A 70469-nucleotide genomic window follows, 5' to 3' on the forward strand; every position below is an offset into this window, starting at 1 on the left:
AAAAGGGTAAAAAAGTAAAAAAAACAAAACAAAAAAAAAGAAGCTAAAATTATCCAGTGTCTCCAAATGCAACACTGTTTTCACTGGTTTTAAAGGATTCTACGTCACAGGACCTGTTTTTTTCTGTTACTCATCTCTTCAGCCAACTCTGCCAGTGATATACAGGTGATCAGTACTGAACATGGGATCATCCTTCAATCTGTGGTCACGTATCACCATGAGGACCTTCGTGTCGGCTGGCTGCACAAGTAAGAACATCCTCACTTTCATGAGAGCATCAGACTGTTAAAGCTGCAGTCAATCCCCCAGAGACCACAGTGGCCCATGTGGGACTCAGCATTAATACGAATCACAGTATTTATTAAAGAAGGAGTAGTTTTGAACTGTCTAAGCCAGTTAATGACTAATTCACTCAATAGATTCACCTGATGTCACATCAGTAGGTAGGAGGAAGTTGCTCTATTAAAGAAGGCTTTAAATCTATAATCATGCCAGTTTTACAAAGTGATGGTCCAGCAGGCTGGAGGAAAGTCAAAGCACAGCGTAGGAAGAGCGATGCTCAGGTTCAGGTGTCACTCCTGCTCCATGATAAAGTCAAAGTTCAGCTCCATTCAGGCGCCTCACTGGCCTTTCTGTCTGCTTGCCTCCACTCTGCTTCAGAGATGCGAAGATCTCTGCTTCAGAGAGAGTGAAGGCTGGAGTCACTGGAGAGCAGCTCTGGCTGAAGATCAATGAGCCCACAGAGAAGGACAAGGGCAAGTACGCCATGGACATCTTTGATGGCAAGGACGGCGTCAAGAGAGTCTTTGAGCTGAGCGGCAAGGGTGAGTTCAAGTGAGACGGACGCAGGGTTTTTCACTTAAAATAAAATGCTGGGATTTTCCCGCTGCTGCCCCCGTCAGCGGAGTGCTGCTCCATACTTTGAGAGCTGTACGTCTGTAGTGTAAAAGAAGCAGGGCTCATGATGTGCTGCTGTTTTTGTGACACAAAACCCTGATTGTTGTGTTGTGCTGCAGCGTGGGAGGAAGCCTTTGAAGAATTCCAGAAGCTCAAGTAAGTAAATGAGCCTGATGCTTTTCCTCATCTCTCTCCACGCTGTTGATGTGTGTGTACAGGATGTTTACGCAGATACACTCACTGTAGCTACAAACTCAAAATAACCCCGTCTCCTCTTTCATAGAGGCTCTCTGAATACATTTCCTGCTATTGTACAGCGTCCGAATAACCATGATACCCTTTTAAGATGCTTCTGACTCTGTGTGTGTGTGTGTGTGTGTGTGTGTGTGTGTGTGTGTGTGTGTGTGTGTCTGTCCTTCCTCAGAGCTGCCGCCATCGCAGAGAGAAGTAAGTGCTTCTTTCATTCCTGAAGGCTCTATAAAGTGACGTAACCTCCTCCAGATAGAGTCATGTTTAATCTTTAACGTGGGATTGGAACTGCAGATCTCTCTGACAGAACTGGACTTTTCTCTCCCTGAATCAGCACCGTGCTTCAATACGAAAGTGAAAACAGGCTCCCCCCAGTTCATACAAAGAACTTTAAAAGCATGAATGAAAACATCATTAACCGCACTTTTGGCTGGAAGGAACACAGAGCGAATGTGACAAATGTGTAAATATTCCAGATGGAGACTTTATCTAAGTTAGGGTGAGAGGGAGCTGCCGGACAACACAGAGAGACACTACAGAACACAGACCACGTCCACCAATAGACTCACATTTATATTCAATGAATGGACCAGCTGAGGCCTAATTTCCCTGTATTCATTTATAACAGCCCATGGTCATGTTAAAAAGCATAAATATTCTGTGGGTCGACGTTCATTCCATTATCTCCTTTGAATTAAAAATCAAATTGAAGTGATGAGAAAGTCCAACTCTTCTAATACTGGAGCTGCTCCTGCACCGTTCAGTCAGGAACACTTCACCCCTGACTGATGACCAGCCGGCTTCACTCTGTCCTCTATTTCTTCCTCAGACCGAGCTCGAGTTATTGGAGGTCTGCCAGATGTGGTGGCAATCCAGGAGGGCAAGGTAAATACATGACACTGCAGCAGAGCAGCAACACACCTGTACACTCTCAAGCTTGTTGTTGATGAGTTTTCCTCAAAATGTCCTTCCCCTCTTCCAGTCTCTGAACTTGACAGGCAACGTTTGGGGCGAGCCTGTGCCTGAGGTGTCCTGGACGAAGAACGAGAAGCAGCTGCTGTCCGACGACCACTACAGCCTCAAGTTTGAGCATGGCAAGTTCGCCAGCATCACCATCGCCGCCGTCACCACGACCGACTCCGGAAAGTACGCGCTGGTGGTCAAGAACAAATACGGCACGGAGGCCGGCGAGTTCACCGTCAGTGTGTACAACCCAGAAGACGATGAGCATAAGGAGGAGAAGAAGGACTAACGGGGTGATGGAGAAGACGCTGTCTTCTGAAGTGATTCACCCCAGCATGAAACAGTGCCGTTCAATAAACCATCAATCAGCTACTTCCTCCTGTGTCTTTCATTGATCAACAGCTTTGTGTTTTCCTTGAAAGGAAGCAAACAATGAACGCTACAAGGAACTACTTTGTGGTGCTTGATCGTTTTATCACTTGTGGCCACTGCATGTAAAACAAAATACTGGGGCATTAAAGGTTTGGTCAGCTTTGATGTATGTTACTGATAATGAGTGCTTAAATCTTGAACACAGTCACATTTGCTGGTTGACTGTAGTGTCATTTATTTGCACAGATTATATGAAGACAAAAATAACTTTTAACACAGACAATTAAGAATTGTTTCTTTATTACTACAAGTCCTACAATAAAAGGCTGAAAAGTCTGATAAAGAAACTGGAAGAAAATAAAACAGACCTTACTGACATTGGCACTAAACCAAACTGATGTAAAAAATAAAAAAATAAAAAACAACAACCCTGAAGCTACACAATGTGAAAAATGAGAAACAAAGGAAAAATGAATTTATCACACCACTGAAATGGACTACAATATAACAGACAGCATATCATTTTGTCTTAACCGTCTCCTGAAAACAGGAAAATCATCCTATTTCAGAACTCTTTAGGAATTAAAGGCTCCCACATCATTCTGACTCCACTTTTTTAATGGCTAAAATTATACAGAAATTCATTCTCAGAAGACGCAAAAGAGGAAATGGGACAGCGAGACAAATTTGTATCACTGGCAGCTAGCAGTGACACTTCAGTGGCCGCAGCAGTGCCACTGTTTATGCCACTATTTGGGAGACATGCCACGGTTTATGTCGCTGTTTGGGAACATGCCACAGCTAATGCCACGGTTTATACCACTGTTACAAAACATGCCACAGTTTGTGCCACTGTTTGGGAAAGATGCCGTGGCTAATGCCAATACATATACTGCTGTTTGGGCGAGGTACCACGGTTTGTGCCGCTGCTTGAAAACATGCGAGATGCCACGGTTTATGTGACAGCTTAGGGGATGCCCCGGCAGGGCGTCCAGCGGCATTTCCGGTGGCTTCTGGATGGGCCACAGTTCATGCCGCTGTCTGCCCCCCTCCCCCATTCAGAAGAATTCTCATCAGAGCCTAGATGAGCAGTTGTGCAATTAAAAACAGATGACACAGATACAATTTTAAGTAAATATTAGCTACTACTGAAATTTAAATACAATACAGAATAAAAAATGTACAATTGTAAATACAGTAATACAAAACATATGACATAAATATGAGGTATCATATTTTTCTTTAACAACTCTTAACCAAACCACTATAAATAAAATACAAAAAAGTAAAACAAATAATACAGTAATAAAACACAAAATATAGGGTTTTTTTTGCATTATTTTTCTTGAACAACTCCTAACCATTTTAATACACTATAGGTGTGTGTGTGTGGGGTGGGAGGGGTGGTGGGGGTGGTTCCTAGATTATTTTATTTACTCAGGTCCATAACCTCCTCAAACCTGGCTAATATTTTCATTTGTCTTTTTTGACAACAATTGACTATATCCACAGCTCCTCTACTTCCTGTAGTTCAGACAGCACCTTTATTTCCTGTCTTTCATGATAGGATGAACTGACACACCTGGATTAATCAGTTCATCCTATCATGAAAGACAGGAAATAAAGGTGCTGTCTGAACTTCAAGACGTAATGGAGCTGTGCATATAGCCCATTTCTTCTATGAACTTGTCATAGTCATCCGGTTTTTCAAAAGCAAATGACAGCACTCATCAGGTTCATCCTCCCAGCTCAGCAGTTCATTGAGGAGTTCCATTTGTTCATATTTCGTCCATTGAAAAGACAGCTGGCAGCTTCCAGGCTCCCTCAAATTTGGACTTTTTGCACCAGTCAGCTGCAGCTACAGCATGCTTTAAAAGCCTTGTTGATTGATTGATTGATTGATTGATTGATTGATTTTATTTGTTTCATTCTTTTTAAAAGAAAGAAATGAAAAGGAACAGAAAGAAGTGAGACTTATAATGTCTGCCCCTATCAACATAAAATAAATGACAATCTGTCAAGATTTGTTAACATATAAAAAAAAATTACAAAATCAAATACAACCATTTCACTAAATCAGAATACAAATATGACCATTTCACAAATAATTACAAATCAAATACAACCATTTAACAAAATCAAAATACAAAAAACACCCATCATGAAATATTTACAAAAAGAAACAATCGTTCTAATTTTGACCATTCTTTAAAGCAGAATCGTACCCTCCCAATAACTGTGCTTTTAAACATTTTTTGAAGATGTAAATGGACTGAGACCTCTTAATTTCACTGTCAAGTTTATTCCATAAATTGATTCCTTTTGTTGTGATGCATCTTTCCTTCAATTTGGTTCTTGATTCCGGTCGTTTGAAAACTTCAGTTCCTCTTAATCTATATTGACTGTCTCGCTTTGCAAATCTATTCTGTAAATTAAGTGGTAACTTTTTCCGATGAGCTTTATACATTGTTTTATGAAGGTTGAGTTCTATCAATTCCTTAATTTTTAAGGATTTCAATCTTATAAATATTGGGTTTGTGTGGTCTCTGTAACCACTTCCATTCACCACACGAATCGCTCGTTTCTGTAAAAGGAAGAGTGGTTCAATGTAGGTCTTACAAGCATTTCCCCAGACTTCAACGCAGTAGGTCAGATATGGTATGATCAATGAATTGTACAACAGAAACAAAGAATTATTGTGAAGTGACTCTTTCAATTTGTACAGAACAGCAATCGTTTGAGAAATCTTAGTTTTAACGTGCTCTATATGGGATTTCCACGTTAGTTGTTCATCCAGCAATACACCTAAGAACTTAATTTCCTTTGTTCTTTCGATCTCTATACCTTCCACTGTCAGTGTTGCGTCAACATCTTTCCTTCTGTAACTGAAAATCATATATTTGGACTTACTAATGTTCAAAGATAGTTTGTTAGCGTTGAACCATTTTATAACATTCTTAAACTCTTTTTCTACAATTTCTAATACTTCATTTATATTGTCTCCAGCATAATACAAAGTAGTATCATCCGCAAACAAGATGCATTTCAATAAGCTGGAAGCAGTGTCAATGTCATTGATATAGAGAAGAAAGACTACTGGTCCAAGGACGGATCCTTGAGGAACCCCACAAGTTACGTTACGATTTTTAGATTTTATGTCGTTGATTTGAACAAATTGTTTTCTGTCTTTTAAATAGCTTTTGACCCATTCGTGAGCAACCCCTGTTCCCTGCAGTAAAGAGAAAAACCTCATCAAGGTATTTTGCATATACATCGTTCACAGTTCTTAGAGTTAGAGTATTTACTATACTCACACACATTACAACTGTCTATGCTATTTGTCCCAGTTAATGCATACAATAATAATGCATAATGCATATAAAATCTGCCTCATGCCACGTAGCGAAGTGTTGTATTTAATTATTATGCAACATACATCTAATGTGATAAACTTTATGGGAGTGATATGATTAATGTTAAAGTTTTTGTATTTTGGATTTTTTGTGTGTTGGTATTTTCAGGATCCCTCAGGAGAAGCTGAATGGTTTTGCTTTGGATCTCTGTGTAAGTTTAAAGCAACACAGTGCATAGAGTTTCAAATACATATTATCACATACTTTACTTTCTGAGAAGTAGATATTAAGTTTTTTGTTATTGCAGAAATACAATACTTTCCTACCAGTTCTGCATTTTCTGTGTTTTCCTCTGTCGTTTCATCTCTGAAAGTAATATAAAATGATTTATTAATTGACTGGTGCAAAACCACTATGCCACAACTGGCTGCATAAATTTGTTAATGTCAGACATTGGCAAAAACACCCACGAAGCGTTCCAGTGTTGAGTACCCGGTCTTTTACTTGGCAGATGTGCTCTTCAGAAGCAGAGATTCTGCTTGATAGCGGCATATATTGCCCTTGGTTTGTGACCATAGAATCAAAACCTAAATTTGAGACTGGATGTAAGTGTGATTGGCCCAGTCCATCACGTGACCGCATCACGTGGACAGAGGAGGCGCTGTGATAGGGTGATTTATGCAAAACTTTAACTCGTAATATAAAATCAACATATGATTTATGTGAAAATCAGAGTCTGGTGAAGCCAGCATGGTTATAGAAACTAGTGATAGAGACCAAAATATGTCCTGAAACCGGGCGCTTTAGATGTTTATTTGCACTCTGAAAATCGGCATTTTTGAATGGGTTCCAATGAGACCCGAGCTCTCTTTGAAACCAGCATCATCGCCCCCTGCTGGAATTTCTGAGGAATTACAGATTTTTTGCACTTCCGCATTATCTTCATGTTTTATGAGCGGAGGTTGGCGCCTGGTGTGACAGCATGTCATCATTAAGTTTCAAATTATAGTTAAATTTTGGCCTACAACATACGTAACACAATGTGATAAATATAGATTACAACAATGAATAAACTTTATATTTATACTTATAAACCTATTGCCTTTAGTAACATAAACGTGTTTGCTATCATTACAAAATCAAAAGATGACTGTGACATTAAAACTAAAAGTTAATATTACTTTTGTTGTTGAATACAGTGAAATGGTCGGTTTTTCAGAGATGGATCAAACGCCCTGTGTTTCCACAAATACATTCTGTTGGAGAGAACTTTCCCACTCGTCAAGTCTCTATCCAAATCTCAAAGTCCAGTGTATGCGTACAACCCTGAAGAGCCACTGTATTACCAGAAAAGGCGTGTATTTGTGGAGTGAATTAGATGAAACCTTAAAAAAAATCAGTAAGTGAATCACAGTTTGAAAAACTTTCCAAAATATATGCATTCAAAGCTTATGCTAAAGAACAATGAATGAACTAATCTCCAAAATAATTACACCAATCCATTGACAGACAATTAGTTGTACAATTATGACATTTGATTCATAAACAGACACATGTAAATTGTGTATATGTGGCTGGGTATGGATCATCATGCAAACTCGTCGTAGACAGACACACACACGGTCTGGTGCGTGACTGGATTTGAACGAGTATGTAGGCAAAGCAGGTACGTCAAATAGAAAATTGTACATGAGTGTCATATTAATTTATACTTATAAGTTTGATTTGATAAATAGATGGTCCAAACAGTTAAATGTGAAATATATTGGAAACTGACTTAGTCCTTTTTGAAATTGTACATTGATCTGTAATGTGAAATAAACAATGTCCACTAAAGGGCTTGTAGTATACATGCTTGTGGCTGCGAACGGATTTGTGTGTGTCAGTGTTCACAGACAGGAGCACAAACAGAGTGATGTTTGTGCCTTGATGCGAAAATTTACACTTTTGTATGAGGTAATATAGTACATAATTGTAAAGTCATGCTCAGAACTGCAACTACCAACTTAAGTAACTTAATTATTATAATATAATGGTGAAGATAACTTACATGTACAAAAAGAGTGATAATAGCAATGTTTAATAGGTATCAGTGGGAGTGACAATAGTAACAATAATATTAATAACAATAATAATAACATTATAATAATACAATAATAATCATGACAATAACAATAGCTATAGGCCTAGCAATAGTAATAATTAAAAGGATAATAGTACTATTTATAATAATCACAACAATAAAAATAAACTAGGTTGTTGGCTGTAGTTCTGATGTTAGGTTCTCATGTAAGCCTTAGTAAATGTAGCAGCACATCTTATGAGATTGTTCGGGGTAGGCATATATAAGCAATAGCTTCAGCCTACCCCTCTTGAGCTGTTTGGCTTTTTGTTTCTTTCTTGTTTCCTTTTTTTTTTTTAATTATTCCAATTGTATGAGTTGGTTTAACCAAATGCTAAAATAAACCTAAACCTAAACCTAACCTCACCTAATCTAACCAAATCCTGTAATGCCAGATGTATATTTTCAGATGAATTTATAACTGGCCAGAATGGTACAATTGACAAATAGCATGTAGGAGACAGCTCACATGCAAATTTAAAATGTCATTGGCAGCCCTTGTTTTGACGTGATATACTACTTACATATCGTGCGAAAGCTTGCATCCACAAAAGAAATCTGTCGTCCAGTCACCCTCCACACCAGCACAGTCAAAGTGAAGCCAGTTCAACTGTGCACTGCGCCCATGAGTATGCTTCAATGTGGTCATGGAAAACACTGGTGAAAACAGAAGTGGGAAAGCTTTACCAATAGTCCACATTACTATATCACTTTTGTCCATTTCAAATATTTTAAAAGGTATTCTTACATGTAATCATGAATTAAAAAAAAAACCTTGTCAATGTTTTTTTCTGTATAAAGGGCTACATAAAGAAAGCACAGATGTGTGTCTGACATACCTAGTTGTCCCAGTTGCTCGCTGGAACAAGCATTACTTTATTTTCCAGGCTATACAATGGCTGTTGGAGTCTGTGTCTTTTGCTTCCGTCTTTCGCAGCTTACTTTCTTTTTTTCCAACCTTTAAGAGATCTTCCTCTGTATGGTGGGAATTCTTGCATAAAAACACATTTTGTTGTAACCATAAGAAGTCTATTATTGCTATTGTAGATCTCACATGTTAACAAATCCTTCTGTCTAACTGCAGCATTCAGATTTTTTATCATCTGGACAGCATGGCGCAGACGCAGAGTCCTGCACTGAGTCAGGGTCAGGGCCTCCACAGTAACCTCCACATTTTGGACTTCATTTAGGGCAGCCTATACAGTAATTTACAAAATAAAAAAGACTTTTATAAACCTACAAAACAGACATGGACTTAACCGAAAAAGAAAGCAGCTCACAGAAAACACGAAAACACCACATCTACTGAGTCCATCTGCTTCCACTGTGGAGGATCAGTGATACTCCAACTTTGAAGGCCACCAGAAGATCTGAAAGCATTTCTACAGTGAAAGAAGACTTAAATAGTTTAGCATTAACATAGTGGCACATACTCTTAAGTGTTGTATAAAATGCCATCCTGACTTTACCTGAGGAGGTCCATGTCTTCGGTTGGGATACTTGTGTAACGTGCAGGTGAGTCATAGATTCTAATTTGTTTGACTTTAAAGTGAAACACCTACAAAAAATGAATTTTTAGTCGCTGCAAACAAAAACAGGTTGTAGCACTGATATATTTACCTATCCAAACATCTCTTAGTCCAATAACAAAGTTCATACTAAAAGGCTCTTGTGGCTCACCCGCAGAATGAAGTGGTTTCCTGTCTCTGGAGACGAATGACCGATTATTCACGGAAGAAAAATCTTGTCTGCCACCCAGAGTGTAATAATATCAGATGACCCAACACATTCCATGTTAAGAGCAGCTGTGTTTTGTTAATTTCACATAGTTTCTATCATGCACACCAAAACTATCACAAAACAGACATACAGGGATGGACTTCTCAACATGGTCGCTGACAGCTTTACTTTTTACCCGCTCACGGTGCCACAAAATGCAACCAGGCACCCACACTAAAACAGAAAAAAATAGCCTATATTGTAATTAACAATTATAGACATCAAATAAACATATGAAATCCAAAAAATTATTAGCATGTGGTCTTGAGCCAGCTGGGCTACTCCATAGTTTACAGCCTGGAATTCAGTATACTTGTCATAATCCAAGTCTTTGTGAAAAAGACAAAACAATGTACAAACACTCTTGTGACCATATAACAGTTATATACTCACTGGCCACTTTATGAGGCACGCCTGTCCACCTGCTCTTTAATGCAAATTTGAAATCAGCCAATCACATGGCAGCAACTCAATGCATTTAGGCATGTAGACATGGTCAAGAAACCGAGCATCAGAATGGGGAAGAAAGATGATTTAAGTGACTTTGAATGGGGTGTCAGACAGACTGGTCTGAGTATTTCAGAAACTGCTGATCTACTGGGAGTGTCACACACAACCATCTCTGGAGTTTGCAGGGAATAGTCCGAAAAAGAGGAAATATCCAGTGAGCGGAAGTTCTGTGGGCGAAGATGCCTTGTTGATGCCAGTCAGAGGAGAATGGAGAATGGCCAGACTGGTTTGAGCTGACAGAAAGGTAACAGTAACTCAAATAACCTCTTAAAAAAAGAGGAAAAAAGGGGGGTGCGTGGTTGGCACTTCCTCTGCAACTTGATGGCAACATCTTTGACCAATCGCACTTGAAGCATTTTTTGCTCTTACTAAAGGTTTTTCTTTATATTATGTCTGAATTCTTGCTTGTGTTGTATGTGGCATTGGACAGGAACGGCTGGTAAATGAAATTGTAGAATTGTCGTTGTAGACTCTGTTCCCAAACAGCAACATAAACTGCGGCATGTCTCCAGATGGTGGCATGAACCCTGGCACCTGCCTGGGCCTCCAGCGGCGCCACCGGTAGCTGCCAGTCCCACAAACTGACCGTCTTGCCCCCGCTGTTCCTTTGAGCATCTCAATTTTAAAATGTTGGATGGTTCAAATTCCACATTTGTGAGAGTCTTATGATTTGAGACGTCAAAGATTCAGACAAAGCAGTTGTTGTGAATAAAATTAGTTATTTTATGTGTTCATTGCAAATTCAGAAATGAAGAGATTAATTGTGATAAATTGTAGAAAGATTAGCAGTTAATTGGTTAATTCGTTTTTAATGGATTTAAAAAAAACACACATTTAAAAACCGACAGAAGGGTCACAGACAGCCCGCACAGGGTCGGTAGAGCCTCCGCTCAGGGACCGCACAGGGACCGCAGGAGGCGCTCTCGCTGGACACAGCGGCTCTCCTCCTCACTGCCGCCGGAGACACGAGCAGGTTCGCGGACAGAGATGGATCCTCCCCGTGGAGCCACACCGACAGCTTCCCGCTGAGTACCCGGCAGGTGAGCGCTTGTGGCGGACGGAGTCGCCTCGGGTCGGGGCTGCCCCTGCGCCGCTGCTAGCTAGCGTGTGTACTGGCTAGCATCTTTATTTTTAGCTCCACTCGGCCGCTTCGACCCAGATTAAAACACACGTCCTCCCCATGAAGCGGAGCGGCTCGGGCTCCGGGACATGACGAGGAGACGCTCCGGAGCTAACGGATCCTCCGGTAACGGTACAGTGAGCCGGTAACGGCGAGCCGCGGAGCGGCTAGCAGCATCGCTCCATTCATTCCCCTTCCAGCTGTTGTGCTACTTTTAATCCGCTCCTCGCACGGTTAACCTGGCTACCCCTGTCTCCGCTGGAGTGAAGTGCAGTAATTCTCTCGGCTGATGGGAGCTGGCGATATTTTACCCAGTGACGAGACATATTTCCATCTGTCTGACTAGCATCCGCAGCTCGGAGGAGCTAACGGCTAGCAGGGTAAACATCACAGACAGCTCTCCGTCCGAAGGCCTCCACCACAGACCTGCCTCAATTACTGCCAAAACAGATGTTTTACACCACTGCCTGGCAACTACAAGTCACCTGGAGACAAAACACGTCCAGCCTGCAGTATGAGGAGACTCTAGACTCCATAACCACACTGTAGAACAGCGCTGGAGCTATTTCAGGTGTGTACGTGTGTTTGTGTGTGCGCCATCGATTTGTCAAACTGAACTTGATCTTCACCTACAGATAAGCTTTTATTTTTTACCTAAGTAGAACGTGTACAGTTGAATATGGAATGTCTGGCACACACACACACACACAGGTGTAGTTGGGGGCAGTTTGCTGTAACCTGAGTGTATCAGGTTCCTTTGACGCTGAAAAATGAAAACCGTCATGCTGTGAAATGATCTGAGTAAAGAGGGAAACGGCAGCGCTGTGCTCCACAGGGTCAGTCACATCACTGCTCAAGTCAAAAACCCAACAGTGCAACATGATTCAAATGACGGGTGAAAAGTTGTGTTGATATATTTTCCCTTATGTTCAACAGGATTCAGCTAATCATGAAATGTTGAGCTTTGAATCAGAGATGTTGATTTTTCCTAAAGAACTGTTGCTGTTTATGTGAGAGCTCTGTTATTCGATCACGTCTTCCTGCGTGTGTAACATACAGTATAAAGAAAACAGGTGTTGTTTTTCTCTTCCTCTCTTTGTGGAGTCACTATAGAGGAGCTGCAGAGTCACCAGGTTTCAGGCCTCTGGTGTAGACTGGATGGGTGCTGAGTGATGTTTGGATTCAGAGCATACTAAGTTGAATCTCAGCCCGGCCGAGTCCATGTCTCAGTGTGTGAGAGTGTGTGTTTTCACTGGTAGTCTCAGCAGATGCTGCAGTCGGACCGAGGCCTCACACTGACCCCGCTGCAGGAGGCTTCAGCAGTGAGCCTGGACTTTGATATCAAAGTCACGTAATCGTCAGTCTTCAATGTCAGAATGGATTTTCATCCACATGCCTCTATGTAAGTGTTATATAAAGTAACCTGAGCGCTCCAGGATAAAACCCCAGAGTGTTTTGAAACTCCCTAAAACCCTGGAGGACATTAGCCGCCTTCCTCCAGTCCTCTCCGCTGTGGGAGGACTGCATGGGGGGTTTTTGGCCATAGCTCTGTGTTTTTGTCTAGGCTTCCTGTTGGGTTTCCCGTCGGGACTCTGGCCTGGCTCTTTCAGTGTGTTCAGGTTCACGGCCAGTCAGGGGACAGCTGATACAAAGAAATCAGCACCATAACAGTCACGGTGTGCACGTCACTTTGGTGTTTCTCTCCCCGAACTCGTGCTCTTATCATGTGAAAAACATTGCAAATATCTTTAGACAGGAGTGTGCCGTGTCTTATCAGCCGCACACTGCCATGTTGAGAGGAGCGTCTGATTGGCTGAGCCAGCCCTTCAGCCGCTCTGCGTCCTGTCAGCTGGCCCGGTGGGTCTAAGTGCACATCCTGAGGACTGGGGCAGAGGAAGGATGACAGCATTTACTGCAAGTGTTACACAATGGCGTCTTATCTGCACTCACCTCGGGGAGGGCTGTTCCAAGACCAGCAGGTGCACCTTGCTTGAGACTGCATGGAGAATGAGAAGCAGACGGAATCCTGGTGGTCTGAGGGAGACGTCGGTCCTGCTGCAGCCTGAAGGAAGAGATGAAAAGGCAGAGATCTTGGGGGAACTGGGAGCTCTCAGGAGGTAATCCTGAGGACAGTACAGACAGCAGTGAACAGGATGGCCCCGCCTCACTCAGGTCCTCGTCCTGGTCCCTGGTGAGTCCACCCCGGTGGGGCTTCTGGTCCTCCGGGCACAGCTCCACCCTGCCAGAAACTGTCAGCTCTCTCATTTGTTGGGCTGTTGGTGTAGAGGACAGTGAAACAGAGACAAGGCACTAGCGAGCGGCTGTGGATGTAAACCGCCTCTACCCCTGTCCTGTGTGTGATGATATTTCTGAAAATGTGTGTAAGAATAGAGCAGCACTTCGGGGGTGTCGAGGGTCTGAAGTTACAGCTCACTACAGTGAAGAATGTCAGTTTGAGGCCTGTGTACAACAGATCTGACTCATTTGTGATTCTGTGCTTGAAATAACTTCCTGAAAACCATCAGTCAAGCCGTGTTTCACTCGTGCTTGGAGGCCCGTGGACTGTTTTGACCCTGAACAGACGAAGAGAGGATGATTACAAACAGCTGATGGACGGTGGAGCAGCTGAGAGCCAGCTGGCTCTGTGGGGTAACTGTTGGTTCAGCCATTCACACATACAGGCTTCGTCCACATGGAGCTGGAGCATCGGAGCATGTGAGACGTAAAGACGCCACCCAGCAGGGGCCAGAGCTGAGCCCTGCGCTGCGGTCGTGATGGGTGGTGGTGTCCAGGTCGAAGCAGCACAAACACGGCGGTCTCAGAGAGACTGCTGGCACCATTTCTGCCTGATAGATACAGTGTGTGTCCGGTTCCAGAACTGCTTGGACAGAAACTCTGTGTCTCTGTGTGTGTGGGTGTGTGTTTGTGTGTGTTGACTCCAGCTTGATGACGCAGCGTCCAGATAGCCTTGACCTTGTGATGTTACGTCACGGTGTTCTGTTGACTGCTCAGGATAAATTTCTCCTGAAGGAATCACTTCAGGCTGCTCTTATCTCGGACCGTTTAAAGATTCCAGCCATGCTGCAGCTCAGTCAACGTGAATGGGAGGGGTCATGGTGGACTCCTCCTCCCTTCTCATGCCTGGAGTCTTGTTTTGTGAACACACATAACACAGAGGAAAGCCAGACACTCAAATTCAAACTTTAAATATCGTTTAATCTCCTCAGAGTTGTGATAAAAACAAATCAGACATCTGACTTATTTCCATCAGAGGAAAGAGAAAACATGTGCAGGAAGTGGCTTGTGTTGGATTTGAACCGGTGCTTTGTCGTCCCTCCTCCAGACACACACCATGAACTACGTGGGCCAGCTGGCAGGCCAGGTCCTGGTCACCGTCAAAGAACTGTACAAGGGCATCAACCAGGCCACGCTGTCGGGCTGCATCGACGTCGTGGTCGTCCGCCAGAGAGACGGCACCTACCAGTGCTCCCCGTTCCACGTGCGCTTTGGCAAGCTGGGCGTCCTGCGCTCCAAAGAGAAAGTGGTAATGAATTCACTGTTACTGCTGGCTTCATCCTGATGCTCCAGACACACACCAGACCCATGAAACTCTTTCTGCCACATGAAAACATTCCAGTCCCAGGCTGGTTTCGTCTCAGAGCGGGCTGTCTTTACACTAAATGAACCAGAGACTGAGCCGTGATTAAACTGTTGACCTTAGCCTTAAACCACAAGAAATGTGTTTGAAACTACATTAAAGAAGTGAGCCTCCTGGAAGTAAATCAGGTGGCTGTACTGAGCATCACCATCACCACCATCACCAGAGATGAAGAGAAGCCCCTCAGATTAACAGAAGGCTCTCTGGTTGTGCTTGATGTGATGAATGAAGCCTCAGGTTAATCCTTTCGTAGCTGGCAGTGGAGCAGCTTTGTGAGAGCGTCGCTGCAGATCTGAACCATCGTGGAGGTATTTTTAGCTGTTTTCATGAAAGTTGCCGTCGCAGCTTCTTTGTGTGTCTGAAAGTGAAGAGACGACAGTGGAAAGCTGCTCTGGATACACCCATCAGGTTTGAGCTCAGTGTTGGAGAAAGCAACATAAGGACTGTGGTTTCACACAAAGCTACTTCCTTAGTTTTCAGTCATTGATTAGTGTTTGAAGACAACGGTGACTGAGAGCTGGGATCTATTCTGGCAGCGGCGTCAGGAGAGCCTGTGTGCTCCGACCCTGGCGGATGGTGATTGGCGGCGGTGATAGCGAGGCCGGGTCGCCTCCTCCCCAGAATACCGATGGGCTGCAGAACCCTGGTGTCCATGGCAACAGCTCGGCAGCTCCAGTGCGTGGGCGAGGGAGGAAATGTGAAGGAGGAGCGCGTCGGTGTGAAATGAGAGATCCTGCGGAGCTGTCACTGACTCACTCCCCGCTTCACCCAAATCAAGTCTAACCCAGCTCATCAGGAATCTACTCTGCTGCTGCTTTATAGCCAGACGATAAGAGACTGGCTGGAAATCAGTCTGTTAATGAAACAACGAAGCTGGAAGTGCTGAGGAGTCACAGCCACCTGGTGGAGTCTGAATGCAGCTGAAAGCTGAAGAGTTAAAACATTTGGCTGCAGCCGCCTGCCAGGTCCTCACAGGCAGTGAGTCTGTCCCCAGACCAGGCACACAACAAGCTCTTTGAGTTCCTGTTTTCGTTTGTTTTACAGTGTGCAAGCCCAAATTATTTAAAATAAACAAATACTTGAAGTCGTTTGAATTGTGCCTCTGAATATATAATCAATGAAAGTTTAACTTTTTGAATGAAATTATGGGATCAAGCTTTTCCATGTGATATTGTAAATTTCTTTAGAAAGGGTTTTTTGTATGATTTGTTCACATGCACGAATTCAATGCTTTGGCCTTTCTAGTTTAGATTTTCTGCCTGTAAATGTTAACTGTCAGTGATTTGTGCACGTTTCAGATCGACATCGAGGTGAATGGAGAGCCTGTGGACCTGCACATGAAGCTGGGGGACAACGGCGAGGCCTTCTTCGTCCAGGAGTCGGAGCAGCTGAACGTAAGCATGGAGCCCGGCTTCTCAACAGCATCGGTTCAACAGCAGCGCTGCAGGAGCTCCCAGTGAAAACCAGCAGTGCTGAGGAGAGAAGGAAAAACAGTATTGATTGTGTTGAGTTAGTTAGAGCTGTTAGTCCTGGCAGGAGTAAATGAATCCTTCTCTAAGAGCTCTTTAAATATTAAATGTCGGTGTCACACCCCTTGCCTGTGTCGGCTCCTCTGGACCTTCCTTCAGCCGTGTTGTTCCTCTCGGCAGATCGTCCCCGCTCACCTGGCCACCTCCCCCATCCCCACCGAGAGTCACCTGTTCTGGATCTCCGAGGTGGAGCACAGGGCCCCTAAAGACCTGGAAGACCTGGACCCTGTGGACCTGGAAGACCCCCCCGAGCCCCCTGCCCCCTGCACCGTGGCGACCAAGAAGAAGAAAAGGCGACGAAAGAAGCACAAAGGAGATCCGCGCCGGGAGGAGTTGACCCCGCCCACACCTGGCAATGCTGCCGCCGCCGCTGCTAACGCCACAACCGCTGCTAACGCCACGACCGCTGCTAACGCTGCGACAACGCCTGCGTCCAGCCCCGGCCAAAGTGAAGACATCTTTGAGATGGAGCTGAGCTCTGATGAGGACGCCGCAGCAGCACACGTCTCCAGGTGCGTTCGCCGCCGCCGCCGCTTGCAGCTCTGACGCCATGGAGACCGGCTAACTCTCATTCATGCGTTCAGGTCGACGTCGGTCACCACCATGAGAGACATCGACCCCAAACTGCCCGCAGCTCGACACAGCCTGGACGGTTACCCCCTGTCTGACGGGGACTGGGCGGACTCTGACAGGTACGCTTCAGCTTCGCCTCTTTCTCTTTGCTTTTTTGCCTCTTTCAGTATTTTCAGTCAGTTTTAGCTCGAGTACATTGTTGGAGTGACGAGTAATGAAGTAACAACTGGCTCAGAGAGTTTATTCCGGGTGGGTCATGGCCCTCCGCCTGTGTGGGGGGTCGGCTCTTGGGCCTTAGGCTCTCGCCCGGGGTGGACCAGCTCCTGCCGGTCGTGGTTCCGCGGGGCCTGGGCCCCGGGACTGCCGGGGTCCCCGGCCGGGGCTTTCCTCTGCCCCATTTCTGAACCGGAGCGTGGGCGTCTGCCTGGGGGGGCGGCTTGGATCCGGGCTCTGTGATGACCGCCGGCTGTCTGGGCTCTGAGGGCCTCTCTGGCCTGCTTCTGGCCTTCTCAGGGGTCAGAGGTCATATATGCATGATCACTATCACCATCATATTTGCACGATCACGCTGATCTTTAATCATTCTTCACATACTCGGTTACCTTGTCTTCTTGTGGTGGTTAGAATAATGGTGGTCTGCAGTAGCCCTCTCTTGATGCACACCCTGAGTTTACTACTAGTTACTAGTCTGTTCACTACTATGGTTCATCAGGGGGGAAAAAAAAGAAAAAAAATTATATAAATGTATGGTTCTGTCAGTTTTTGTGTTGGTTGTCGGCTCTGTTTTGGTGTTGTCTAGATTGGGGTTTGGGATGGTTCTTGGTTGCGTGTGGTGCGTTGACAACACCGTTTTGCATTTGTTGTGAATTTGTACATAGGTTATGCCCCCCCCCCCCCCCTGTTCTCCCTCTCTTTATCTCTCTCTCTTTTCTGTCTCTCGCTCTCTGAGCGTTTCTGTCCCGGTCCTGTCCGGCAGCCATGCTGGACGCCAGCTTTAAAATAAAGGCAGCAGCAGGAGGAGACTCATTCTCGTCCTGCTGCTAACATTAAAATCTGTTCAGATAGTAAAAGGCTACAATCATACAATATTGCACGCCCCAGCTGCCGAACAGGACAAGGGAAAGAAAAAAAAAAAGAGAGAGTTTATTCCGTTGATAGTTGGTGAGTTGCTGTTGGAGAGCGAGATTCGTTTTGACGGTAATGGTGCTGTATGTGTCTTTGGTTGCAGTCACGGCTTGTCTCAGCCCTTTTCCCCGAAGAGCGACTCGGAGCTGGTGGTGAGGCCTTCAGAGAGCTTGCTCCGGGCGGAGTCCCACATGCAGTGGACGTGGGGAGAGTTTCCTGAAACCACCAGGGTGAGCGCTGCTTCCAGAGCACTTCAGATCAGGTGATGCTGCCGTAGCCTCGCGGCTCTGATCGCTTCCAACGTTGGACTTCCAGGTCACCAAGAAAGAGAAGGCCGAGCCGTTGAGGACGGTGACCATCACCCCGTCAGAGAGCACACACTTCCGAGTCATTCTCAGCTCCGAGGCCATGGAGAGCGACTCCGGGACCGAAAAGAGGGACCTGTCCTCCGTCTGCACCATTGTCAAACCCGAGCCACGCACCCCCGTCACCACTGTAAAGCCCATCGCCCCCCCGACCTCCCCCAGCACTTTAACCTGTGTGAGTCCAGTGGCCCCCGCAGAGCCCCTGGACGGGCTGCCGTCCAGCATGGCGACCTCCACCCCCTCCCACAGCCAGCAGAGCGACTCTCCTTCCAAGAAGAAAGGTATGTCATGCAGCTCTTTTCATCAGTGATGGTTTACTTTCAGGCCCCTAATAAATGTTTGATTCCAGGAGTCCCAAAGAGGAGCCAGCACCAGGGTCCTGAGGACATCTACCTGGATGACCTGAAAGCTCTGGAACCTGATGTTGCTGCACGCTATTTCCCCAAGAGGTGAGCTCAGGGCGCCACGCTGAGTGGATAGAAGAACCAGTTCTACCAGCAAGGAGGATTCAGCTCGAAGCTTTTTTAACGGAGTCATTCTGACGGAGCTCAGTCCTCACGCCTTTGTTTTTGCTGCAGTGAATCTGAGGCCGCCACCAAGCACTGGATGGACTCAGAGATCCACTCTGAGAGCCGCTCGGAGATCCACTCGGGCTCTCAGTCCCCTCAGTCTGTGGGCAGCGCCGCGGCCGACAGCGGGACGGAGTGTCTGTCCGACTCAGCCGGAGACCTCCCGGACGTCACCCTGTCTCTCTGCGGAGGCCTCACAGAAAACGCAGAGATATCCAAAGGTGAGAACGACTCGGGCTGAGGGCGCAGTGCACTTCATTCAAAGGTCCAGACAGCCGGGACCCCTTCAGCTGCATCCCTCCATCCATCCTCTATCCTTCTGTCCCTCTGTCCCTCTATCCTTCTGTCCCTCTGTCCCTCTGTCCCTCTGTCCCTCTGTCCCTCTGTTGGTCTGGTGAAGAGACCCTCAGAGTTGTAGTTAGCTGGTTGTGGCCTGAGCTCAGTGCTCAGTGTGTTGTGTCTGAGACGGGGACATGTGTCCTCTGGGAGCAGACCTGTCCTCCTGCGCTCACGCTCTTCGTCCGTCTCCCTGCAGAAAGATTCATGGAGCACATCATCACCTATCATGAATTTGCTGAAAGCCCGGCGATCATCGACAACCCGAACCTGGTGGTGAGGATCGGAAACAGGTCTGTTGGCTCTTCGGTTCTCCTGATCATCTCGCTGGTCGTCAGTGCGGCGTCTCACTCTTCTGCTCTCTGCTCCCAGGTATTATAACTGGACTCTGGCTGCTCCCCTCATTCTGAGTCTGCAGGCCTTTCAGAAGAATTTACCAAAGGTAAAGTCTGCCCGCTGCCCTCGGCGCCGCTCTGAGAGGGTCGTTCTCAGCCGTCCTCTGTTTTCCTGCAGACGACGGAGGAGGCCTGGGTGAAGGAGAAAATGCCAAAGAAGTCTGGACGCTGGTGGTTCTGGAGAAAGAGAGCCGACAGCACAATCAAACAGGTGAGGGACGTGATCAGAGGTGCACCGACGTTTGACTGCTGCCGTCCTGAAATGGCTTTGTCGTTTGTCTTTGTTATGAAGGTCAAAAGCTGTTTTGTGACTCTAGATGTGTGAGCCGTTTGTGTTGATCGTCTTGTTCTGTGGTTTTTTTGGGGGGAATTTCTACCTGTGTCATTTGTTGTGGATTTGTTTCCCTTCATCCTGCAGTCGGAGACGAAGCCTGAAAACAAGGAGTCTCATCTTGAAGAGGAAGCCTCCGTGTCTCAGGAGAAGCTGCCTTCACTGTACGTCTCACACACACACACACACACACACACACACACACACACACACACACACACACACACACACACACACACACACACACACGCACACACACGCAGCTTTGTGTCTAAGTGCTGCTGTTGCTGCTCAGGCCCAAAGCAGGAGACTCCTCCAGTGACGAGGAAGCTCAGGAGTTGAGCGCCGCCTCCTGCCCGGAGCGGCTGCCGCCTGGAGAGGGTCTGCACCACCCCAGTCCTCACGCCTACAGGAAGTCACTGCGCCTCTCCTCCGACCAGATTGTACGTATTCCGCTGAATCCCCGACGTTCAGCCTCAACACAGAGTTTTTATTTTAAAGGGTCACTTCTTGTGCAGACTGTGTTTTCTAGTCTGAGAGTGTAGTGCTCCCCCTGCTGGCTGGCTTCACAGATCTGTCTCCTCAGGCCAGCCTGAAGCTGAAGGAAGGTCCCAACGACGTGACGTTCAGCATCACCACCCAGTACCAGGGCACCTGCCGCTGCGAGGGAACCATCTACCTGTGGAACTGGGACGACAGAGTCATCATCTCCGACATCGACGGCACCATCACCAAGTAGGAGACAGACGACACTCTGAGACTAAACTGAGAGGGAGGAGGGAGGGACGAGACTCTGACACTGAGGGAGAGAGAGTGGAGTCAGTCACTCCATCACCACGGACACTGCGGAGTCCTCCTCATCCCAGATGAAGGGCTTAATCCCCTCCCATTCATGTTAAGCTGGCTGACTAGCTTCAGCTTTGTGCCGCCCACTCTGTGAGGTTCACACCCTGGTCAGCATCAAACCGGTCCAGATGGAGCGATGGAGTGTGTGACCTTGGGGCCGACTGGCGGCTCGATGGGGATCGTGGGGCTGTGACGATGTGGAAGCACACAGGCCTTCAGCAGATCGCCACACACTGCCCCCCCCCCCCCCCCCCCCCCCCCGGATTCTAGTTTGTCTGACTTCTGAAGTTTTGTCTCCAGGTTTGTTGTTGAGATAATGTGGTGAAATCTGAAGCAGTAGAACTCATCTGACTGGTTGATACCAACAGTTCAGTCTTCTGCCTTCTCAGTACGAGCACATGTTTGATGGGTAATGTGTGGTGCAGCCCTGATCCTGGCTCCTCTCTGAAGACCGTGTTCCTGTGTTGGCTGGCTCAGGTCGGATGTGTTCGGACAGATCCTGCCTCAGTTGGGGAAGGACTGGACCCACCAGGGCATCGCCAAGCTGTACCACTCGGTGGCTGAGTAAGTGCACAACACTGTGACGAGTCACAGGAGGATGGATGGCTGCTCAGTGTGTAGGATTGTCAGGGTGTGATTCTCAGTGGGCTTCCTGTCCAGCTCATGTTTCCCCACAGTGACTCCACCAGTTTTACTCTAACCTTTAAACCAGTACCGTGCCATTAAAATTCCTCTAACGCTACCAAAATGACTCTCTAAATGTCTTTTTCACTACTGTTTTTGTCCTGTTGGAGATCATCTAGCCACAAGAGCTGCTGCAGCAGTCCGAGTTATTCAAACACCCCAAAATAAGCAGTCCTCACCCTGAGCCACACAGAGCTGGTACCATCACTCTGACTGCTAGTAGCTCGACACACCGCTGACTACATATATTTACTTCTGGGAAATTTGTCTTTTCCTTTGGTTTTACCTTCTCCAGTTCATTTTCCATATTTTGTTGTAATTTCTTCTGGTCGGAGTCCAGAAAGACCTTCCAGACGGGGACAATAGAAATGTGTCTTAACTTACCTTCTGAACAGAGCAGGAAGAGCGATGCCACAGTGAGGGGAAAGGCTCCGCCTCATGGAGCACAGGGAAGAGTGGTGAGAGAGCATGCTTCTGCTGCAATAGGAGAAACCAGGGTGAACTAGGTATTAACACCAGTAAACTAGATATTAACCAGGAAAACTAGTAATAAAGTGTCAGTGTCAGCTATGAATAACCCAGAGTAAAGGTGGTTACACCAGGGTACACTAGGTATAAACCAGGGTAAACGAAGAATAAACCATCTATAAATAAACCAAGGTAAATGTGGTTAAACCAGGGTAAACTAGATATAAACTAGTTTAAACTGTAAATAAACCTGGGAAAAGCTAGGAATAAACCAGTGTAAACTAGGAATAAAGCAGAGTAAAGTAGGAAGAACCAGGGTAAACTATGTAGAACTACAATTTGGCACTCAGAGAGCGCAGACCTCCGCCACAGGTCAAATCGGTCACCAAGCCGCGCCGCACGCCCCCGTCGGCAGGCCTGCCCAACTATGTGAAAGACTCCCTATCTCTCAATGATAAAGAATCCTTTAAAAAATCCTGGATCCAGACAGTGATCCGGATCATCACCAAAATTTAATGGATTCTAAGTTAGCCCAAGACCCACCTTTCCACAAAGCTTCACTGCAATCCGTCCATAACTTTTTCCGTAATGTTGCTAACAGACAAACCAACATGATTCCATAACCTCCTGGCGGAGGTAACCATCCTAAACTAGGTGGAGACCAGTGCAATCTACAAATATGCCCGGAGTAAACTTGGGTAAACTAGGTATAAATCAGGGTAAAACCGGAGAGCTGAAACAAGCACTTTGAATAGATTAAAATCCAAAATGGATTTTTGAAACAGATCATTCAGTCCAATCCTCTGTGGTGTTTTCAAAAGTTGACCAGAGATGTGCTTCATCACATTCTGCTTTTATTGGAACCTTACAGAGAATCCCAGCTTTTCTAGAATTTCCTGTGTGAAAATACATGGATGCTTAATAATAAATAATAGTAGACTTTGTTTCAGAGAGCACTTTCCGAAAACACATTTCCAAAGGAGTTTCCAGAGCATGGTCCTCATCAGAACTGCTTCTGTAATGACAAACGGCTGCTCTAGCTAGTGGTTAGCAGCTGTATTTTGTGATTTTCAGAACTGTTACTGATGAATCACGTTTTGGCAGGAACGGCTACAAGTTCCTGTACTGCTCGGCTCGAGCCATCGGCATGGCCGACATGACCAGAGGCTACCTGCAGTGGGTCAACGACGGAGGCACCATCCTTCCTCGAGGGCCTCTCATGCTGTCTCCCAGCAGCCTCTTCTCTGCTTTCCACAGGTACTTCAGAAACAATAAAGTCAACTCAGAGCTGCTCCACAAGATTCCAGGAGAATAAACCAAAAAGCTGTGTTCTTTAAACTGATCACAACCGATCCATCAGTCAGTAACCGCCAGCTGAAGAACCGGAGAGGTTCAGACATGATGTCCTGTGTCTGGTCCGGCTGCCGCTCTCTGGGTGGAGGTGGCTCGTCTCTCCCTGCTCCGGTGCATCAGGCTAATGAAAGCTTGTTTGTTTCAGGGAGGTGATCGAGAAGAAACCTGAGATCTTCAAGATCGAATGCCTTACTGACATCAAGAACCTGTTCCAGCACAACAAGCAACCCTTCTACGCTGCCTTTGGAAATAGAACCAATGTGAGTAAGCCGGAGGTTAAAGGTTCTCTCCTGATCTACAGCTGACGTTCTAGCTACTCAATTTGTACTTTTCACTCAGGTTTAGTAGAGACTGTGTCAGCCTCCAGAGCTGAGACTGGGAGCTGGTTCCACATGGCAGGATCTCTGCGTCCGTTCCACTGTTACAGAACCGGAACGTCCAGGAAGCAGAACTCTGAGAACCCAGTGTTCTCCTGCTCTCTTACACCCGATAGGGAACTGATTCTTTTCTCCTCCTAGATCCACTGCAGTGTTTTTGTGTCTCAGTGGAAGTTGTTCACTCAGGTGTGATCTCAGTCAGGTTGTGTGTGTGTAGTACGGTGGAAATGTGTTTCGTTGAGACTTGGTGTGAAAGACCAACACAGTGTGAAGTTGAAGGAAGCTTTTCTCACTGATTTTTAACCAATCCAAGTGTAAAGTGTGGCGTTCAGCACTGTGTCGATCCTCCGGAGGCTCGTCCCTGTCTGCTGTCGGATCGTCTCCATTGATTGTTGTTAGTAAAAACTGTGAAGCTCAGTCAGGTTGGGTGGAGAGCGTCCAGAGTGCTGCAGAGGCGCCTGGAAGGCCTGTGTGGAAAGCCTCTCATGGTGCGCGCTCCCTCTCTGCAGGATGTGTTTGCCTACAAGGAGGTGGGAGTTCCGGTGTGCAGGATCTTCACCGTGAACCCTAAAGGAGAGCTCATCCAGGAGCAGACCAAAGGAAACAAGTCCTCGTAAGTCCCAGACTCAGCGGCTTGTTTGTAAACTCGGTGGAAATGAATATCAGCTGGTAATAATGCCTGACGCGCCGGTCGGTGTCTGCTCTGCAGCTACGGCCGGCTGAGCGAGCTGGTGGAACACGTGTTTCCTCTGCTGAGCAAAGAGCAGAACGAGGCCTTCGTCATGCCCGAGTTCAGCTCCTTCTGCTACTGGAGGCAGCCCATCCCCGAGATCAACCCCGACGAGCTGCTGTGACCACTGATGGACTGATGGCTGACCTCCCTCCAGTGAGGAGGAGGAGGAGGAAGAGGAGGAGGAGGACCACCGCCCGGCGGTGGAGCAGCTCTTCCTCTGCAGAGATGTCACCGCCGTCTGGTATCCGTCATGCTGAGTAGATGAACTCTGGAAAACAACATGAAGCAGCTTCCTGTTAATAATGTCGTCCTGCTGTTTATATTTCTATGTTCTGTCTGGTCAAACTGCTGAGTTTTCTGTTCACAGCGCAGCGCTCATCGATCCTGATTATTGTCTTTAACTTATTGAAAAACTCAAACTGGTGACCAGCTAATTCCACTCTGTTATTAAAACATGAAGGTTTATTCACCTGCTGAGGTTGTTTGTTAGGAAGGAACTTCACCCTGATCAGCCTCACCCTGTAAGATCTCACTCCAGTCTCACCCCGGACAGCCTCCCCCGATACTGTCCCACCCGAACAGGTCAGAGAGAAGACGCAGAGCAGCAGGTAGTTCTTAGCAGGGTGACAGAGTGTCAGACAGCTTCACCTTCAAGCTGTGAGGATCTGGAACGCCTCCCATCTTTTCCTGTCGTACCACTTCCTGCCACCAGAGGGAGCAGCGAGTAGCTCTGAGGGGAAGAGCAGAGGTTACTCTGAATCCACAGAGAGCAGGCCAGACTGCACGGCTCCTCTGTAGAGGCTCTCGCGCTCCTCTGTATTTCCACGAAGGTTCCACTTAGTTATTTGTAAATAGTGTTTGACTTTCACTGCACCGCGGAGCGGCCTTTGGAGGTTGTCTGGAGGTAAATGTGATTTTGGCTCAGTCACCTGATGCTACACCCAGGAACCGTGGACCAACTCAATATTATGGTTCATCTGCATGTTTCGTATGTGGACAGAAACAAGGAAAGGTTTGTTGAAACAGCTAAAAATGATCAATATTTTTTGTAATTGTTGAATTCGTAACTGTAGCATAAGTCTCAGTTTTGGTGGATATAGTGAAACTACTAACTCAAAAGAAGAAGACACGACGACCAGCTGGTTTAAAGCTCTTGAACTGCTGCAGGACTGATGGGCTGGGACCAGAAAGCTACAGCTCACCAACAAATGCACAAAAGCATTCAGTGTTGAACCTGCAGAAAGCCTGTTCTGACAGTCTGAATAGATTCATCTGAAGTAAAGGATCTCCATTCTTTCTATGAAAGTAAAACATCCTGTGTGAAAGAATCACACTGCGTCTTTTGGATATGTGCTATTTATCGTGTAAATAAGATGCTCCTGTCTCTGATGCCTTTTCTGTTCTTTCTTTCTTTAAGAAGTGTGTGACCTTTAGTGGAACTGTGTTGCTTCTGTTGGGATGTAATGCCTGCTATTCAGAGTAGAACATTTAAATGTGTGCTGTGTTTGACTGGTATAGAAGAACTATCTTTAAAAAACAGAGTCGGCTCTATGAAGAAGAAACATCGCAGCCAAATGCAGCCTGAAGCTTTGGGGCATGTTTGTATCGAATAAAGTTTCTAACTGACATTCAACTGCTTCAGCTCTTTAAGGCACGTTTAATGTAGAAGAAACCACGTGTTCTGAAACAACAGACTTTATTGTCTTTCAACACATCACAGAAAACATCATTTGGTATTTGCAGGCTGCTGGATGTCGATGATTTACAGTTTAGTAACTCAAATACATTCATCGACCGAGACAAACGGTGAGAAATACTGACCAGCTCCGATTGTTTCTCAGTGACTGTCAATATCAAACACTCTACTATTACCACAATGTTCATCTTTTGGCCTCTTCAGTTGCCACAGCTTGATGATAAGGTACATTATTTCAAATACACCCACAGTCTGTTGTGCTCTTTCACTGCATCAGAAAAATTTATTATCGATATTTGTAAGCTGCTTTATATCTTCCAAACTTAAAAAAAAGTATACATATGTTCTTATTGGAGAGTTTATGGCTGTGTGTAGATAAAATGAACACTTGTAAAGTTGTGTATTAAATATATTCTATTTTAATTGAATTTGTGTTCAACACAGTCAGTTCTATTATAACTTAAATGGCATATTTTTTTTAAATAATCGTTACTGAAAGAAACAAAATATTTTATTTTCTATATCACATAAAAATAGTGCTTTTATTTTGGCAGACTGACATACTTTAATAGGTCACATTAACACTGGATCATGAGGAGGATTCATCTCTGTTTGGAGCTCGGATATTTGTATTTTGTCCTAATAAAAGAATAAAAAAATATCAGGGTCAAAGTTTAAATCCACTGCTCTCAAACAAACCCGCACGTCAGAAAAGGGTGAAAGTTTACAATGAGCTGATTTTAGTGGATCAGCATTTTAAAGGTGATGCAACATTGTGAGAAATAATGCAACTTTTCAAGACATAAAGTGCAAAATGCCAGTTATCAGAGGTTAAATGAACATTATGCAATAGTTTCTCAAAAAGAATTAAAACAGCCTTTTGCAACAATCTGTGCTGGAATCTAAGAAAGGAAACATCTACTTTTCTGACAGGATGGTGGAGCGAGTCACTATCGTCCAGTCAGTCTTAGTTCAGCACACATTTACCATGTTGCTTTGTCCAATCGTCTGTTCCCAGACATACGTACCGACTCTACTGCAACTCTACATCTCTTCTATAGTGACTCTACAGCTGCTCGAGAGGGACTGTACATTCTCTCTCTCTTACACTGTGTTATTGTGTTTTCAGTAGTTTCACAAACTTTTTGTGGCGGAGTATGCATTTTATTTGGATTAAAGTGGTCAACATGTCTTGTAAAATGTTGTAGGGGTAAAAGTTGCAAAGATCTGAATGTGGAGATCCAATTGGTACCACCAGTTCGCTTTTCTTTTTCTGTTACTTACCCCCCCCCCCCCCCCACCTTTTTTTTTTATTTCGTAACAAAAAGATAACATAAAAACAATTCATTGAGAGCATCAGGGAGCCACTGCAGACGACCTGGAAACGTGGAGGAATTGACATGTAGACAGGATATGATGCTGGGATATGAGGACATTGGGACATGAGGACGTGTGCATGTGGGGACATGAAGACATGAGGACGTGTGGATGTGGGGACATGAGGACAGGTGGACGTGCGGCTGCTCAGCAGCAGGTCGGAGGACGTCGGCAGTTCTGTTTTCTCTCTTGTGTTGCAGCACAGTGAAGACGGATTTCAAAATAAGCCTACTCTCTTCAGAATAAAGTTGAGGCAATACTGCACACATTATGTAGTCTCACGTTCCTTTTATTGGTGTTTGTGGACCCGGTCAGGGGCCTCCAGCGGGTCCCTCGGGGTCCAGGTCTGGTCTAAAGCACAGTGGTGGATTACTCTGAAGTTCATTTACACTTTTACACAACATTGACAAAAGTTCTGAGTAAAGATCAAATATATTACGACCGTCCAGGTGGTAGTGTTTGGTGGCGAGGACGCCACATTGTCCATTGTCCCTCCTGTCCCGGTGGCTATCTGCTGGCCCGCGGGGCGTAGAGCAGGACGGCGCTGAAGGTGGACAGGATCTCTCGGGCCTCGGTGGTGGCCAGCTGTCCTCCGGTCCGCACCAGTCCCACCCGATCTCCTTTCCTGAGGGGCAGGACCAGGCTGAAGGACACGGTGTCCCCGCAGCCACACTGCGGCCCCGCCGGCCCCCCGGGGCTGCGCAGCCTCTGGACGCTGCGGTTGGACACGGACAGCACGGCGTCCACGTGGTCTCCCTGCCGGGCCGTCAGCACGCCGGAGATCAGGTACCGGCCGTCCACCGGCACAGTGAACGTCCCTGAGGGGACGAAACATTCAGCCTGTTGGTGCAAAGCCAGACTTCTAGTGTTCAACTACACAGGGTGATGCCCCACTACCCAGTCTGATGTCCAACCACTTGGTCTGATGTCCAACTACAGACTCTAATGTCCAACCAGTCTGATGTCCAACCAGTCTGATGTCCCACTACCCAGTCTGACGTCCAACCAGTCTGATGTCCAACCAGTCTGATGTCCCACTACCCAGTCTGACGTCCAACCAGTCTGATGTCCCACTACGCAGTCTGATTTCAAACTACAGCCTGATGTTCAGATCTTCAGTTCAGGCTAATGTGAAGCATGGAGTTCCACAGGGTTCTGTCTTAGGACCCATACTAAGGTTAAACATGGAGTTCCACAGGGTTCTGTTTTAGAACATATACCTTCCACATTACACATGCTCCCTGTAGGGAACATCATCAGAAAACACTCCATTGTTCTGCAGATGAAACACAAACCTACTGATCAGTGAAACCAGATGAAACTGATCAACTTGTTAAACTAGAAGTTTGTCTTGAAAAAAATAGAAGTCTGGATGAGTCGGAATTTTCTGCTTCTGAACTCAGATAAAACACCTGAGAGAGAAAAGATGTAACCATCTAGAACCACTGCGAGGAACCTGCAGTTACTTTAGACCAGGTCTTCTCCTTCAGTTCCACATTAAACCAGTCTCTAGAACCTCCTGTTTTCTCCTGTTTTCTCCTCTAAAATCAGGAACATGTTGACTCAGCGTGACGCTGAAACATTAATCCTTCATTCTGACTCCACTGACACCAGACTGATTCCTGTTGCTCCACAGAAAGCTGCTTTTGACTGAAATGAGTTTGTAGCAGATCGTCCAGCTCACACCGATGTGAAGGAGCTGATTATGTGTTGAGGACTGTTCACTGAAGAGTTATTGAGGCCAGAAGTCCGTCGTCTGTAACAATAACTGGTGTGTACCTGTGTGGGGGCTGTAGTGCCCCCCGTCGTTCAGCAGGATCCTGTTAAAGCGAATGATGCCGAAGTCCCCGGTGAACGGCTGCTGTGTGAGGCCGGCAGAGAAGGAGTACTGCTCTGGACTGTCCACTGAACCTGAACACACACACACACACACACACACACACACACACACACACACACACACACACACATTTTGCTGTAATCAGTGCACTGCTTCCTTCACCCAGCAGAAGCGTTTTGTTCTGACTCCTGTGAAGACGCTGCTGCAGAAAGGCCGTCACCTGGAGAGTCCCCTGCTGCGTGATGGATGGCGGTCCAGGCACCCTTCACTTCTGCAGGCGCTGCAGGTATCAACACACACACACACACACACACACACACACACACACACACACACACACACACACACACACACACACACACACACACACACACACACACACACACACACACACACAGTCAGGCCAGCACACACTGGTTGCCTTACAGCCAGCACTGATCCACACACTCACACTATTCACTGCATCTTCTAAATGAAATAATGAAATAAACATGACCTCTTGTGTGTGTGTGTGTGTGTGTGTGTGTGTGTGTGTGTGTGTGTGTGTGTGTTACACTGGGTTTCTGCGCTCTCTGCTGCTCACTCGCTGAAATAACATCTGTAAAATGAATCCGCCTCACCTGGCGCTCCAGCAAATCCCGTCAAAGGCTCTCTGGACGAGTGCTCGGAGCCCCGGCGCACCGTCACCCTGCGGACGTACCCCGGGGGCCCGGCCTCGCCCTTCTCCACCACGGGCCTGATGGGAACGCCAGGCAGAGCGGGGTTGCCAGGCTGGACTGGCGTGTGCGTGTTGGGCAGGCCGGGGCTGGCCGGCTGCCTGGGGCTGGCCGGCCGGGGAGGGATGATGAAAGGGATGTGGATTTGTGGGATTCTGGGCCTGGTCTGAGCTGGATCTGGCACAGAGGCCGGCCTCTCTGGTCTCAAGGTCATTCCTGTGGAAAAAAAAAAAAAGTTGGTGGCAAGACCATAAAAATGCAGTTAATTTAGTAACTATGTGAAAGTCTGAAAGCTCATTTCTGCTCTTTGGAAACAGATTCGTGAGCATCAAACTGCAAACTTCAGACAGTGGAATAAACATTTTTCATTAATTCCAGCAGTTGGGCACCGATCAGTCGACAAATCAACGTACTGGTGAAATACCAAGAAGAAGAAATAAGCTACAGATCTGCTTGAGGTGACACTGCTGAACACAGAAACTCTTCTGCTTGAATCTACAGTGGAGTGTCAGTGAGTCTTAAGGCGGTACAGCAGCTTCACTGCAGTGAATCCAGTCTCGCCTGGCAGGTCAGACCTCTTTCAGACTGCTGTAGCCTACCCCTAACCCTAATCCTGAACACCTGTCTGAGGTTCCCTGATCCAGAGTCCAGGCTGTAACTTCAGATCAGAACGGGCAGGTAAACCTCAGCAGACACTCTTCTAGTCTTTGGTGCTCTGAAGGCACTTTAGCAGCCTCGCTGTGCTGAAAGAAAGCCTGGCAAACATGTAATCCCTGTCCTCTACGGCTGGCGCTGCCTCTTCACAACAAAGGCTGATGGTTTGAGTTCACGAACCAGGATATTTTAGTTTCAGCAGGCTGAAGAAAAACCTGATTCATGAAATGTTACATCCTCCTTCTCTGCTTCCTTCATCAGATCACTGAAAATAAAGTCCCGGGTTAAAAAGAAACATCCAATCCAAATGTCAAACTCCTGCATTCAATAGGAACCTCAAATCACTGAAAAGAGAACTTCAAATGAAAGAAAGCTTATCTAGAACCACCAAGACGAAGCTTTAACTTCTTGTTCTGCACCACAGAAGGTCAGACAGACAGACAAATGACAGACTGCATGAATCCTGAGGGAAACTCAAGTTTTCAGCAGCCCTCAGACACAATGAAAGAACGGGCAGGTTAATAACCACACCAACCTAAAGTTTAATACACAAAACAATTCTACTTTCAAACTAAATTTAACTGAAGTTACAATTTGTGAAAAGGTTTCATCTGTTTTTTATTTCAGCTCGTTGATCTTTTGTGTCATTTGACGCTTTCCCCGTGACTTCTTGGGAATTCTTCCCCCTACATGTTGGACATAGAGGTGAGGCAGCAGAAACCTTCCTCGTCCTCCCAGGGATTCGGGTTTGAAACTCAAAACTGATCAGCTGCAGTGGGCAGACACACTTTTGGTAACAAACTCTGTAATCTAATCGTCACATTTGTCTCATGTAGCTGTCTGAACTGCAAAGAGAAAAGAATTTAAAATAAAATAATATAAAAAAAAGGATATTTACTTCCATATAGTTCCGTGACAGTTTCCTGGAGCCACTACAGGAGAACACAGAGCCATTAGGAATGGGTGTAGAGCCTCTACAGATGGCTTCAGAGCTGCTACAGATGGATCTAGACTCGAGCCTCTACAGAGGACTCCACAGCCACTACAGACGGCTCAGTGCCACATGGCTCCACAGCTGCAGGATTCAGACTGTGATGAGAGCTGGACTAAAAGCTGACTGGAATCTACACTGACCACAAAATACCATCAGCTCAAAGAGACACCAAGAACCAGCAGAAGCCCATATGGTGACCACAAATGATCTAAACCGTCCAAAAATCTGAGGTCTGTCAAACACCTCTGTGGTCCTGCAGGTGACAGCTCGGGTTGATAAGCAGACAGAGGGTCCTGTTGGACCGCTGGTCCCCTCTGAAGAGGTCCAGATGGTCTCTCAGCTCCTCCTGCAGCCTCAAAGCTCTCATTTCTATTGCTGCCAAGCACAAGCTTGAACTCCTCAAGTCTTCAATGTGGATGTTTTCCTTGTGTTTCCACAGCTCGCCTCCAACTCTATTTATTTCTTTAACTTCTCACAGTGCCTCATCTGTGGGTGGAGCAGGAGGGAGAAGTCCTCTGGTTTTCTTGGAAGGACAACGTCAAGAAAAAAAATGTTGGGGAAAAAGAGCGAGCAGGGAGTGAAGAGAGAGACAGGAGGTGAAAAAAGGTTTGACAGTTATTTGAGCTGGACTGGGCTCAGATCCAAGCAAAGGGAGGAGAAGAAGCAGATCGAAAATAAGAGGAAAAAACTACATCACAGAGGTTGATCACTCACCATCAGTCTTTCTGCTGCTTTCTGTTTTCGTGTATTTAACTCAGTTGTGCTCAACTCAAAGCAGCCAACACAGTGATATCATGCATGTATCGTGTTACTGAGGCGCTAAACTTTTGCAATCCTGTCTCATACAACTGTTTGTTTTACCACCAGAGGAAGTACTGAGTCACTGCAACTAACACTCACCTCCGTATCTAACGATCGTTCAAGATCGGATAATCTCTGAAGAACAACACTTCAGCTCTCCGCCTGGTATAACCACCCACCAACATGCCACAACAAACTGAGGGAGTCTGAACAATGTTTTTTTTCCCCCAGAGTGATCAGGTGAAGCAGGTAATGCATCCTAACCTGGACTAAGTGTGTCCATTTCCCAACAGTAAGAGGTCATGGTGCTGGTTTGCTCAGTTCAGCTAAAGGCTAGGTCACACTGATTCCTACACGGTGCAGACTAGGGGTGTCAATGTTAACAGTGTTTTCTACACATGTGACCAGGACTTCTAACCAACATGTACCCGGTTACACATCAGAGATTTGTGATCTTTTTCTATTACAGTTGCATTAAATAACCACTAGAGGGTTCTGTCTCCACTGAAATACCTCATATTGTAAATAAATCAGTAGTTATCATGAGGTATCAGACAAAAGCATTGATTCCATCCTCAACCACTGACACAGGCTGCATGCCGAGGGCCACCGTTTCAGCTGTTAAGTTGCTGATATGTTCATTATGTGCCTTGTCTTATTTTTTTGGACTTGTATGTGAAATCCCTCATGCTAGCCTGTGAACTGCTAGCAGCTAGCCAGTGCTGATGCTGGCAGCAGCGTCTCTCCCTCCAGCTTGCTGGGGTGTTTCCATGGCAGCTGGTCTCTGGTGGATCCCGTGCTGCTGCTGTAAACCAGCTTTACCTGACACAGTCTCCATCTATTTCCACTTGTTTGCCTGAAAAACAGCCACAAAGTGATCCGCTTCTCGTTAGCCTTCGTCGTGTATCAGAGTTAACTTGAACACAACACTGACTGTGGCTGGGTTCTTTTTTAAAAGTAACATGCATCTATTGTGCATCTATTATGTAGGCATGTAACTAGCAGAAGCTTTCAGGCAACATTATCACCCCTAAAAATACTATATATGTTGGTGAGAAATGAACGAGGACGAGGAGGAAAAAATTATGTGCACATGGTTATTGATATTTCCAAATGGTCATGATTTGTTATCCATGTAAGCATTTACATGCATAGACATTGACACCCCTAGTACAGAGCAGCTACCATGGTCCTCTCCTTTATTTTCAGTTTATAGGAGAGCAAATGAAAAAACTATGAAGGTAGAGCTAATCAGCAAAAATGGCTAAAACAGCTAGCTAAACAGCAATACCTATGATGACCTGTGGGGGCAGGTTTACTTCCTCAGATGACCTGTAGGGGCAGTGTGCAAGCAAACCTAATCAAATGAAGGTGTGGAAATTCTCGACCCCCCACCAACCAGCCTGAACCGAGTCCCAGACTATGTTTTTGTGAAAGCAGCCTCAGCAATGGAGTCCTCCATCTAGGCAGGTTTACAAGATGGAAAAAATCCTCCTTATAATCGGAATGTAACATGAAGCGGTTTGTAAATGTGTCATATGAACACCTGAGTGGATCCGCTTCACTCGGAGCGGATTATATTCTGGGATTATATATTATATTTTTACTACCTTGTACAAACGGATCTGAAATATAATCCGCACCGTGCCATGCGGATCCACTTGGGTGTTTATATGACACATTTACAATCTGATTATGCGGAGGTTTTTTTGGCCGGTGTAAGCGTGCCTACTGATACGTTGTCCATTTGGGAGGACGCCGTATAATCCACTTTAGCCGGGGCCCTGGTATACAAGCGTTGAAAGTGGATCGTAAGTGCGTTTAATATGCATTTCAATATGCGTTTCAATCAGATTGAAAAGAAAACTCATGTAAACTGGGTTTCTGGGAGTCGTCCATCTGGGAGTTATCTACGACACCCCTCACACATCACCTCACAAAGGCCTATTGTTATGTGAAGTGGAGTGAGGTAAGGCAGGGGGGCTATGGGGGAGGGGAAGAGCGGTCCCTCCTTTACTGAAGCCAGTTTCTATGCTAGTCCAAGCTGAACCCTCTGCACTGGCCCAGTTTACATGGGATTTTTTTACAATCTGATTGAAAACAATCATATTAAAAGCATCATGGATGCCATATAAAGCGATGCACGTTCAGTCCTGGTCTACACGGACGCCAGGTGAAGTGGATTATTCTGTATCTGTGACATGAGCAGTCTTCAGCCCCTCACAGAGTGTTTTTATCAGATGGATATCTGGTCAAATAGTGTTCCAACATCTCCATCATACGCTCAATGGCGAGCGCTCCACTGGTCGCTCTCCGCTCCGGCGAGGCTCCGCTCAGCCTGTGGAGAAGACCCAGACATGCAGTCCCCACAGCAGCCAGACGACAGAGTCGAACCCCACAGGGTCCAGAACCACTCACTGCCCTACCCCAGAGGAGACCTGCACCACACCCTCCGCTGCTCTCCTGCTGGAACCTTATCTGCATTTATACGACCTCAAATGAAGCTTTGGAGCCTCGGCGTGGAAGAGAGCATCAGAACGCTTCTCTCCAGACTGAAGTTTGTGATCTTGTGTTTGACAACAGCAAACAGGCGGGTTCTTCTTGAAATCAGCAGCAGAGTTCACGAGAAGAGGTGAGGATGGGTGAGGAGAGGTGAGGAGAGGGGAGGATGGGTGAGTTAGAGCTGCTGTCATTTCAAACCACACACAGACACACAGCTTCAGAGAGTTTTTCTGGTTGCATTGGCTGCTCCTGATGAGTTTAGCTAATGAGGCGGTACCTCGGCTCACTATATGGATCCAGTTACAGAGTAGAGTGATGGAGGACGACTGGAGAAATAACAGAGAGATGAGGAAAGAGCGCCTGTCCCACGTCAGAGGGTGGGCCGGGTGATTCCCCACCCCCCCGCTGGGAGAGAGGCTGGCGCCAGGTAATGAGGTCATGTTTCAATGCTGGAAACATCAGACCTCAGAAGGGAAATGCTTGTATCTCTCCTCAGCGCTCGGTTACACCACTGTTTGGGACGATGCTGTAAGAAAGGGCAGCGCCGACCACGATCATGAGGCCCCGCCATGACATCACGGCCGAGGGCAGCCGGAGCATCTGGTCCGGGGTGGAGTCCCGCTCCATCCAGATCCAGCTCCGACTCCGGCTCCGGCAGTGAGTCAGGAACATAATGAGGACCAGACGGTACACATCAGGCTGAGGTCACCCTACGGGAATCTCTGGAGGTTGGTATGTGAGGAGAAAAGGGAGGAGGGTGTGTGTGTGTGTGTGTGTGTGTGTGTGTGTGTGTGTGTGTGTGTGTGTGTGTGTGTGTGTGTGTGTGTGTGTGTGTGTGTGTGATGGGGGAAGTGAGTTCTGCAGTGCTGTGGTATGAATAATAAAGGCTATGTCATGGTGAAAGAACCATGTTGGAGCCGGGGGAGTTCTCAGCAGCACTGCAGTTAAAACTTATAGTTTCAGGCTCTATTTACTCGTCTCATTCCCCAGATGAGAAAAAAAAAAGGAAAAGGAAAAGGGTGGAAATTGTTGGGGCAATCTGAATGTGAGCCACAGGAAATGTGGGCTGTGGGCCTCTGGATCTCGGTGCCCGGGCAGATTGAATGACAGTGTGGAGGCCCAGTGAACCCGTGTCCTCCCACTCTGGGAAATACCCTGCAGCCATTCGTGGGATCGGATCCTTCCTTCCAAGCCTCCGTTGTAAACCAGGCAAGCAGAATGCATTATATGGAGGATTATCTCCAGGAAAAGTTTGTGTTTACACAGATGGAAATCCCACTTGACAGCCTCATGAGTTCAGAGCTTCCTGGTTTGGGTCTTTTCAGTGAACACTGAACTGCTGACTGGTTTTTAAATGCAATTTGAAGCTAATCGTCATCATGAAAATGCTACTCGCTAATGAAGCCCAGCAATGGTTAGCTCACACGCTGAAAGAGAGACGCCGTTAAGAGTCTCCGCCCAGCAGCAGAAGCAGACGGACAGACCAGCTGATCCACCAGTCTCCAGCATGCTGCAGTCACTCACAGAGCAGACGCCTTTAAAACTCCACCTTCTTAGAGACTTTTATCCAAATCATATAGCACTGGTACCTACCTGATCCACCTGAACCCCACCTGATCTGTCTGAACCACCTGAACCAGGAAGAATACTACTGTGTTGGTCTGAAACCAGCCGTCTGCAGTGGTTTCATCAAACTTTTACTGGATCATGTGGAAATAAACGTTTTCATCTCATTTAAATTTGCAGTAAATCAAACAGTCTCTTTAGATGACTCCTAACTCACAGCTGGAGGAGACCAATGTGACAGATTGACAGTTTGCTCTCCACGGCAGGAGACACATATTCAACCCTTCACCTTTCTGAAATGAATGGCGAATAACAGAGCGTTTTCATCTTCAGGCTGTTTGTAAGCAGTAGCCTGCTGGTGGGATTGCTGTCGCTGGTCTCAGGATTTGAATTTACAGAGGAATGGGACGGCCATGTTGGTGCTCCATGAATAAGACTGAAATGCAGGTTTGATTTGGCTCAACCGACCATGACATTAAAATAAACACAAACTGCTCACTTACCTGGCTCTTTAGCAGCCACGTCCTTCAAGACATGTCTGGCCATGGCAGACAGCTGTGTCTGAAGCCTCTGTAGGGAGTTCTGCAGATTCGCCAGGTCTGCGCCGTTCGCCTTGCTGGTGTTGTTCATCCTACCGATAGAGTGCCACAGACTGCTGACGTGCCTCTCCAGTCCGTCTTTCAGGTCTCTGATGTTCCCCAAGATCATATCTAACCTTCCACACACCTGTTCCAGTTTGCTTACACGTCCATCTATGGCAGACACGCCCAGAGTGCCCTGTGTGCAGCGCTGCAGCTCAGAGGACATCTGCCGACTGAGGCTGTCCAGTCTCGACTTCAGCTCCTCCACCTGGTGGTTGGTGGATCCACCTGAAGCCCAGCTGTTCTGCCGGTGGCTTTCAGAGCCGCCCTGGTTTGCACTGCAGCATGTTGAGCTAATTTGATGCATGTCCTGCCTGTATCTGTTCAGGGAACCATTGATCCAGCTCACAGTTCCAGCAAGACCAAGCACATTCTCTTGGAGATTGATCAGTCCTTTCTGAAAATGCTCCATTGTCTTCACACGTGTCTCAAATCTTTGGACGTGATCGTCCAGCTGCCTCAGCTTGTCCGTGTTGAACCTGACATCTGTGCTCAGAACGTTCAAGTCACTCTGGTGCTGCTTCACGTCCTTCAAAGTGTTTCCTGACCCGTATGTTGCGGGAGCTGAACTTTCTCCACCTGCAGTAATTCCAGACTTTGAACATCCCACGGAGCACATCTCTTCAAGAGCACGGACCTTGTCCTCCAGACTCTGGCTACTGACATCCACAGAGTCTCCCAGCATGCTCAGGAAGGAGCTGTTGCTCATTTCTGCCAGCACGCTTGTGAACTGCTCCTCCATGCCATTCAACCGTCCTTCTAGAAGTTTCTGAAGTTTTGCCACTTCCTCTGAAATTGTTTTAGTCAGCTTCTCTTCGATGTAGAAACAGTGTGTTTCTGCATTTTGTTCTGTGATATTTATACGAGCCTCCAACTCCTCAATCCACACTCCAACGTCGCTGGCTTCCTGAGGCGCGGAGAGGTGAGCCAGCTCATTGTCTATGCGGACGTTGAGGATGCGGTGAGCCTCTGCGATGCGGTCGATCTCTCGCCACAGGTCCTTGTGGTCGCTGTGCTCTTTGGCCTCTTGGGGCGGATCTGTCTGCCTCTGCGTTCGAACAGGTCCGTCTGAAGCAGCCATGTCCAAGCGCAGTGCCCGGATCTCCTTTCTCAGCTCAGCCTCTTTGGTTTCCAGTACCTTGGTCATTCTGAGCACAACTTGATCATCGCTGTCTTCACAGGTCTTCTGCACCGCCTGGATTTTGTCTCTCCATGAGCTCTGGACTTTGGCCACTTCCTCCTCCACTTTCAGGTCCAGCTCTTTCTTCAGTTTCTCAAATTTTCCATCAATGTAACTCTGCATGGCCTCGAAATCTGCAACGGCCAGAGTCTGAGCCTGAGAGGCGTCCATCAGGACACGGATCTGCCCCTCGTGATTTGTTGCAATCCCCCTCAAGTCCTCCAGAGCTTCATCTTTGCTTTTCAAGGCATTACTGATATCATCCATCCGGGCGATGACCTTTTCCAGGGCCTTCTCTCCTGCAATCCCTCCTCTGGTTGCTTGATGACCGTCTAGCACTGCTGGAGTATCCTCTGTTCCTGCCGCCGTGGCCCCGTCAGGGGGGCGCATGTTGTTCAGAAGAGTCACCAGCATGTTCTTTGTGTCGTCTTGCAGATCTGTGCGGAGGGTGGTCGTCAACCCCGTCAATGCCGACTGGAGATCCAGGACCGTCTGCGAGAGACGCCGAACTTCGCCTTCCAGAAGCTGCACTTTATCCGTCCCGCCGTGTCTGGTCTCATGGTGTGCCGTCTCTCTGCGCTCCGGCCCTGAAATCATGGAAAAACGCTTTGTTTGTATCGTTACACAGGGTTAAAGGATGGTGTTTACATCAACAGTTTACACTAAAGAGAGAAATGCAGTTCAGAGAAGCTGTATTAAAGTGATGGGTGAGTCACAGCGGTGTCCAGACTGTCCTCCTCTTTGGAAGGTTTCAGTTAGTAAAGGTTTCTGTTAATGTTGTTCCCTGTGCTCTAACACCTTTCACTTCTCTTGAGGACAGACTACCTCGAGGATCTACACGATGCCAGACTAATCATTTCAAACCATTTTTAAATACTTCACATCCTGTATCTCTGGAAGCAGAAATGTTTCCATACTCTGAATGTGTCTGGTTGTATATCCGTGACCCGATGGAAGGAAGGGCTGTGATCCCGCCACCGTTTGTCCATCTGCAGACGGTTTGAGGTTTTGACATGACGGTCCCTGGAAACCAGGACAGCATCTCCACTCCAGCTCTGTCACGGTCTTGTAGGCAGTCTTGTACGTGGGTCGAAACCGAGTTTTGTATCTATTAAACGAGACAGACGTCACAAAAAATGGTAACTTTCCTTAATAAAACCCAACAAAAACTTATATTCTGACTTCCAAATGATCAGTTATGTTGTTAAACACAGAAGAAGAAATAATTCAGTGATGAAAGTTTGTGAAAAGAGTTATTTCCTGGAATCCCCACAGAGTCTGTTTGTTTTAGTCATTTGTAAAAGAGAAATGTTGCTCTCCGTCCAGAGAAAGGGCTCCCTCAGAAACAATAGATGACATCAGTTCCTTCAACTCAGGGGTCATGTCCCGCTCCCCATCTGGAAAGTTGATGTCTAAAACATTCACCGCCTCACATTTCCCTCTGCTGCTGATAAGTCGGCTCAGACAGAAACTAAAAGAAACTGAAAGCCTGGTGGAAAAGTCCATGAATACCGCGGCAGCAGAGCGAGCTGCTCCAGGCTGGAGCTCACGTGATAACACACAGCCTCCATCTCCTCACGGCTCACACTGCTGGAAACACTCCGGCTTCCAGGAAACTTTCCTCCTCAGCTGACTTTCTCTGGATTTATACAATCACAGAGCTGAAGATTTGCGAAAGGATCAAACTCAAGTCAGTTAAAAAGACCCAAACATTCAAACGTATTCAATTATCAAACAAGAAGAGATTTTAAAAATGGAAAAAAAAAAACAGTCAGACAGATGTAAGAAGAGCCAAAACAGTGGAAGAAGCTAAAATGTTGAAAACAAGTCATTTTTTAAACCTAAATGATAGTTGCAAAACTTCAATGCAGCCAAAGCCAGTTACTGGTATTGATAACTATATATAGATATCGAAACGTTCTGAGCTGTGATCTCTTTGTTTTAAAGGTTAAATATGTTTTGTGACTTCAGCTGAACTTTATTTGTAATAAAGAGGAAAAGAAAACATCTGTCTGGGTCATAAAGGTTTCAGGGAGAGGAATAATTTTATTTTATTTTTATTGTAATTATTTACTTTTTTTAACCACTGTAGCAGAAAGATTATTTAAAAAAAGAAACTGAATCCTATTGAGTAACCTCTGATTTTATAAAGGAGTTGTTATCGTGCTGTTTGCTTTTGGGTGGCTCCCCGGACCCACTGACCCCTGACCCCAGACCCCCACACCCACTGACCCCAGACCCCCACACCCACTGACCCCAGACCCTGGACCCACTGACCTCAGACTCCTGATCCCGGACCCACTGACCCCAGACTTCTGACCCCGGACCCAGTGACCCCTGACCCCGGACAGGTGTACTCACGTCACTTGCTGCAGACAGTCGTGCTGGTAGGGCGGGCACGCGGCCACCACGGGCTCCTGGAAGCTCTCCACGCGCCCCTGCACGGTGCAGCTCACGTTCCGCTGCACCACGAACGCGCACCAGTTCCTGAGAGACACACGAGCACAAGTCAGGACGGACTCCCCAGCCAGGGTCCGGATCTGGATGTGGAAAGCCCCCAGCAGCCCCTCGTCCGCCCCACAAAGCCCGGGGAGTCGGTCCCGGTTCCTCCTACCTGGTTCTGTGTCTGTGGAGCGGCGCGGAGGGCGCGGAGCCCGGGAGGGGGTCGAAGGAGGAGGGGGCCCCGGGACAGGGCTGGAGGCTCAGGACCAGAGTCAGAAGTGTCCACATCCAGTCCATGTCTGTCCCACAGCGCTTCATGTCTCCTCAGTGTCCAGCTCCCCAGCCTGAAGCCCCGCACAGCCCGCAAGTGACGCGCCCGCCCCCCGCTCCCCCCGCACACTCCTCCCAGGGCCGGAGCAAAACAGAGAGGAGGAGGAAACAGCGGAAGAAGGCTGGAGGGGAGCAGCTGGAAAACAGCGAGGAGAGCAGGGAGAGAACCAGGAGGGTTATTTAACCGACCGGGCCGGTCACTGTGGGAATTCAACCCTCACCCAGTCATCCCCTCATGTGGGTTCCTTCATGTTCAGTGTCTGCTGATTACTGGAGGCAACATCTCAAGTCTAAAAAAGTTTTATCAGGGCTTTTAATCTGAAGGTTTGCCTGTTGCTGAGTCTATAAAAGCTTCTTACTGGATCGTGATAAAACACATCTGTCATTATTCAGCCATTCATGACTAAAAACATCTTTACTGATCCATATTTACTAGAGATGTAAGATTCATGTATGCATGATATTGGAATCAGTGATAAACTTCTTCAATATTACCAGCTGATTTTTATTTCCATCTAGTTACCAATCTGTGGGTTTAGAGTTGCTTTAAAAACAAGTTGCTGTTCAGCCATGGTTCTGATGTTTCTGATTGATTAGTTTAATTGATGAGAGTTGGCATGACTGGTTTTGGTTTGAACTTAAAAGTCTAGAACAGGACTGTTTTGTCCGTTTCCTTCCACTAAATATTGTTTCACTGTTTGAACTTTAACTTTACAATCTAAGTTGTAAAATAAATCTCCACTGACTCCAGTTCTGTTATCGAGTTTGCTCAGTGAGAATGTTGTCAGGACATGTTGTGATATTTCTGATTTAGACTATTTCTCTGATTTCAGTTGAAAGTAATTGAAGTTATAAAACCTCTTCAAGGTGTTTTAATTAGTGATTAAAAACTTTAAAGTTAAACTGAACTTTGATGGAGGAACTTGTTGCAAGTTTTAAAGTTATTATAAAACTAACTACTTATTTAATTAAATTTGTTTTATATTTTGCATTTGAAGTTGTGGAAAATAAAGAAATTCATTACTTTATCATAATGAATGTTCGCATGATTTTCAGCATATAAAATCATCTTGCATGTAAACCAGTATTGATCTTGGTAAATATCAGCCATAACACAATGTTTATTTCAGACATGGACCAAACTGACAGTGCTTTCCACTGTTCATCACATTCACTCACCAGTGGAGGCATCTGCCATGCAAGCACTCAGTCCATCCACTGGCAGCGGTTCGGGGCTCAGTGTCTTGCACAAGGACACTTTCACATGTGGGAATTGAACCAACACTCTGAATGCCAGAAAACCTTCTCTACCAACTGAGCCAGTCACACCAGTCAATTTGATCGATCAAACTCTTCATTTTTTGCTGATGACACATATAATGTCCACACTGAATGTGTTTAGTGGAATGTAGAGTTATATCTAAGAAATGAAGAGGACTCATCAGTTTACCATTGAGTGTCGTGTCTGTGACATACTGAATGGGGTTTAAAGCTCTTTACAATATTCACTGCCATAACCACTGAATGGAAAAACCCTCATCACCTAATTTGGTATCAATACAGTTCACATGTTACACCTAACTACCGAGGTCTTTTCAGACAGCAGAGACTCAATTCATGACCAGATAAACATTAAAAAACCTTTTCATGGAGAAAATCAGAAAAAAATGTAATTCTGTACCCTCCTGTAATAGTTCTCAAATCTGCTTCATTCAAACTGCAAATGAAGCAGTGACTCTACATCTCTATAGTAACTCTACAGCTCCTCGTAGTTGCTCTATACCTCCTCTATAGTGACTCTACGTCCAGTTTGTTTTGAAACTATATCTCCTAAGTGACTCTGTACTTACTCTATTGACAATAGAGTAAGTATGCAGACTCACAATAGACTATTGTGTGTCTACATTTGTTCTCAGTGACTAAACATCTCCATAGAAACTCTAAATATCCTCTAAGTGACTCTACAGCTCCTCTGTAGTTACTCTACATCTTGTCAGGGCCCTCCGACCCAGGCCCGCAGCAGCACACCCGAGCCCCCCAGCCAGGTCGACCCCCCGCCCTCATGGAAGGGGACAGCCCCCTTGCACCAGGACCCAGGGCCCCCAGTCCCACACACCCCAGAGCACCCCGGCCAACGGACATTAGCCGGCACCCACTGATCCAGGGCCCCTGGAGCTCCCGCCCTGCCGCTGCCAGGCAGCCCCAACATCCACCCCCCCATCCAGACCAAACACGAGGACAACCCCCAGCGAAGGAGCCCTGACCCCCACCCCAAGGCAGCGCCAACCACCCACAGCCATCAGGCCACCCCCACCTACATCTGACCCCCAAAGTGGGGGACCCCCAAAGTCCTCCCCTTACAATAAGTGATGGGGCTGATCACAGGGGACTAGAGGGAACCAGATTCGGCTCACTGATCCTTTGAACAGACAAGACTTTTCATCTTGAAGACACTGACACTTTCACTGACAGGAAAACTTGCTTTTCAGGAATGAACTGTCCATTTTGAACAAGTGACAGGCTCATGCAGATCATCAACTGGGTTTTGTGGTTTGTTGGAATTGTTTTGAGAAATGTATTCACTGCTGTGCAAATGTAGAAAGTGATGTGAGAAAATGCACCAAAACAACTGAGAAAAAAAACTAAACAAAGAAACTCATCAGAGGATTGAGACAGTGTCATTTAACCAGCAGAGGGCAGCACAATGAAGGGTTTTTCTTATTCTCCACAGGTAGAGTTACAAACAAGAAAGAAAACTGCATATCTGGTAGTTTGCATGTTATGGATCAGCAGACAGATTTAGAAAAAAAAAAATCTTAAATGATTTAAAATGCACTTTTTTCCAAATGTTAATTCAAATATAATTTGTACTAAATAATGTAGGGACGATCTTCAGGGAAATGAAGTTTACTTGAGAGATTTTTGGAAAGAAAATGTGAAACATGTTTGATCACTTCTATATAACTTTGCAAGGTATGTTGTGGGGGGAGACAGACGCACTGGAGTGGACTGATAATGATTCACTGTGTAGTTTATACCCAGATGCAAAATGGAAAAATGCTGTGACTGTGGTTCATCCATGTGACTATTGTTGCCTGTATTGGAGAACATACATACTTTTTATAATCACTCAAAAACACGACACAAACATGCTGAGTGTGTGTGTGTGTGTGTGTGTGTGTGTGTGTGTGTGTGTGTGTGTGTGTGTGTGTGTGTGTGTGTGTGTGTGTGTGCATTTTCCTATCCTTGTGGGGACCAAATGTCCCCACAAGGATAGGAAAACCTGGCACGATGTGCCTTGTGGGGACCTTTTTCTGGTCCTAATGAGGGGAAACAGTGTTTTCTTGGCCATGTTGTTGTTACTGAAAAAAGTAAAAGTGCAAAAACATTTCTTTCAGGTGAGGCTTTGTTTTGGTTAGGGTTAGGGTTAGGATAAGGGGCTACGAAATGCATTATGTCAATGAGTGTCCACACAACTATGGCTGTACAAACGTGTGTGTGTGTGTGTGTTAACCACATTCATTTTCATGTATCATGTTTTATTTACTTTAATTATCACTGATTCAGTTTTGAGATCATGTTGATGTGATTCTCTATGCTGATGACAATGTTGTTTCCATGAATTACCAAACTCGGCCTCTCATTGTTTTTTCATTGATGCTCATGACATGAAGTGAATTCAATAAAACTGATTTTTATTCTTCCTCATGGTGTAACAGCAATATGAGCTTCAGGTGTGTGTCTGTTTGGAGGAATCAGATGAAAGATGGAACCACAGAGAGAGTAGAAAGAAGTGAGTTTCATGAGTGTGAGCAGCAGCAGATGTGAATTTATTGTCTGTGGTTATTAGAACAGATAAAAAAAATGTTACCAGCTCAACACATTTCCTTCACTGTAGCAGACAGGATGTGTGGTTTCTGCTCTGCAGCCTCCACACTGTGAACTTTAAGTTTCTCGTTATTAACATGACGGTTACAACTCTGTTCTTCTATGGGAGAAAAGTCCGGATATTCAGAAAAGAGAAACAAAGCCTGCAGTCTCCTGATGGCTGCAAGACTCCAGTTTTCACAGTGTTAGATCAGATTTTATGATTACTTTTAGTGCACACACACACACACACACACACACACACACACACACACACACACACACACACACACACACACACACACACGTCTGTACAGCTATAGCTGTGAGGACACTCATTGACATAATGCATTTCCTAGCCCCTTACCCTGACTGTGCCCTAAACCTAATTGTAACCCTAAACCAGAAATCAAGTCTTAACCCTCAAAAAGGTCAAAAAAGGTCTGTCGAAAAGGGAGGACCGGCAAAAATGTCCTCACTTTCCAAAATTGTCCTCACTGTAAGGTTAGAAACCCATGGTCCTCACAGAACGTCCTCACAACTGTAGCTGTACAAGCACACACACACACACACACACACACCCACACACACACACACACACACACCTGTTTATCTAAATAGGAAAGCATTCATGTTTTAATTCTCATGAGGTTTTTGTCTCCATTTCTCTGAGCATTATTTGCGTCATGTAAAAGTTGCTCGCTGTCAACAAGAAAAGCTTGAAGTCAAGAAGAGAAAAACAGAAGTTAACCTGTAGAAATTAAAGTTTTATTCTTTAAATGTATTGAATATAAAACACAGCATGATGAAAACCAGGAGCAAAAAAGAAAAAACTTTTTTAAATTAACTCAAATATCTGTAAGACATCAGAAGATTGGCTGTTTGTTGTACTTCACCGTCATCTTCGTAAGTTTTGACATCATATGAGTATTTTCAAAAGTAACACCTAAGATAGATGAAACAACAAATGTTTTTTATACTTTTTTTTAATTCCCATATTTTCTTTTCCTCGCTGATGCTGAACTCCTTTGTATCTGAAACTTTATCAAAACCAAATAACAAACCACATTTTACTGACTTTAATCAACAAAAGAAAGCAATTTATTTCAATAAAAATTGCTGGACTTCAGATCCTCTTGTTGTCTGCATAATTGTGTTGTTAGATGTGTTCAGGATAATGTTTACTTCTAAAATGTTTTTTGTTCTTGTTTGAGTAGAAATTTAAAAGCAAGGCTCTGACTTGACATTTATTTATTTCATTGTAAATTCTGTGGTTTTATGCCAGGTGTGAGTGAGACGTGAAGCTCTTGGAGGTCAGTCAGCATGTGTGGAGCTGGTGGACGGTCCTTTGTTTCTGAGGATCATCATCAGAGAGAGTCCAAAGCAGTAGACCACACTCTTCACTATCAGCACTGTGTACTGCAGGCAGAGCAGCCTCTCTCTGTACCAGTGTGGTGGAGGGACGGCTGGAGGATATATGACTGAAACAGACAGAGATAAAACAATCGGCACTCTGCTCCTCTAAATAATGACAGTGAATCACAGCTAAAGTCATCAAACCTTCTTTACCTTGCTCTGTTTCAGCCTCCACTGTTCCTCCCTCGTGCTTCACAGAGCAGCGATATTTTGTCTCAACATCATGCTGACCGAGCACCAAGATGGCGGTGGAGCGTCCCGACTCTCTGAGCTCCAGCTGCTCTCCCTCTCTGGAGTTCAGCTCCTCCAGGCCGCCGTTCTGCTTCAGTCTTTTCCAGGAGAACTGGACCTCAGGAGGGAACATGGCTGAGGCCACACACAGCAGGTGGTTCTTCAGGGGATCTCTGGAGGCTGCTGGGTACACGCTCACCACGGGCTTCACTACCTGCTGCTCTGGAGTCAGACAGCAGCAACAAGCAGCACACACACACAACCACAAAGTCAACAGCAGCTTCCAGCTCTCAGCTACATTCAGTCTGATCCTGGAAACCACCTCAACTCTGATCAATCAGCTGATTGATGTGAACACAGTACAAAGGTCACTGCTCACTGTGTTCATGTTGACATCAGACTCTGTCTTCACCTCAGGTCCTCATGTGTTGCAGCTCACAGTGATTTTAACAGAGAAATAAAGTGGTCAGAGTCGGGGCCACACAGTGGAGTCAGTGTGAGAAAGTTCCTGCTTCACATCCAGGATGAACTCAGACTGAGTTTATGTGTGGAGTTTGCATTTTCTTCATGAGCGTCTATTGCTTTTTTCCAGGTTTACTGGTTTCCTCCAGTCTAAAAACAGCTTTTGAGTCTGACTAGTAACTCTAAAGTAGTTGTATCTGTGTTCATGTGAGAGACTCGTGTTTTGTCTTCTCTCAGATAAAGTCGGAGGAAAACAGCGTTCAGTCAGAATCTTTATTTTTGTTGATTATGTAACACAATATTTGGATTAATGAATTTTAATGTCTTATAAAAAATATTTTAATGAGAAATCTGAGTGTTACAAAACGTGTTTATATTAACATTTATAATGTTTTTGACTACAACATATTTTAGATGATATATTTAATTCTCTGACTTTACCTGGAGTCCCGGATGTACAGAAGATTAATGTCATGATGTAAAACAGTCAGATCAATGAGTTGAGTTTATATTATTTAAAAAAAAAAAAAAAGTCATGTGGAAACAACTAATACTTTCTCCATAACGTAATTAAGCTTTTGTCTTTACCAGAAGTTCTGATGTTGAATTATATGTGGAGCACATTTACCACATATATACCAATTTGAATGCCTTATTCAAAGGAGATAAGTCTCAAACAAATGTAATAAAAAGTGACCTGTTCAGCGTTTTGTCGTCACACTGATGGATGAAGATGGAGAACAACAGCGTTGATTCATTCATTCATAACTTATGCGTGAGGACAGAGTGCGGCCTGTACAGGTCAGCAGTTCATCACACAGTGTCAGATTCTTTATTTTATTCATCTTGTTGTTTTATATCACAATCTGTTACATTAATGACATTTAATCTCGCAATGACAATAATTTCAGGAAGGATCTGGGTGTTGTTAAAAATGTTTTTGTTCTGTTTTGTGTGAAGCTGATTAGTTCATTCTAATACAACATGAAGTGATACCAAGCTTTTCATTTTATGTTTAAAGTTGTTCAGGAATTATAACAATATTTTTAAGCTTCTATTAAATTGACAGGCCCTTCAGCAGGAACTCAGTGTCACAAAAGTAAATCCAGTTTTCATCAAAATGTTTACATCCACCTTCAGTAGTGACACAAGACTCAGTGTGAAGAAGTTTTTCATTAAATTGTATTTTATCATTCCATTTTTAGATTTCAGAATTTTGGTTGAGATTAAAAACAACGTCCAGCAAAAAGAATTTCAGGAATCTCCCATTTTATTTTGAAATATCCATTATTTCATGTAAAAGAAGCTAAACTCTCTGGACACAATTAAAAAGTGAAAGATCACCTTTTTTGTGTTTTAATGTGTGGTTATGTTGACATCAGACATTTTTATGTATTTGACAGATTAACTGCAACACAAATATTTGTGTTTTCCATGATGGCAACATTAAATTATCATCAGTGTATTTCACTTTTTGTTGTTTTTGTGGATCAGTGAATGATCAGTTTTGTTGTTTCAAATTACAAAAAATATCCGTTTTGATTTATAACAATTAAACTCATATTGTCACAGAAAAATTACATTGAAAGTTAAACTATTGATTATATTTTCAATGAAACATCAGCTTGTCAGTCAGGAAGTATCAACTTTCCAAAGTATCTGAGTTTACGATGAATTATCTCCTGCTGGATAAATAAATTACCTTGAAATACACTCAAATGACACAAATGTTCCAGGTCTGCAAATAAAACAATGAATATGTATTAAATGTTTGTTCTTACCTGTTACATACAGTTTAGTCCCAGAGCCAAAGATCCTCCCACAGTGAGAAAGAGTGAAACAAAAACCCTCCTGCAGCTGAATGTGAGCTGAGCTGATGAGACTGTGTCATATTTCTGCTCCATGAAGAGTTTCTCTGATTTCATATCAACACATCTGTCTCTGGTTTCTTTGATCCAGCAGCTCAGCTCTGATGATCATGTCTGTCTCTTGGTCAGTTCACAGCTTTAGTCCACATGGAGCAGATCTGGACTAAAATACTGACTGTTGGACTGAAAGGAAACTTTTTTTTACTCTCTTGGTCACCAGAAGATAAAATTCATGAAATAAATGAGTTTAGTCTGAACTCCACCAGAAGCTGGAGATTTTCTTTCTTCACACTATAATAAAGCAACAAATACAAAATGCCTTTTGTTCACAATAATTCAGAGAATTGTCTGTGAGTACTTTAGTAAGACTTGATCTTTTGACAGCATCATCATCATGTTCCTGCTGCAATTTGTAACTTTCTGATATTGTGTGATATTTATGACAGAGGTGAAAGAAATATCTCATCTGTTCAGACATTTCAAGATGTGTCGCTGCCATTTAATTCATTCATAGATCTGCTCCAGCATCCATGACCTGACCTGGAAATACTGATTGCAGAATATAATGATTCAAATAATATTCAGTTTTAATGAAATTATAAATAGTACCTCAACTTTTTTGGAGTTATTTCTTTCCACACAGTAGACATAAAATTTTAATAATAGATTGAGTCACCTGGTGGTCCTCTGTGGTACTGTTCTTCACTGGTTCGGTTCTTAAATCACAGATCCATGTTTTTATGTCAGTATGGATACATGTTCCTCAGGAACCCATGAAATTAGATGTGGGGTTCCCCAAGGCTCAGTTTGAGATCTCTTTCTTCTTAACCTCAGCATGCTTCCTCTTGGGGACGTCATCAGGAGACACACATCAGTTTCCATAGTTACGCTGATGACACTCAGCTGTGCATCATCGTGTCTCCTGATGACTCAGGGCCAATAGAGCGGAGGTGCTCATGCAGCTTTTATCTCCTGTCGGTTAGATTACTGTAATGCCTTGCTCTCTGGTCTCAGCAAAAGAGGATTTTAAACCTCCAATTATTACAAAACTCAGCCACACATGTACTGACGACCAGGGGGCGGGGCCACATTACACCAGTTTTAAAGTCGCTGTATTGTCTTCCTGTCTGCTTCAGGATGGATTATAAGGTTCTCTTATTTGTTTTTAAATGTCTTAACGTTCTTATTTAGCTCTTTTGCTTTTTTTATATGAAAAGTTCAATAGAAATAAAGTTTGATTTGATTTGAGTTTTATTGGAAACGTGTGAAGAATCCATGAAAACCTTCCCAGGTTCAGGTAGAACATGAAGACTCTCCATAGAAAGACTGAAGCCTGAATCAGCAGGTTTTCTCATTGTGAAGCTGAAGTCTTCATCACTTCCTTGTTGTGCTGCTCTGATTCCATCTCCTGATAGAACTGAAGCGATTCTGCTTGGTTCCAGTTTTCACACAGTACTGATTACATATCTTGTTCTGAAAAACACAGCTGTACATCTGCTGTGGCTCTGTGATTCTGTGTGTTTTAGTTGAAACATCTTTGCTTCAGTTTTCCAGATCAGAACTCTTCTCTGAGTCTGACTGAACATGAACTCAGAAAGTAGCGTCTAAAACAGACTGAATTTTTCATGATAACTGCATGAAGACTTTACTTCTGGAGCAAAAACTGTCAGCTGAAGTTTCAACCTGCTGATGTGAAAGTTAACGAGACTTTTAGAGGATCAACAGTTAAATTTAATGAGAAGACTGGAGCTTACAAAATAAAAGTCAAGGTTTTCTCAGGATGTTTTTCTAAAGGACTTTCTGATGATGGAGGGTTTCCTGTGTTGTTGTTTCAGATATTTAGTTGTAAATATGACGCTGTCTTTAGTGCTCTTTCCTCTCAACGAGAAAACCCAGGTTCAGTTCCAGGTCCTGCTGTTTGATGTTTGCATGTTCTCCCTGAGCCTGTGTGGATTCTCTCAGGTTCTTCATCTTCCCATATTTCATAGACATGCTTGTTGTGTGTCAGTGGTTTTCTGTTCCTCTGTGTTTGTTCTGTGTTGGAATATTGGTGTCTCCCTGCTCTTCACCAAATGTCAGCTGAAATAAGTGTTTCCTCTCTGAGAGCCTGACTTGGAAAACATGAGGATGAACTGGAGTCATTCCAGCTGAGGATCAAAACAGGAGAATTATCTTCCTTTACTGTATTTGGCTGAAATAATAAAATTCATGATGCTCAATGATATTTTTGCTGAAATACACAGTTATGTTTCAACAGTCTGACTGATGTTCAGACATTAGTAAAATGATGCAAATTAACATTATTTAATTTTAAACTGATAGAAGAAATAAGAAACTCACTAAACTAAGAGTGTTTGAGACTCAGACTGAGGTGGAGTGAAATATGTGAACCTGCTCTCTGGTTTACTGTTTACTTCCTGTCACACACTTTATTGACATCAGTTGGTTTTTGTTCAGGCTGCAGGGATCATTTCTCACTGTGGTTGAACCAACAGGAGCAGTAGTAGGAGGCTGAATGATCTGATTTAATTTTGTTAATCTTTAACTCACAGCCATGAGCTTTGCTCACAGCTGAGAAATCATCTTTCTGAGGATGATTGTAGCTTGAATCTACTGCACAATCACGTCTATCAATATCCAGAATCACTCTGAATGTTTCTGTGTCTTTCTTCTGGTACCAGAATACATAATCACTGCTACACTGATCAGTTCCTCTACAGCTGAAGGAGACTGTGTCCCCGACTCTCCTGGTCAATGTTAAATCATCCTGAATCAGCTCTGCTGCCATGGCAACCAGCGCTGTAGAGACACAGGCAGACAGGTGCAGGTCAGTGTGACCTCCTTTGTTCCAGGTGGAGTTTTCTGGCTCCTGATTGGCTGGAAACACTCACCTGAACACAGACAGCAGAGAGCAGCAGCTGGGAGGAAAAGCATTGTGTGCAGTGGTGTTTCCTCTGGAGGAGCTGAGGAGAAGTGGAGCTCTGATGCAGCCGAGGCCAAACAAGGACGAGCTGTTTGAGCAGACGAGCTCATGTGGTTTCTAACAGCTCCTCAAACCTCCCATCAGCCCACAGATAAGCTGCTGATTGACAGCTCAGCTGAGGCTGCTCTGTGGTTTCATCTGGCTGAATCCAGCCTGAAGAGAGAAAAGAACACTGAGAATATTTATTTTCTCGCACGTTTGGGTTTTAGGGTGATAAGCTTAGTGTCATACACACACACACACACACACACACACACACACACACACACACACACACACACACACACACACACACACACACACACACACACACACACACACACACACACACACAGATGCATATCGATGCTTTTCCAGAAAAAAATATAAAGACATTTCTGAAATGTTTAACACAAACTAAACTCAAGTGCAAAACCAGAACTATTCCTGAGCCTTCTTGGTCTCGTGCTTGGACCATAATAACCTCAAACTTTTTTTTTTCATCATTTAGAGTTATTTTTCCTCTTGCTGATATGATACAGTTGAAACTGTTCTTCAGTATTTATGACTCCACAAAACTTCATTTTAACCTCAGATCACAACAATATCGGCCTGTTTTGATATAATGTCTTATTCAATATTCAATAAATTATTTAAATTAAATATGTTATTAAAGTGCTTGTTAATGTCACTGTTGCATGTTATACAGTAGAAATTGTTCTTGCCAGCATTTATGAGCTCAATGGATTTTTGTTCAACCTCACATCATAACAACAATAATGACCTCATTTTTTCTTATGTCTTATTCACTGTCTTTTATTATATTATTTATCAGATGATGTTATACAGTAGCATTTTTATTTTCTTCTTCTTATCCAACTCAATATGAAAGTCATATCATAGGAGCAGGACTGTCATTATTAAAGTACCTGTTAAAGTACTGTATTATTACTGTTTCTGACACATTATTTCTCGTCCATCATGGTTTTGAAAACTTTGTTGGAATATTATCTACAGTCTCCTGCCACCATATGCTGGATAAAGAAATCACATTTATTAAAGACCAGAAAACCAAAATATATCAAGTTGAAGTGATTGAACATGTTAAATCTGAACATTTTAGATTATTTTGCTTTGATCTGAACTCAGAAACAAAAACATGCAGATGAATTGACACGTGGACTCAATGGGGGTTTCTGTGGATCACCAAGGAACCAAGACATGACCATAAAAAATGTAAAAATAAACTATTTCCATCAATATGATGAGCTCATTTCCACAGCTTCCACAGACCAGGATGAAGTTCAACCAGGACCACAGCCAAGGCCTCATGGAGGACCTGAGAAAATCCTTTCTGCCATCAGCAGCACTGTGGAGTGGTGTTATGCTCTGAGAGGCTTTCAGACCAACACTGAACGGCTTCTTCAGGTGTGGAAACATTTAAACATTACTTTTTTGTAAAATAGGTGCTTTGTGTGTGTATGTCCTGTGTCTTGGGATTTTTTTTATAGATGTGTATTAAACACAGAGAGGCTGTGATGGACTGTTTGGTTTTGTTTTTTCAATGCAAATGAGACCATGGAAGCAATAAAGACAACAGAAACCCTACTGAGAGTACAGCAGCCATTATAATCTTATGGCAAATTTGAAAAGACATTAATGACTGATATTATACAAATTGTTAGGATGATATATGTAAATCAGTGTAAGAAAAATATTAACTTTGTCAATAATTATTGTTATCTTTATTCGCTATTTGTAGGAATTATTTATCTTTAAAATTTGCAGCAGAACATAAGAGAGGACAATGAAAGAGAAAGTATCCTGCAGAAGAGCTGATGGACATGAAACATGTTGAGTTAAAGTCCAGAAAAACCAGCAGACTGGACGACTTTATGGTTCAGTATCAACTGTCACACACCGCCCTCCTCAAGGAATCTGGAGACTCTAAAAGATCTTCCAACAAAGTTATTGACCACATTTACTGCTTATTTCCAGAGTCATAACCCAAAACTATACTTTCACCGTTTTTAATATTTTCTACATTTTTTTGTTGATGGACTATATGTTTATCAGAAAAGTAACAAATATTTTTTATTCATACAGAATACCCATATTTTGTAAATAATCATCATAAATTGTGCAGTAGCTTCAGCAATGTCTCAGAGATTCTCTGATGTGTTTCTAATACATCCATCTTAACTGTTGAGGATGGAGTTTTCCTCCGGGCCGGGCTCCCCTCTGACTGCTCCTTGAACCTTACAGATTCTTTCTTGGATCCCAAATAGAGTGCAGAATTAAAGAGCCCCAATGCAGATTCCCAACGCTGATTCCAATCTATTTGTGCGAAGCCTCCAGACAGAATTCTGGTCCTCTGTGTCCCTAGTCTGTCCTCAAGCAGCCCTCACCGGCAGAGTCAGAGCAAAAAGGCGAAGTCTAATCTAATGTGTGTGTTTTTATCAAGTCTTCCGCTCACAGGCGGGGGGACTTCTTCATTCTTCTGGCTCACTCCTCACTGGAGCTGGTCTGGGCTGGTTGAACCTCTGCTTCTCACACACTGATGTGGAAACGGTGTTCCTCCCGTTGTTCCAGCACAGCCGCTCTGCCTGATCAGGATTTGTCTTTCTGCACAGAGACACTCAGAAGTCCTTGCATGAACATTAGTGTGTGTCTGATTAGACGAGCAAGATTATGAGTTCACAAGCTGTAATTTTCCATATTAATATATAGAACAGAAAACAGTAAAATAGTAATAGAAACAGTAAATGTCGACATAACTCAGGGTTAGGGAAGGGAAATATGTGAACCATAACTGAAAGTCTGTTTCACTCCATATCTTCATCAGAAATAATGAGTGGATCTTGAGAAATTGAAAATGCAACGACAACCCAGAAAACTTTTACTTTGAAAAGTTTCACAAAGAAGAAAGTAGAAGGAATTACATTCTAATCCTCCTGAACGGTGAACTGAACTGAACCATTAATGTTCATCTTTCAGTTAATTTCAATGATTACTGTTCTCCTCTTTTTAAACCTCACATCACCAGTGGCTCGTTTTAGGCTGTTAGATGTATAGAAGCAAAAAAACTACACTTGCAGGTGTCAATTTGGTAGCAAAAAAAAAAAAATTCAAGATGAGATGGAAAAGTGACAGTGACGTGTTGAAATAAAAAAAGTGAAATAATAAAAAAGAAGAGAACTCTAATCAGTAACAGAGACCTCCAGGGCTCCAACAGCAGCCTTCACCTCTGACCCCGACTCAAGACTCTCCACCATCCCCAGCAGGAGCTCCTGTCAGTAGAAACACCCCAGAGAGCTTGAATGATTCGAATATTGTGGTTTTGCTGCCTCCTGGTGGACAACAGGAGGAGTGACACAAGAATTTAGTCTAAAAAAGAATATTGTGTGTTGTGCTGTGTTATAGAGCAGAACTCTGCAACCTTGAAGACCAGAAGTTTTGTTTTTGTGACTTTTCGCCAAGTGAAGTTGGTCTGGAGCCTCAAAGCAAATTCAACCTTTGAAATAAGGTGAAAGCAGCTCATGAAGTTTCATATATAGCTTTGATGCTCATACAGCTATATTTGTTGAAGCATTTATGAAGTTTAAACTCAGAAGAGTGAACATTTTATTACATTCAACCTATTTTTGGACCTGATTTTAACAGTTCTGTTTCTCTTTTCAAACTTTTTTGTTGACAATTTTGAAATGTCAGCTGTTTTAGACATTTAACCTCTTTTAAAGCCATTTTTCATGCTTCTTGGCGATAGACCTCATGGTAATAAACTCGGTAAAACTAAAAAAAATTCTTCTGACAAGCGTAGTAAGAGGCATGTTGTCAGCACATTATATTTCAGATTGTTTTGTTGAAATATCACCAGAATTACCCAGCAACTAAAAGCAGTTGGTGCTGTCGCTGTAAGATATGATACAGAAAGAATGAGCGAATGGCTTTGATCAATCCTCTTTCAAAATGTTGCTGATTCACTGTGTTTTAAAAATACTTTCACAAAGAAATAAATTGATGAAGCAGGATAATTTAAAACAACTCATGGTAACAACTCTGAGGAAACAGAAACTTACACACCATTCATATGGAGCCTTTTAAAGTTTTATAATTGTTGACAATCGAGTGCATGTGGAGGCACAAAGGTAGCATGTGGTGATAAGACTTTAATTTTATTATTGCACTCTTCAAGTGAGGTGGAATCCTTTTATTTTAATCACATGTAGGTGTGTTGAACTATTAGTGTCCAAATGATGTCAAGATATTGTGCCTGACAAATATGTTGGCATAATGCCGTGCACAAGTTATTGATGCAAAACCATAAAATGAATGCATGCAATATTTTTTGCGTTTTTGGCATTCCTACATTAATGCAGGGTCGATGCTGAAGTATTCAGATTGCTCTAACTCTCCCTGTTACTGTTGCCTCTGCTGAGCGAAGCTTTTCAAAACTCAGGCTCATTACAACATGTTTGCGTTCATCAGTGGGTCAGGAACGTTGAAGTGGTTTGGCTGTCATCAGCGTCAACATGGACGTGGCTCAGAAGCTGTCCTACAATGACCTGACAGCGGATTTTGCTTCCAGGAAATGCAGACGTGTGTCTCTGTGGGGCCTGAAGTTAGTGACATTCACTCAAACTGACACCAGGGGGCGCCACAATGCAGTTGTGTTTCGTGGTCCTAAATGACTCGCAGCGGCCCTGTGCAGACCCTGTTACAGAGGATCGAAGTGTAACAATAACCTTGAGTCATCTTAGTGTCAAACCTGCTTTGTTTGTAGTCATGAATCATTTTACAGGAAACTCCTGAACATGGCTGCAATTTAGTGGAATTATGTGTGATTTAACTTTGCATTTTAACTCTTCTGATAAATCAACATGTGACCTTCAACATGGATGTTTGTGCTCTAAAGCATTCAGTATGAAAGTGTTTCTAACTTCTATGGAGTCTGTTCTGATGTGACTCCAACATGGACCCTCAGCAGCAGACTGCAGGCTGGATCATTGTTCCTCCTTTGACTCCATCATTTATTGCTGGAGTTCACAAATGGAGACTTTTTCTCTCACAGAGGAAGAACAGAGTTTCCACTTGTAGCTGTCATGTTAATGAAGAGAAAGTCAAAGGTCACAGTGTGGAGGCTGCAGAGCAGAAAGCCACAGAACTGCTCTGCTGCAGTGGAGGAAGTGTGATGAGCTCTCACCAGCTTGTTTTTTCTCTTCTAATAACCACAGAGAACAAATTCACATCTGCTGCTGCTCCGTCATGAACGCCACTCCTGTCTGTCTGTCTTCTCTGTGGTTTGATTTCCTCTCAACATGTTTCTGATGAGACCTCCACCCACACACAGGTGAGCTGAGACCCTGAATACTGTTACTGTTGCACTGTGGGAAATATTTGGAGCTGATTGAATTCAGTTCAGTCCATCAGTATCAATGTCATCAGAGTTTAGTAGATTGAACAGCTCTGTGTTTCATGAGGAAGAGACTGAAGATCATCAAAACTCCCATTCACTGTTCACTTCACAATAAACTCTCCTGATGAAGAGTGAAACACTTCCTGTTAGCGCTCAACATGTCAGACTGAAGAGAAAACACAACAAAATAACATTATGTGACATTTTATTCTGCAAGTAGTACTGAATAAATGTAAAGAAAGTTTAACATTGAGAAGCAATATCATAAAAGAGAAAAGCAGAGAAATATGTCATTAGTTTCTTTGTTTAAAATACTGACTGAACTGAAGTTCCTCTTTCCGTTCTTCTTCTCTGTATTTTCTACATGTGTTCAGGAGGAAGATTGTTTCAAGATAATCTTTGTTGTTCTTTACAGTTGATGACAGAAAACATGTTTGAGTTTTCCAGCAGGTGTGAGTGAGACGTCAAAGCTCTTGGAGGTCAGTCAGCATGTGTGGAGCTGGTGGACGGTCCTTTGTTTCTGAGGATCATCATCAGAGAGAGTCCAAAGCAGTAGACCACACTCTTCACTATCAGCACTGTGTACTGCAGGCAGAGCAGCCTCTCTCTGGACCAGAGTGGTGGAGGGACGGCTGGAGGAGGAGGAGGAGGAGGAGTAGAGGGAGGAAGGGTAGGAGGAGGAAGAGTCGATGGAGCAGTAGACGGAGGGGCAGTGACCTCTATGACTGAAATGGACAAAGGTCAACATGTCAGTGCTCTAAATAATGACAGTGAATCACAGCTAAAGTCATCAAACCTTCTTCACCTTGCTCTGTTTCAGCCTCCACTGTTCCTCCCTCGTGCTTCACAGAGCAGCGATATTGTGTTTTCGGATCATAGTGTTTGAGCACCAAGATGGAGGTGGAGCGTCCCGACTCTCTGAGCTCCAGCTGCTCTCCCTCTCTGGAGTTCAGCTCCTCCAGGCCGCCGTTCTGCTTCAGTCTTTTCCAGGAGAACTGGACCTCAGGAGGGAACATGGCTGAGGCCACACACAGCAGGTGGTTCTTCAGGGGATCTCTGGAGGCTGCTGGGTACACGCTCACCACGGGCTTCACTACCTGCTGCTCTGGAGTCAGACAGCAGCAACAAGCAGCACACACACACAACCACAAAGTCAACAGCAGCTTCCAGCTCTCAGCTACATTCAGTCTGATCCTGGAAACCACCTCAACTCTGATCAATCAGCTGATTGATGTGAACACAGTACAAAGGTCACTGCTCACTGTGTTCATGTTGACATCAGACTCTGTCTTCACCTCAGATTCTCATGTGTTGCAGCTCACAGTGATTTTAACAGAGAAATAAAGTGGTCAGAGTCGGGGCCACACAGTGGAGTCAGTGTGAGAAAGTTCCTGCTTCACATCCAGGCTGAACTCAGACTGAGTTTATGTGTGGAGTTTGCATGTTCTTCCTGTTCAGGCATTGTTTTCCTCCAGGTTCTCTGGTTTCCTCCAGTCTGAAAACAGCTTTTGATTCTGACCAGTAACTCTAAAGTAGTTGTATCTGTGTTCATGTGAGAGACTCGTTTTGTCTTCACTCAGATAAAGTCGGAGGAAAACAGCGTTCAGTCAGAATCTTTATTTTACATTATTATGTTCCACAATATTTGCCACTGATGTCATTTAAAATCAATTGAAAATATTTTGAGGAATCTGAGTGTTAAAATAAATCTGCTTATATTAGAACATTAATTTCTATAACTATGATCTTTATATATATATTTAATGCTCTGACTTTTCCTTGAGTCCAAGAAAGCTTCATGAATTAATTAATTATATGATGTAAAACAATTAGAAAAGCTAAAATTTTAATGAGTTGAGTCTATATATTTTCACAAAGTGATTTTGAAAAAAAAAATATTTTTATGTGACATAATTCAAGTTCTAATATTGAATTAGATACTACAATTGGTACAGTTAAAATTTAAATGCTTTATTTAAAGGAGACAAGTCAAAGAATGCATTTAAAAAATATATTAATGCATCAGATTCGTAAAATGTCCATTCTAACAGATTAGTTTCATCTCAGGTGATAATTCACACACAAAGTTAAACTTCATTAATTCTGATTTTAAAGATAAAATGTAGAGACCATCTAATTATTATTTTCATTGTACTTAAATATATTTCTTTTTTTTTTTAAGAATACAGTGTATGAAGCAAAATAGTTACATAACTTCCCTACTTATGTTTTTTATTGGTGGTTGGTGGTATTTATTTGGTGGTAAAATAAAGAGAAGAGCACAGAACAAAGTCAGCCGAACTTGGTAGTTCATTAAAATTCAATTTGGGAAAATCAAGAGACAAAAAAAACAGTTATCATTTGTTTGAATTGTAGTACATAAAAAATTAAAACGGTTTCACCTCAGTGCAGCATAAATTGAGCTGCTAATTGTGTGGCTATTTTCAAAAAAGTTTTTTAAACTATATTCCTCACATTATCATATGTTGACGCACTCCTCAGTATGAACTGAAAATATTTTGTGTTCCTTTGTGACACCAGACTCAACATAAATCAATAATCAAATGTTGTATTATTTGTATTTTGCCATTCTATTTTTAAATGTTAAAATATTGGCAGTGATTGAATTCAGCAACATTCAGCACAAAGGATTTCAGGAATCTGTCAGTTGATTAGTAAAGAATCATCATCACTTTGAAAAGAAACTAAACTCTCTGGACACAGAATTAATAAATGAATTAACTTTAACTATATATCTGCGTCTTTATCTCGATGTGGAATAATTCTAGATATTTTAAACAGTAAAATTCAATTAATAGAGTGATTTCCCAAGTATCCCATCATTACTTTAAAATCAAATCAGCATGTGTGTATTTCAGAAGGTAAGTTCAGTATTTTTGTGTTTCAGTCAGTTAATCACATTCTTCTAAATTACATTCAGTAAATTTAAATGATCATAATATCACATTAACTTTACATTTTAAGTAATCTGAAAGCAAAGCTGTGAAATTTCTTAAATCTAAAACCACAGTTTGTCTTCAGGAAGTCAGTGCTTTCTGAAGTATCTAATATTAAAATGAAAAGTATTTTACTAAATAACTGAATGAATGAACAAATAAATCGCATTTTAAAATCCTTTCATCAAACATATTTTTAACTTCTGATAAAAAAAATACAAACAGAATAAAAGTTTGTTCTTACCGTTTACAACATACAGTTTAGTCCCAGAGCCAAAGATCCTCCCACAGTGAGAAAGAGTGAAACAAAAACCCTCCTGCAGCTGAATGTGAGCTGAGCTGATGAGACTGTGTCATATTTCTGCTCCATAAAGAGTTTCTCTGATTCCATATCAACACATCTGTCTCTGGTTTCTTTGATCCAGCAGCTCAGCTCTGGTGATCATGTCTGTCTCTTGGTCAGTTCACAGCTTTAGTCCACACGGAGCAGATCTGGACTAAAATACTGACTGTTGGACTGAAAGAAACTTTGTTTTACTTCCTTAGTCGGCAGAAGATTAACTTCATGAAATAAACGAGTTTGTTTGAATAGTAAAATATTTTACTGTTTTTTTTATTTACTTTTTTTAAATATTTATTTTAAAAACATTTTTTCTTCTCACTAAAATGTATCTTTAATGGCATTTTTAATATATGCCTGTACAGCAATGCAAGCTTGGGCTACGATAAGGCATTTAATAATTTAAGAAAACACTCCAGTGAAACAACTTGAAAATTACTAATTGAGGTACCTGCAACAAGAATTTCTGCAACAAATAAAAGTTGCACTTGAATGCACCAAGAAGTCCCATCAGCTTTACTGTAAGGATTTACTCCTGAACAATCATCACAACTTGAGATGCCTGCACAGTATTGACTTGCTAATATTAATACCATCCTCATTTTGGAGAAACAACAGTATTTCGTTAGTGTCACCAATCAAGAAGTTAGTTAAAGCAGTTTAACAGTGACACTGCACAGAAGTGTTTTGCATGACAAATCTTATCTTGTCATTATGAGGTCTTTTCTCGAAAATACAAGAACAAGATCTCATAAATACGAGACAAGGTGTGTAATTGTTGTTTCTTCAGTGAATGCAATGTGCTTCTTTAACAATGCATCAACAACCATTAAATGATTTTTGTTGACATCAGAGGATACTTTGTAGGTGCTTTGGTCCAGCTTTTTCAGCTTTTTTCGTATAGCGGTAATTACAATATAGTAATTTCTAGACACTTTTACAGAGAAAACTCAACAGATCCACATGAGCAAGGAGAAGCAACTGTGGAAAGGAAAAACTCCCTTTTAAAAGGAAGAAACCTGCAGAACCAGGCTCAGAGGTGGCAGCTTTCTGCTATTCCGTTTGGAGTGAGGGGACAGAAAGAGAAAGAGATCTGACAGACAGATATATTTCTTGTATCAACAGAGAGTATTTAGACGAGAAGAGAGACAATGGTTAGTGACATGTAGTTATGAAACATTATATGAAAGAAAGGAGAGAAGTGAAGCAAAGTTGGGAGCTGGTTCCACATGGGAGCCCGGGGTTAAGCAAACCGCTTGCACCCACTGGGTCCAGGTTGTCTCATTCGATCAATGGATCAGCTGTTTTGATTGATAACATCCATCCATCCATCCATCCATCCATCCATCCATTTACTACTGCTTATCCAGGACCGGGTCGTGGGGGCAGCAGTCTCAGTAGGGATGCCCAGGCTTCCCTGTCCCCAGACACTTCCTCTCGCTCTTTCGGGAGGATCCCAAGGCGTTCCAAGGTCAGCCGAGAGACATATACCCCTTTCCCACTGCAACTAGCGGGTCGACTCCTGTCTTCGACCAACTGACAATCGGCTTTTTAGACTTTTTAGACTCCTTTCCCACTGCCTGCAGACCCGGGTCTAGCAAGGCGTGTCGCTGCGTTTTTCTGCACTGATGGTGTCCCATGTTGATGACATCATCAGCGCGACGGAGCAAAACGAAAGTAAACAATGCAACGGAACACAGCCCTCATTACCTGAAGACAAATGTTCTCTTCCCCACGGATCAAGAGAAGCTCTCTGGTCTCGCTATCTTGCCAATGCTGGGTCATCTTGACGAAGGATATATCACGCTGTGTTCAGAAACAACAACTGGCGCGCTAGCGTAGCCGCGCTGCGTCAACGTCATCATGTAAGTTCCCGGATGTGTTGCTCCCACTAAAAGCCGATAGAAAACTGACCCGGTAAATTTCCGGGTTGATTGCAGGGTCGAACAACCTGGGTCAAAATGCCGGTTAAACCCTTTCCCACTGCCATGAGGATCCGATTGTCAGCAAGTTTCAACAGTTTTTTTGGCCAGTGGGAAAGGGGTAATAGTCTCTCCAATGTGTCCGAGGTCTTCCCCGGGCTCTCCTCCCGGTGGGACATGCCCGGAACACCTCTCCAGGGAGACATCCAGGAGGCATCCTAAAAAGGTGCCCAAGCCACCTCAGCTGGCTCCTCTCGATGTGGAGGAGTAGCGGCTCTACTCCGAACTCCTCCCTGGTGACTGAGCTCCTCACCCTATCTCTCAGGGAGCGCCCAGCCAACCTATGAAGGAAGCTCATTTCAGCCGCTTGTATCCGGGATCTTGTCCTTTCGGTCATGACCCAAAGCTCATGACCATAGGTGAGGGTGGGAACGTAGACTGACCGGTAAATCAAGAGCTTTGCCATTCGACTCAGCTCCCTCTTCACCACAACGGACCGATACAACGACCGCATTACTGCAGCCGCTGCACCGATCCGCCTGTCAATCTCACCTCCATCCGTCCCTCACTCATGAACAAGACCCCAAGATACTTGAACTCCTCCACTTGGGCAAGAGTTTGTCGACCGATCTGGAGGGGGCAAGCCACCTTCTTCTGGTCGAGGACCATGGCCTCGGATTTGGAGGTGCTGATCCTCATCCCTGTCGCTTCACACTTGGCTGCCAACCGCCCCAGTGCCTGCTGTAGGTCCGGGTTCGATGAAGCCAACAGGACAACATCATCTTACTTTTCTCCTCGATGGATTCTAAAACATGGCTCGTAACTGCTGAACGCCGCTCAAGTCTGGACAGAAGGTAAGTCTACTATTACACACGTAAAGATTGAAAGTTTAAAGGCATTAAACGTAACAAATGAGTGGTTTTACAGTTATATGGGAGAAGAACACGCAGGGCTGATGATTCATGACTGAAGTCAGGCTTTTATTGGAAGAGCTGCTTCATTCAGGTGCATTGTTTACTCACTGCACCTTAAAGGCTGTGTAAAAGATCTATATTACTAACAAAAATGAATTAAAGCTAAAAAAGGGCATTATTAAGCTGTAGCAGCCTTGTTTTTGTCGTGATAAAAAAAGAAAATAAACAATCAGTTCTGGACGTTGTAAAACCAACATTACTTTAGCCAATCAATAATGAGGTAGCCTCATTATATATTGGTTTTCTAAACGTGTCAGTCAACCTCTCTACATTCTTAGCGTAACTGTCATCTCCTACGCCCTTTTTGTAACCCCCTCTCCCACGCGCTCCACCCCGCTCCACCCATGCTAGGCTCTGCTGCTGCTATCAACACCTTAACACCTGTCGACATGAGACAATTGCTACAAACAACCTGCGGAGGGCAGCAAATCAGTAAGAGGCATCAACTCTACGAAAACTAACACAAAAGAAAAAGGTAGAAACAGTAGCCTGGACAGTTAGCATATGGTTATGCGATGGCTGACAAGAATCTGCTGCAAGTTAGTTGCAAGAGAAAGTCAGTGTTTCAGGTGGCTCAAAGGAGAAAACAAGGAGAAAAAAAGCGATCCCAAACTAAAGTTATTCTTGGGGAATCCTTGGTGTGCCCTGAAGGAGACCAAAGGGCTAAAGACCAGTGGTGACTGGTGGTGAAATTTGTTGGGAGGGCTAACAAATGCTTGCATAATACAGATTAAACAGAGCTGCAAAAGCAACCTATGATACGCAGTTACATCAATTACAGGTACACTATACTTTTTTAGTGCTCTACATCAACTCTCTCTCCCTCTCTCTCTCTCTCTCTCTTTCTCTCTCTGTCACACACGCACATATTTACGCACTACAGACGTGTTCCAACCCAACTTCAACGCCTGCCCACACATAGCCTGCTGCAGCTGTTTGGTGACATGTAGTGCCAAACACGCCTTCAGTACAGCAGCTAACCTCAGCAAAAACAAGGCTTCACAGTCCTTTAACAGGTCAACATGGGCCTACCTTATTTGAAAAGAAGCTCACATCGACGCCTTTCTGGGACGCAAACAGGTTAATCATCATGTTGTTGACGTCTGGTAATTTTTTGCATGAAGTCCGTCTTGAAAGACAGCTGGCAAGTGCATTCAATTGGTCCAAATAATTGGATTATCCAAAGCAAATAGTCCACCTGGTTCATGCTAACGCCGCCATAGCTGAACTTTTTCTCCCTCCTTCCCAACTCTGGCCCCAATAGCAGCACGGCTACATTAAATCGGCGCTATTGGTCAAGAGTAAGTGGCCTGTGGCTGACTGAAGTTAGCCCAAAATGCTCAGTAAACCACGGGGGGCGGGACATGACACCTGTCAATCACTTACAAGAATGAAATGAATGTATTTGTTGGGGCTGTAAAAAATCAGCCCATTTAGAGATATTCTAAGTTTCCCTTTTGACTGATTGGTGCTGTTGCTGCATTTGGTGTTATCTAAACTTAAAACAATCTGCTGTAAGTTATTTAAAAATAATTTTCTCATCTTTTTTGTATTGGCTGTCTTTTTGTGCTGGGAGGGCTTAGCCCTGCTAGCCCATTTATACCAGCCGTCCCTGCTAAAGGCTGAGGCTTTGGTTGCCAAGTTTCTCCTGGACAGGTAACATTATTCACTCTTTCTTTAAATCTTGGTAATATTATGTATCTGAAAGTCAGATATTTGTTGTTATAGCTTGTTAATGTACTGGGCAGCTCATTAACATGTGGGTAGCATAATTACTGCATGAATAACGTAATTGCTAAGACTTTAGCTTCCTCTCAGAACAGCTTTCTGACAGAGGTGATTTTTCATTGCAGTTATGACAATGTTACATCTACTCCTCTGCCTCAAACACGATGGAGAAGACCCCCGCAGCCCCCTGTGACAATTGGGCAAGAATCACTCTCAGACAGATAACGTTAATTGTGCTTATTTTAATGCAAGGTGTCTTCGGGAAGTGTAGTTTTCTTAATCATAGCTGCAACATGCTTGCCATTTGGCGAAAATATATGTTTTAATCTTAAAACAAGACTTGTATAAAAAGGTCCGGAGAGTGAGAGGAGGAGGGGGTGGGTTTGTTTACGCCTGCTGCAGCGTGCACACAGATCAGCTGTGAGCTCCAAGCGTCTGCTCCAGTCCTGCAGCTCCACACAAACCTCCCCCGTCCTCCTCTGATCCACTCGAGAGCAGGGACGGCTCAGGGACAGGATTTGGCGTAAGTGTAGGATTTTGCTCATATTCGCTGTGTTTTGTGTTGTTCAAAAGGACACGTTGGTAGCGATGTGTTAACGCTATGATGCTAAGTTACATGCTACTCAGCTCTCGTAAACACAGACTTCAGGCTATAATCAGATTTCTGACTGCTCTTCTGTGCATTTGCCTGGCATGTCTGGTCACACCTAGTGTGATTAAACTCATCTGTAGATTTTCATGAATCAAAGTAAAATATTTGTGTAATAGGATATTCATAGTATCACCACTGATAATGTTATGACACCACGAGCTCAAGTTCACTGCAATTTCAATGAAAAGCTCTGTATTGTGTATTCATTAACCTCAAAATAAGTTGCTCAGTGTGATGAACAGTGTTTTATACATGTGATGGAACCACTGTGGCACCAATTCAAAATCTCAAAATCAGAATTTGTACAGTGTACAATTTGTTCTTACCTAAGGACTGGGGCTTCTGTTATATACTTGAATCCATTTAATTTATTATCAAAAAACACATGGCTCCTCTAATGTTAATAAGTACTGCATTGTTTGTGAGTTTGCAGGCTTGATTATTATCGGTGTACATATGTCCCCCACAAACCTCAGCTTTTGTCACAATAGCACACAATGATTCTTTACAAAGATTATTTATCAAACACTATGAAATAAGTTAACTTTCTTTTTTTTACCATTAGCTAAACTACTACTATACTATAATTTGCACAATAAATAATAATATCTTGTACATTTAACAGGGATAAAGATTTCTCTATGAATGAAGTTCGTAAACTTGCCAGTAGAAGCAGTGGTGAAGAGCACACTTCTGCACCATATGAAGAAACAAGGTTAAACAAACTACAGCTTTCCAAAAAACTAGTACCTTCTGCCACGATATTGTATAATGTAGCACATATGTACCCTTGTATATTTATGTTGAGCAGTTCAGCTGCCTCTGAAAAAAGAAAATATGAAGGGACTGTTAGGCCAGATCAGAAGCTCTAAATTCGGCTGGGAGCCTCGGGTGAGTCAAAGCATGGAGACACACACAGGAGTGCAAGTGAGGAACGTTTACTTGCAAGTGTTTGTTCAATGTCCAGTGTGTCTGCCAGGATCTTTCTGGGGTTTGGCTCGCCATCCAGTGCAGAGAATCGATCCTCTTCTGGAATCCACGAATCTGCAATCCAGTGGATTACACAAATCCAAAAAACCTGACCTGTTGGACAGGTCACAAGAACAACAGCTTACTTTTTGACTATAATTACTATAGCTCTGAAACTGTTTTAAAAAGAAGTGAAATATTTCAAATGGATCCAATTTCTTATTCCTATACAGTAAAAATATATTTGATTTTACCCAACATAGCTGTTTTTTAGTGCATATTAAATAGACACTAGGTTCACAAGTATGCAGAAATACACAAAATAAAGATTACAGTACATCTGAATGCACTTACAGTTACAATAATTGATTTACAATGGGTTGAACAGCAGGGCTCCACATGGAGCTAACAGAAGATAACATTGCTAACAGCAATACAACTCACACAAAAGAAACTTTACCACTCTGCAGCCAGGATATAACATAAACCTTGGGATGACAATCACTGTTGTGGGTCATGAAACCATAGCTAACCCCCTTCATCTTGAAAAGAAGCTCTTTTTGTGATAAAAATGCTTTTACAGTAAGCTAGCGGAGTTAACATTTAAGCTAGCGGAACGGTTAGCATGCTAACAAGTTACACAGACACACACAAGTAATTACTCACCACGCTGATTCGCAGGTGTAGCACTGCTGCTCTGAGCTCACGTGGGTTCACAGCCTTTGGCTCAATATCTTAAAATTTAACAGACAAACCGTCAGTAGACATATATATATATATATATATATATATATATATATATATATATATATATATATATATACACATACATATACATATATATATATATACATACATATATATATACATACATATATGTATATATATATATATATATATATATATATATATATATATATATATATATATATATATACATATATATATATACACATATATACATATATACATATAGACGTTTGAACCGCTTTTGAGTTGGGTGGTGTCATGGAATTTTATTTAAAAAGTATCCTAAGCCAGTCACGACGCAAAAAACCCCACAAACATATATTCCAGAAAAAACGTAAAATCCTCTAGTATATCCACTCTTGGTTCTTGAAGTCTTCCATCGTAGTTCTCCTCAGAAAAATCAGGCAGAGTCAGAGTCAGAATGCAAAAGGAGGACTTTATTCCCAAAAACACCTCCTGGCAGTCAGGTTGACCAACAGAACTGACGCGCGGAGCGCTCTCCGCTCCATCTATTTATACTATTTCTTGGGAGTTCGTCAACTCTCCATGGACTCTTCGTCAAGACACAATTGTTCCCCCCTCCCTACAAAGGTCATGGTCCGTGACCCCTTGGGAGGCCCTCTCAGCCTCCATCAAGTCTCCATCAAGTCTCCCCAAATGCCAGGTGTTGTGCAACAAATCATGGTGTTACATTTCTTGTCCAATGAGCCTCATTTACACCAGAGGGAGACAGAGAGAGAATTGACCTGTAGTCTTAACTTTAGAAAAAAGAAACTGTCCAGCTGCCAAGAGGCTGCCGTAAAAATGAAATATGGCAGGCTGGCAAACAGAAAAAGGATACATGTCTTTTCTACACCTGCGTCTACTAGCCTACTATAACTAACAGAGACATGCATTATATGAACAATAGTAAATAACATAATATAATAAGCATGATGTAGAGAATATTATAAAATTATTCTACAGTGGGCTTACCAAATCTCCAAGTATATCCCACGTGCTGCTGCCACGTTAGCTCTCTGCTTCTGGTGGTGAGGATGTCTCTCAGTCTGCTGTCTGGCTCTGTCCAGCAGAAGCTGCATACAGGCAGACTGGAGAGAACCCCGCCCCCAGTGGCTCGGAGTGGTAGTAAAAATAAATGTTGATTACCTGTTAAACATATCAGGAATGTTTCTTTTTCTAAGTTATTTTCTTATTTAATACTTTTTTTCGAGTTTTTAAATTTTTCATGAACAAATTTAAAAAAAACTACTATTTTTGTGTTTTTAATCACTATTCGTCCTTATTGTAAAATAAAGGTTTTTAATCAATATTTATCTTTTGAAGCCATGTTCTTAACACTGGGTTACAATAAACATTCTGTTTTCACTGGAGAAGGCCTTCCACCTCCAGAGATGAACCGTTGGACGAGATAAATGAAGAAGAATTCAATAGTCTCCACAATACAATGTATGTATCATTGTTTCAAGATAAGATTCCTCATTTACTTTATTGTAAATTATAATTATAATTGCTTGACTTCAGTATTGACTGGGATGATGAAATCTGGACTCCAGAAATGGAAACACAAACACAGTCCTCATCTGAAGAAGAGGAGACAAAGGAATTTGACTCAGACTCTGATGATAGCCAAGATCTGGACTACCTTCCTCCAGTACGTCTACGGTAAGGCTGCTTGGCATTGATTAGTGTCAAAAGTTGTGTGCACAAACACAAAAGAATACTCTGGAAAGTGTCAGGGTGGAGCTGATTACTTTATCATTTGCATTTTCACACCACAGAGCTGCGGGAGCAGTGACACAACAGTTGTGTATTGACCAGTTACCAGAGATACAAATGGAAGACACAGTCCATGATGACGTAGAAGAGTGTGAAATGCCTGATATCACTCCCCTGGAGAATGCTATGGCTGATGTTTTAGGGAAACAGGCATTTGTTGTGTATCATGATGTCTTGAAGCAGCTTCTAGACTACCGAGTCCTGCCTGTAGACATGTGCACTGCCAAGGACCCTGGGACAAAGGCGCCTTGTAATTCAGCAAGACCCTTTGAAGTTTCATTGAGGAGAAAAGGCACAGCGGTAATAGCAGAATGGGTGAGTCAAATGTAGAAACAAAATAATGTACTTTAGTTTTTTGCACATTATACTCTATCAAGAGTCATTAGTAGTAAGAAGTAAGTATCTGAAGCACAAATCAAATGTGAGAGTAATAGGAGATATGATTGCTCATAAGTAGCCATTTTATAATTTAATTTGTCTTATTTTGTTCTACATAGATCTGTCCAAAAGGCCACTCTGTTTGGAAGTGGACCTCTCAGCGTTATTTTAAATATGGTATGCTGACTGGCGGCTTCATGTTGGGTGTAAATGTCCTCTTGTCTGGAAACAACTTCAGAAAAGTGGTGCTTCTTTTCAAATGTATGAATATGGGAATGATTGATGCTGCAACATTCCACAAGATCCAAGATGGCTTCTGCGTAGACAACATTGCCAACTTCTGGAAGAATGA

General features: G+C 43.8%; 4 protein-coding genes and 1 pseudogene across 7 annotated transcripts; 2 read left to right on the plus strand and 3 right to left on the minus strand.

The window, feature by feature from the left end:
* Positions 1-2474, plus strand: part of LOC115385711 (myomesin-2-like) — a 10167-nt pseudogene extending 7693 nt beyond the window's left edge.
* An 8709-nt stretch (positions 2475-11183) lies between these two features.
* On the plus strand, positions 11184-26351 carry LOC115385705 (phosphatidate phosphatase LPIN2-like). Of its 3 annotated transcripts, none has more exons than XM_030087765.1 (20): positions 11184-11285; positions 14709-14909; positions 16322-16417; positions 16673-17064; positions 17137-17244; positions 18354-18480; positions 18566-18896; positions 18965-19064; positions 19194-19405; positions 19720-19813; positions 19893-19962; positions 20034-20126; positions 20334-20410; positions 20542-20689; positions 20833-20981; positions 21570-21656; positions 23349-23501; positions 23743-23857; positions 24484-24587; positions 24684-26350. In XM_030087765.1, the coding sequence occupies exons 2-20, from the start codon at positions 14718-14720 to the stop codon at positions 24826-24828; spliced, it is 2793 nt and encodes a 930-aa protein (XP_029943625.1). In that variant the 5' UTR covers positions 11184-11285; positions 14709-14717; the 3' UTR covers positions 24829-26350. The 3 variants fall into 3 exon arrangements, with proteins under 3 accessions (XP_029943625.1, XP_029943624.1, XP_029943623.1); XM_030087764.1 differs by lacking the exon at positions 11184-11285 and adding an exon at positions 11457-11936; XM_030087763.1 differs by lacking the exon at positions 11184-11285 and adding an exon at positions 13248-13556 and having other exon boundaries at positions 24684-26351.
* A 1416-nt stretch (positions 26352-27767) lies between these two features.
* Positions 27768-41463, minus strand: LOC115385707 (EMILIN-2-like). The gene is made up of 8 exons (XM_030087767.1): positions 41289-41463; positions 41036-41161; positions 39592-39782; positions 37357-39261; positions 30241-30552; positions 29841-29900; positions 29560-29691; positions 27768-28598 (listed from the first exon to the last, which is right to left on the minus strand). Exons 1-8 carry the CDS (start codon positions 41432-41434, stop codon positions 28288-28290), a joined length of 3183 nt encoding a protein of 1060 aa, XP_029943627.1. The 5' UTR covers positions 41435-41463; the 3' UTR covers positions 27768-28287.
* Positions 41464-46316: 4853 nt separating this feature from the next.
* Positions 46317-52408, minus strand: LOC115385701 (uncharacterized). Of its 2 annotated transcripts, none has more exons than XM_030087757.1 (3): positions 52182-52408; positions 46883-47182; positions 46317-46794 (listed from the first exon to the last, which is right to left on the minus strand). In XM_030087757.1, the coding sequence occupies exons 1-3, from the start codon at positions 52321-52323 to the stop codon at positions 46628-46630; spliced, it is 609 nt and encodes a 202-aa protein (XP_029943617.1). In that variant the 5' UTR covers positions 52324-52408; the 3' UTR covers positions 46317-46627. The 2 variants fall into 2 exon arrangements, with proteins under 2 accessions (XP_029943617.1, XP_029943618.1); XM_030087758.1 differs by lacking the exon at positions 52182-52408 and adding an exon at positions 49204-49419.
* A 5473-nt stretch (positions 52409-57881) lies between these two features.
* Positions 57882-60930, minus strand: LOC115385703 (leiomodin-2-like). Its single transcript, XM_030087761.1, has 3 exons — positions 60870-60930; positions 58474-58773; positions 57882-58393 (listed from the first exon to the last, which is right to left on the minus strand). Exons 2-3 carry the CDS (start codon positions 58682-58684, stop codon positions 58149-58151), a joined length of 456 nt encoding a protein of 151 aa, XP_029943621.1. The 5' UTR covers positions 58685-58773; positions 60870-60930; the 3' UTR covers positions 57882-58148.
* Between the last annotated feature and the right edge of the window lie 9539 nt (positions 60931-70469).

The sequence above is a fragment of the Salarias fasciatus genome, unplaced genomic scaffold (genome assembly GCF_902148845.1).
Source record: "Salarias fasciatus unplaced genomic scaffold, fSalaFa1.1, whole genome shotgun sequence".
Taxonomy (NCBI): domain Eukaryota; kingdom Metazoa; phylum Chordata; class Actinopteri; order Blenniiformes; family Blenniidae; genus Salarias; species Salarias fasciatus.

Coding starts and splice junctions, on each gene's coding strand:
- LOC115385705 (XM_030087763.1), top strand. CDS start 13,440: ATGAAAAGGCAGAGATCTTGGGGGAACTGGGAGCTCTCAGGAGGTAAT. Junction 14,910..16,321: donor TGCGCTCCAAAGAGAAAGTG/GTAATGAATTCA, acceptor TGCACGTTTCAG/ATCGACATCGAGGTGAATGG. Junction 17,245..18,353: donor GACTGGGCGGACTCTGACAG/GTACGCTTCAGC, acceptor CTTTGGTTGCAG/TCACGGCTTGTCTCAGCCCT.
- LOC115385703 (XM_030087761.1), bottom strand. CDS start 58,684: ATGTTCCCTCCTGAGGTCCAGTTCTCCTGGAAAAGACTGAAGCAGAAC. Junction 58,394..58,473: donor GGAGGCTGAAACAGAGCAAG/GTGAAGAAGGTT, acceptor TGTCCATTTCAG/TCATAGAGGTCACTGCCCCT.
- LOC115385701 (XM_030087757.1), bottom strand. CDS start 52,323: ATGAGCTCGTCTGCTCAAACAGCTCGTCCTTGTTTGGCCTCGGCTGCA. Junction 47,183..52,181: donor TCTCTGCTGTCTGTGTTCAG/GTGAGTGTTTCC, acceptor GTCTGACTCCAG/AGCAGCAGGTAGTGAAGCCC. Junction 46,795..46,882: donor GGAGGCTGAAACAGAGCAAG/GTAAAGAAGGTT, acceptor TGTCTGTTTCAG/TCATATATCCTCCAGCCGTC.
- LOC115385707 (XM_030087767.1), bottom strand. CDS start 41,434: ATGAAGCGCTGTGGGACAGACATGGACTGGATGTGGACACTTCTGACT. Junction 39,783..41,035: donor GACTGTCTGCAGCAAGTGAC/GTGAGTACACCT, acceptor CTCGTTTAATAG/ATACAAAACTCGGTTTCGAC. Junction 39,262..39,591: donor TACAACCAGACACATTCAGA/GTATGGAAACAT, acceptor CCATGATTTCAG/GGCCGGAGCGCAGAGAGACG.